Source organism: Halichoerus grypus, chromosome 3 (assembly GCF_964656455.1).
Source record: "Halichoerus grypus chromosome 3, mHalGry1.hap1.1, whole genome shotgun sequence".
Classification (NCBI taxonomy): domain Eukaryota; kingdom Metazoa; phylum Chordata; class Mammalia; order Carnivora; family Phocidae; genus Halichoerus; species Halichoerus grypus.
Window position 1 is genome coordinate 9743505 of NC_135714.1, and position 71844 is coordinate 9815348.

General features: G+C 43.0%; 1 protein-coding gene and 1 pseudogene across 4 annotated transcripts; one reads left to right on the forward strand and one right to left on the reverse strand.

Annotated features, from left to right (window-relative positions):
- Nucleotides 1-4526: 4526 nt before the first annotated feature.
- BOD1L1 (biorientation of chromosomes in cell division 1 like 1) lies at nt 4527-58134 on the reverse strand. Of its 4 annotated transcripts, XR_013446279.1 has the most exons (28): nt 57768-58134; nt 51673-51797; nt 47902-48092; nt 46570-47184; nt 45800-45949; nt 43336-43502; nt 41940-42051; nt 41147-41285; nt 40064-40136; nt 31572-37695; nt 29447-29511; nt 28464-28548; nt 24152-24198; nt 22680-22740; nt 21102-21172; nt 20427-20499; nt 18905-18984; nt 17155-17239; nt 16741-16814; nt 15356-15431; nt 15128-15162; nt 14038-14083; nt 11898-11947; nt 11716-11800; nt 11149-11302; nt 8615-8755; nt 6006-8512; nt 5808-5910 (listed from the first exon to the last, which is right to left on the reverse strand). XR_013446279.1 is itself a non-coding variant. In XM_078068392.1 (27 exons), exons 1-27 carry the CDS (start codon nt 57996-57998, stop codon nt 5793-5795), a joined length of 9273 nt encoding a protein of 3090 aa, XP_077924518.1. In that variant the 5' UTR covers nt 57999-58134; the 3' UTR covers nt 4527-5792. The 4 variants fall into 4 exon arrangements, 3 of the variants coding, with proteins under 3 accessions (XP_077924518.1, XP_077924520.1, XP_077924519.1); XM_078068392.1 differs by lacking the exon at nt 6006-8512 and having other exon boundaries at nt 4527-5910; XM_078068393.1 differs by having other exon boundaries at nt 5787-8512.
- Nucleotides 58135-62658: 4524 nt separating this feature from the next.
- LOC118539038 (large ribosomal subunit protein P1-like) lies at nt 62659-71404 on the forward strand (annotated as a pseudogene).
- The last annotated feature ends 440 nt before the right edge of the window (nt 71405-71844 follow it).

Consider the following 71844-nt stretch of genomic DNA (forward strand, 5'->3'; position numbering starts at 1 on the left):
TCTAGTCGTCAGAGTGGCTGGCTGACCTGGTCCTCTGGTTCACAGGCTGATGGTCTCCTCAGGCAGCAACCAGCCTGGTCCTTCTGCTTACTTCTGTGCGCCTACAAATATAATTTTCTGTATGTACAATGATATTAATAACTTTGGGAAGGTCTGCCTACAACATATTCATAGAATACTCATAGCACCATTGTTTAACCCTGGGAATAGCACAAAGACTAGGACCAGGCAATTAAATGGCTTTACTATATTGTGATACCGGCTTTCAGTGGAATACTACACAGCAATGAAAGTGAACTAACTACTCCATCACTGGAGATGAATTTCAAAACACAGTGTAAAAGAAAAAAGCATGTCTCAAATGATCCTTAAAATATGATTTATGTAAAGTGTAAAAACATTCACAACTTAAAATGTGTAGGGTTGTATACATATGTAGTAAAATGAAGTATTTAGAATGTTGGTAACCTTGGGGACGTGCGGAAGCATCCAAGGTATTGCTATTATTCTCTGTCTCGGGCTGAAGGGTGGGTAAATGGGATTTTTAAAAACCAGTTGTTTATATCATGTGTTGTACATATATAAGTACATTATATGTATGTACATATATACATTATATATAATCTTATATCACGTGCATATACACATGATATATCCATACTTACATGTCATATATATTAGACATATAATATTCTTATTACCTACTTGCATATATATCATATGTATGTACATATATTTTATATATATATGTAAAAGCTCTCTATCCTTTTGATTATAAGAAATATTCCATAAAGTTGTATAATATTTTTAAAAGGGCATAAAAAAGTAGATACATAAAATCTCATTTTTGTAAAAAATGTATCTACGTATTTCATTGATTTGAAGGCACACTTTTTCCTCCCACAGTTTAACACCTGTGAAATTAGAAAGTATCTTAAAATTGCTACTGAACAAGCAGCACTTAGGCTATAGTTGTTGTTGTCACGTGTGTTCTTGTTTCTAACTATTGATATTGCTGTCACTTAATTATGTGCATCATTGATTCTATGAGCTTTGATTTTAAACACCACTTAAAATGTCTTTAAAAAGATTTCATTATGATTTGACATCAAACCAGAAGTACTGTGGACTCAGAAAGTCACAGGAACCTGGTGGCTAAGAAATACATTTTATGTCAGGGAGGTAAATAGTGTTGGAGAAATACCTGGGATCTCACCTTTTCTTGCAAAGGAACAACCTAGTGTCTTCTGAGACCTAAGAAAGGAAGACATTCCAGGGTAGGTGAGGCTGTTGCATTTGTGCAAAGGAATTACCCAGGTGCATTCCCAGGCACACAGCTAACGGCGAGAGGAATCATCAAATCCCCTGGAGAAGAGGAAAGACATTTCAAAGCAACACAAGTGGCCATGAGGGATTCACATATCTGGTGAGACTGTGATTAATTTTTTTTTTTTTTTTTAAGATTTTATTTACTTATTTGACAGAGTGAGAGATAGCGAGAGCAGGAACACAAGCAGGGGGAGAGGGAGAGGGAGAAGCAGGCTTCCCGCCGAGCAGGGAGCCCGATGTGGGGCTCGATCCCAGGACGCTGGGATCATGACCTGAGCCGAAGGCAGACGCTTAACGACTGAGCCACCCAGGCGATTAATTTTTGTGTCATACTTTTAGGTTTTTTTTTTTTCTTAGCAGTATATAAAGTAATGATACATTTTATAGTCAACAGCATCTTAGATGAGATGAAATATAGTATATGAGTTTTGCACATATATAAATAGAAAAGTCTGGAGGAATTGGGTATCAAAGAAATAGTATATCTGACTTGTGGGTTTATAAGTGATTTTTTGTCATCTTTGCCTACTGTTTTTTTTTTAAATTTTTCTACAACAAAGACATTACTTTGAGAGCAAAAATACTATTATTTAGCAACATTCAGATTTTATATCATTTGTTAAAAAAAAAGTCAAGCATACAACTAAGAGAATGTGACGAAACTAGCCGACGTGCGCCCACAGGTCACCCGGGTCCTGCCGCGGCAGGCACTGGGGGGGCCGCTCCGTGGACAAAGCTCTGACGAGACTCACAGCATCCCGGTTCCAGTCCTAGCAACGTGTCATGCGTGTGTTCTTAAAAGTGAGTTCTGTAACCTCTGAGCTTCACCTCTCCCAACTGTAAAGTAGGGGGTCTGATGCTCCTTCACAGCCTTCACAGGGCTGTTCACAACTGAGTGAATAGTTTTCAAAGTTTTGTGTATCATCAATGTCCATGGATGTTGAATTAAGTTTGCGTGTGCACGAATGTGTGTTGGGGTGAGGAAACAGGGGTTTTAGGTTTCATAACAATGGAAAAAGTTAACCCGATTTCTTGGAAATTTGTGTGTACTAGTAATGTGCCCCATGAATTTCTCAGAAGGGCTGCAGTGTGAGGAGTAGCTCTTGGGACTAGCGTTCTGTGTGATGTAGAGCTATATTGTGATTATCTGTATGGATCTTCTCCAGGAAGTTTCTGGAAGGTTGACTTGGTAGTAGAAATGGCACCTGTCATCACCTCCAGTTCTCCCCGATGCTCAGCTTTCAAAATGTTCTCTTCTCTAGGTTCTAACTTTTCTTAAAGCTCTATTTTAGGGGCGCCTGGGTGGCTCAGTCGTTAAGCGTCTGCCTTTGGCTCAGGTCATGGTCCCAGGGTCCCATGGTCCCAGGGTCCTCCCTGCTCGGCGGGAAGCCTGCTTCTCCCTCTCCCACTCCCCCTGCTTGTGTTCCCTCTCTCACCATGTCTCTCTCTGTCAAATAAATAAATAAAATCTTAAAAAACAAAAAACAAAACAAAAAACCCCCTCTATTTTATACTTTAAAACCAAACCAAACCGAACCAAAAACCCCACTCTTCCTCTTGTCTGTCAGGAGTTAGTCCTTCATCTGGCTTCCCTTAGGAAGGACATTTTCTTCCCCTGCCGCGTCCCGTGACTGGACACAAACCCCAGTGCAGCAGAGCTGTCTGCTCCGTGGGGTCGTCACCCCGCGAGCCTTGCATCCCTGGTGTTGGGCATGGCGCAGGAGCTCGCCGGCGGGGAGATGCGGCTCTAAAACCATTTCCTTCCCCGGAGAGAAGCGTCTGTCCGCGGATAATGAAAACCACCTTGTTCTTGATTTAATCATACGATGATAGCTAAGCAGTCATTCGGGAAAATGTAAAGTGCTCTTGCACGTAGGATCAATAAGAGACATGAAAATAAAATACAGAAAGCAATCCTTTTCAGCATTTCTGAATTCGAATCAACCCCCCAATCTCAAATCGGTTAGGTTTATGTTGCAAGGCTGTTTCGGGTAAACCTCCACTAGAGGACGGTCCTCAGGTTGGTGGGCCTGCTGCCGAGGTGCGTCAGCGCCCCTCCCACGGGGCCTCGCACAAAGAACCCTGACCCGGGGGTTAGAAGCCTTCAGTCCCGACTTTGCCACCGACCACTCTGAGTGTGAGATCCTGTCAGGAAGAGGAACGCCACGGGATGGCCGTTTCTAATTGGGGTGCTTAGGACAAGCCATCGTTAGCAGGTGCTAGCCTTTGAACAGTCTAGGTGGTGGTGGTGGCCGAGGGTTGTAATGCCGAGAGGCCTTTAGGAGGGAGGGGACCGTGGCTGTGGGCTACCGCTCCCGCTGAAGAGGACTTAGCCCCATCACTTTCCATCAGGGGCCCTCTTGCTGGCTTGTCCCAGCCCCGTCTCAGGTCCGAGAGGGGAGAGCAGACGTGCTGCTGTCCGGGTTGTTCGTGGAGCAGCAGTGAGCCGAGAGCAGGCAGCGGCGAGGATGGCGATGGCCTGGTGTTCCTGGGCGTCTGCAGGGGAGGCTGCGGGCACCTGGCACACACGTTTGTGGGGAGGCCAGGGCCGTTCTGTGCACTGCACAAGGTGCAGCACTGCCAACCCTCCTACTGCATACCACAGGACCACGTTATCAGGACGCCCGAGGACGGCAGCAGTGCCCGGGCCCCTAGGACGGCATCTCCTTCCTACCTGGGTTTCAGAACAACTGGAAGCCAAATGGTCTAGTTAACGCCAGGAAGTTCCGTATGCCAGGGCCAAAATATTTAGTTCCGACCTTATTAGGAGGCAGCATGTCCTCCCAACCCAGCTGCTTAGTCCCTGTGAGGTCAGGCCCAGAGCAGGCGTGGCTAAACTGAACACGCTGCTCTCACGCTGGGAATGCATCTTCGGGTGTGCACTTCTGGTGAACCAACCTCAAACTCACAGGGCAGATTGTTGGTCAAGGACTTTGGAGCCTGGGAAACTACCCTGGCTTCTCTTGACTAACTAAGAAAAATCACTTTAGCTTTTTGGGCTTTGGTTAAATTCATCTTGTTCCTTGTCTCCAAGGTCCCTTCCAGATCCAACATTCAATTCTACCAAGAGGCCATCACGGACTCGTATTTGAACGTGAAAATGGAACAACATACCTAAGACCAAGTATCTGGAGAGAAGAAATGGTCTCCACAGGGAGAAAATTTAAAATACAGAAAAAAAATTCTTACCACTCAAGTTTTGGAAACATTTTATAATTTATATATAAAATCTTGTAAGAAACCATGTAAAATGACAGAAATATCCACCTTACATTAAGAGTCAAAAAAAATACACACACACTGGATGTAAATTTTAATTATAAAACAATATGAACAAAACATTTTAAAATAATCTCAATTATTTGGCAACTCATCACATCATTGCTAGAGACAAATTTGATCTTAAGAAAAATTTAATTTTATGAAAAACTTAAGTTGGACAGTTTGTTCATATGGAAGTTAAAACATGTTTAAAAAAGAATCTGGCAATAAAGCCAGTTTCTGTCCGAAAATAACTGCGTATAAAACAACATAAAATCCTGAAGCTTGATAAGACAGGAGTGACCTAATCTCGATGCGCTTCCCTTCACTGAAAAGGACAGTATGGAAGGAGAACAGGCAGAAGCCTCGGAAGAGCAGAGGGAGGAACGAACAGTGACAGAGGCATGTTTACTGCAGGTGACAGCATGTAACTTTACCTGAACCAGAACCTCTCACGCCAGTGGGGCTGGAAGTAAAGTCACAGATGCGAGCATATCTAAAAACAAGTTACATTCTTAAAAACAGTCACAAATGTGAACAGAGAAGCAATGCAGACCCTTTCTTGAGCTAAACTACTTCACTTGGATACATGCGAGAAGATTCTGTATTTCCTGCCAGATCATATTCAGAGAGTTACAAGGCAGGCAGCAGCCTAAAACATTTCTACTAATGACTGCATAGCATTTAAAACCCCTTTTTTATAAAAAAAAAATAATAAAATAAAATAAACAGATATATAGTAAAGTTCACAGATAAGTTTTCTCTGTAAAATAAATAAAGTGTTCATTGATTAGCATCATACATAGAGTAAAATACAACCTATTTTTACATGTTTATATACTGTACACAGATTACCAGTAGGCAGCCTGGTGTCTGATGGGCTGGAAGGGTTTGCATTAGTGATGTGTCACATCGGGAAATCCCAATTTCAAATGTTAAAATATACAACTACTTTGTTTTGAGTTCAGATACAAAGTAAACTTATTTTCCTTTATCTGAAATAAATGTACATAATATCTTCTATGAACAATAGTTTATAAAGCTGTTTAAAACAGAACAAGAAAAAGCTTGCACCTAGGAACTTAAGAGCACATGCATGTCCTTTCCCTGGTTAAAAAAAAAAAAAAAAGCTTATGGCCCCGAGGCTTGATTCTCTTCTCTCGGCTGTGTCCCCGACAAGCCAGGGGCAGTGGAGGCCAGGATTACCGCTTGGCCTTCTTCGAAGGGGCTTCTTCCACCCTCTGCTGGCCTCTGGTTCGGGCTCCGGGGGGGCTGGCTTCCCTCTTGCGCTTGCTAGAAGGGGACAGCTGGGCCTTCGATCTGCAGTGAACAAAAGTCAAGGCAGTGGTGAGAGCTGAAAGGAGCAGCTTCGGTAATTGGGGAGTTTTTTAAAACAGGGAAGGTTTTTGCAGCACCTGAGAGCCAGGAGGAGAAAACCCGGGTCACGTTTATATGGGAAGAGGAGACTCTAGAAGAACAGTGCTAACTGGTCATCTGCTGACCGGCTCACACCCAAACGGCAGAGAGGAGGAGCTCAGAGGCCTGTGCTCCGGTTCCAGCTCGGTCACACTCCCGGTGCGGACCTGGGTCAATCTACCTTCTTCTCTGGGTCCTGGTTCTTTCATTTACAAAACAATCAGCAGCCAGTCCTCCCCGCGCTGTCCCAAGCTGAGGCGAACAGCAGGAGCACAGGACCGTGGACCACGGCTGGCCGGTGCCCGATCATGTCTTACGGGACAATGTCACGGAGAAGAGCCAGCAGTGTTAGAAAAGGTATGGCAATTCCAGAGCAGCCTTCTGGCCAATCTCCCTGCCACCAGCCTATCCCCGCTCTCCCATCTGCCAGAATTATCTGGAAATCCCAATGAATCAAGTTACTGTCCTGTTTGTCTATCACATGTATATTCCTCTTGACTACCTGATGCTCTCAGGATAAAGTCATCCTGAGGATTCACAAAGTCCTTTATAATTTGCCCTGACCTCTGCAGCACCCTGGGCTATAAGTCCTGCCAAAGTACGGCCATTCCCAAGCACAGGACATTCTGTCACATTTTCATGCTTTGGCATGTGAGTTTTTAGAGAATCACCCCACACCTCCCACCTAGCAAACGTCCTTGTCTTTAAGCCCCAGTTCAAAAGCAAGTCCTTCGGGAAAGCCTTCCTCATCACAGAGCAAGCTGCGGCACTGTGTGTCACCAGAGCGCTTACCACTGTGATGTACCTGCTGGTTTTTTCCAACTGTAGGCTACAGTCATTATTTTAAAACAACATGCAAATAGACCACAGTAGAAAATACCACTGGTGTGACGTCTATCAAATCTGGTTCGTGAGCACCTTGTTGCAGGGACAGGGGCAGAACGTGAGCGCTCTGCAAGTACACTGCAACAGTCTCAGTGTGGCCGGTGCCAAAAAATCTTGCAAGTCACGGACACATGTCTCCCTGGCTAGGATGCTTCTCCACGGCAGCTGCTGGGTCTTACTCCTTTTCCTCTCCCCAGCACCTCGCACAAAGGCACATGTCAGCAAGCGGCCATGGTTCTATCCATGAAGGAAAAGGCCTGGAAAATCAAATTGCAGGAGATGGACCAATGGGGCTGCACGGACAGAAAGGCAGGTCTTGCTTATGGTTCTTTTGACGGCACAAGTAAATACACTCAAACCGAGTCACGTACTGCCGTACGGGACGCAGAGTCCGCAGATACGCACGCGTGGGGCAGGGCTGACGAGCAGGGTTTGCTGCTCTCCTGTCCGGGCCGTGGCAGGGAGAGCCGCCGGCCGCCCACTCGGCACCTACCCGGCGAGCGGCTGGCGCGCCAGCGCTGTGCTGGACGCCACGTGGCAGGGACAACAGCGGGGAGTCGGGGTGCCTCTCCCGGGCCGTGCGAGCTCGGGGGGTCAGCCAGGCCCCTGCCCGCACCCGACGTGGCGTGGTCTGTGACCAGCAGCACCAGCACCACCTGGGCGCTGTTAGAAGTGCAGACTCTCAGGCCCAACCCAGACCTACAGAACCAGAACCTTAGCACTGAGTCTCCCCAACTGGTCTGCAAGTCCATTTTGAGAAATACGGACCAGACCTTCCTGAGATTCCTTCCCTCACTTATAAAATAAGGATAAATACAACATTTCACTTAATGAGGATAAAATGGAAGAATCCATATGAAAGATGCCTGGCACTTTCGTGCGCTTCCCTTTCTAGAACACGGGGCTGAGAACACGTGCCTACATTACCGTACGCTAGGAAGATCAGCGGTTGTAAGAGACGTCACAACAGTTTTTGTACACTGTGAAGAGTCTTTTTATCTGTTGCTGCTATAATGTACAGAAAGTAAGACACGACCCGCATCTCAGGGAAGAAGCTTGGAGTTCAGAGAGGGCATACACCACCATCCTGGGCACAGCAGGCCGGAAGCGCCGTGGGAAGGACAGAGGGACGGAAGCAGCGGGGGCCTCCTGAGGAGGGAGCGCGAAGCTTGGCAGTGCCCGGCTTGCCGGCGGCCGACGGCAAGGGCACTCAAGGACCAGCACAAGCCAAAAGGAGGGCTGGCGCAGCCTGTGGGAAGCTCGTAAGGTGAATGAGGCTGCGGACCGTGGGAGCCGGCCAGGGGCTGAGCCCAAGGGGCTGTTTTACTGTTACCCCGTCGCCTCTCCAACACTCTGGCTAAAGCAGAAACATTCTGGGCTGTGATGCGACTGGCCACGCGGTGCCGGTTTAGCCCAGTCCTCGGACCTGCACCCACTCGGGAGGAAACACGCCTTGCCTTTGGTCTCGGTGGACGGGAGTCAGTGCATAAGGCTCACAAGGCTCAAAGGCAAGTCTGGAGGAGGCCGTGAAGCGAGGCCCGAGGTTCCTTCTGCAGCCCCTGCAATACCTGCTGGAGTAGGTTTCCATTTGGAAAACCAATGATGCCCAAAAGACAGTTACCTGGCAAGAGAAAAGTCTTAAAGGAACTTGGGAAGAAAACATTACCATACAAAAACAGTCTCTGGGGATTAAAAATGACTTCAAGTGTAAGCAGGGACTTACCTTCCTAATAGGGGAGATTTACTAACTTTTTCGCAGGTAGGTAACTTCTCTTTTGCTAACATTTGGCGATTTCTAGCAGAAATGGTTTCTGGGCTGCCAAGCGTGGATGCTGCACATGCTGATGGCCTGCTATGATGCTTTCTGAAACAGATGACAGAAACACCGGGCAGCGGTACCCTGAACACGCCGGGCCCGGGGCCTCTGCAGGAAGGACGACGCTCCTCGAGGGTGAGTCAGAGAATGGGGACGAAAAGCAAAAAATGGTTGGTTTTCTGGACTGTTGGTAAAAAGTGGGTCTGATGTCACCCACAACTAATTGCCTACATGATGGTGTCTTTGCTTTTACTCTGCGGGGTATTTTGTCATGATTTAGAGGAAGATGACTCTGTGATAATAAACAATACCCTGGCCAACAAGGTAACAATCCCTCAAGTGCTCATCAGAGTAGAACAAGGGGCCAGGACAGTACAAGGCCAGCTGGTCAGGCCCTGCGACTGGGCCAAGCAGACAACTGCACAAGGACCAGGGGACGGAAGAGCAGGCTTGCCAGCGAAACTGCAAGAGAAGGGACTTGCTGAGCTGGTGTGTGGGTCCAGCTGAGGGAACGGAGACTGGGCGCCCACAGAAGCACGTCCCCCCAGGATAAGGTGGGGCAACCCTCTTATGAGTTCATCAGCCCACGCTCTGCAGAACCTGTGCTTCCATAGGAGAGCAGATAAATTCCAGTACAAACGGGTGAGGAGGGGGATCAAAATAAGAGAAGACCTGGAAGTTGCCCTCCAATGTTTTGGGAAAAGCTGCACAGAAGCCCCAAGAGAAGAACTAGAACATGAGCAGACACCTCAGGGAGGCCAGCTTCTACCGGACACGAGGAAGAGAACGCCGAGGAGGCAGCTTCCCGGCCCGTGGAGCCTGCAAGCAGAAAGACCTGTGCAGAGGAGATGCTGGTGTAGACAGTGAGGCACGGATCGGTCAGCAGGACTAACCCACGAAGACCCCAGCCAACCTCAAGAATCTGCAATTAGGAAGATGCCAGAGCCCAGGAACCAATCGACTGATGCCAAGGAATCTAAACTAAGAGAAAAGGATCCATTTGTAAATCAAAAGTTCTTAAGGCACATTAAGGAAGAGCACTGACAGTCTAAGTGATTACAGAATCATAAGTCAAGTAAGACTTGTTTTCAAAGAATGAATTTTAAAAGGCAAAGCTGACCGCTACTTTTAGACACTCCAAGAGAGCAAGAAGGCCTACAGAACTGTCCTGGATGATCTCTGCTGAGTGTTTAAGGAGGCGGTGCTGCTGGGGTGGAGTGCTCCAGCGCGCCCACCCTCTCCCATCAGCAGGAAACTTGATTCTGCCTCTTCTATTTATTTGAGTTGTTCCATCTAAAAAACAAATATGAGACCCCCACCTTACCTTCAGCCATGGGAGCTCTTAAAGTCTTGTGGCTCTAAAATCTGATTCTTTTGAGAAATCAAACCGTGGCATGAGTGGTTAATAATGTACAAGTATGAAGTGAATAGAAATCGGCTGAATAGAAGCCTTCATATAAACACAAGACATTATTACTGTAACACTATGGTGACAGGTCTAGTAAGTGATACTCTTGAAGTAAATGTCCCTGAACTTTTTGATTAATGTTGGCTAATGAAATGATAGAAGATGATACCAAATTAACAGCCTGTGAATCACCCTGAAAGTGGAAAATATTCTTGCTTTAGTAAAGTTAAACTGTACACGGATGCAACTCGTCTCAAAATGTGCAGTGGGGAAAAAACACTGATTGATATTAATGGGTGTGGGTGGGGGAATAATTGGCAAATAATGTTTGTTCGGACAAAGTTAAATAGGTTTTTTTCCTTTAGGACTATGCCGAGCCCCTAATATTTTAATTTGTGCTGTGACTTACGAAGGAGGAGGAACTGACCGGCATTTCCACAACTCATCTGACCATGGCACGCTTTTCTCCAGGGGCTTCTGGCTCTACTGGGGTTTGGGAGAATAAACTTTGGGAAACATGAAATTAAGTTATGTTAATAAAAAATGGTCGCATATGGGCAATCTTACATGGTCAACCTATTCCACAGCACGTGGAATTACACGAGCCCTACGACGGTGATGGGTACGCCTGCCTTCCCTCTCGCACTGGGCTGAGCGAGCTACACGTTGGGACTGTGCTGGACACAGGCTCTGCTTTCCCCCATGGGCCCAGCACAGCATCTGAGACACCTACTGAGGCTTAATAAATATCTGCACAGGAACTGAATGGGTTCCACCAAACAGGCATTTAGAACCTGGCAGACTTTGCTGGGATCCTCAACAGTGGTTTAAGATGGAAGGCGGGTTTCTCCAAGAAGAACTGCAGTGTCCGAGGGCTAAGAGCATGTGCTCTCTCTGAAGATACAAATGAAAGGAAACGGCTTACACCGTGGCTTGAGTGAGTCAAGGAAAAGAGAATCCCCTGAATGCCAAAGCTGCTGTCTGACGGAGAAGCTGGTGAAGGCCTTTGGAAGCTCTCTGTTGTCCCCGTTACCTCTGAGCCTCTGATCTGGTGGTGGACCTTGTAGTGGCTCCCGACGGCTCCTCCTCTTCCTCCTCTTCCTCTTCCTCCTCAGACTCCTGGTCTTTCTTGTCCTCAGTGGCTTCAGAAACTGATTTCTGGCGTTTTCTTTCTGGCTCTGAAGATTCTGTTCAAATAGAAGAGTAACACCTGGATTGTACAATTCCCCAAGACACTTCCAGAGGAGAGTCATGGAGTTCAGAATGTAGGATATTAGGAACTTGGAGGCAGAAGAAGTGGTTTTCCATTTCCTTTTGTTTCAGCACTTGCAATTCACAACTGTTTAACTTAATCTCAAACACATTTGGGATAGTTTACTTAGGCAGTTCACAGCCAGCATTCATGAAAAATTCACATGTACTCAGAAAAGCATCTGGGATGTACCATTTCTGACATGGGATTAGAGCCATTTCACACATATTTATGTAATATTCATACTGGCTGTGCCCCACTGGATTTTTCCTCATCCAGAGAAAAACCCTTAAAAAGGTGATTTTAAAATGGTAAGACCCCACAATTAAGAATGTGTCAGAAACATACCAGCATCATCTGACAGAGTGAGTGAACGCTTCGGCTTTCTTCCTCTCCGCCGCACACTTGCTACTGTTTTTTCTTCACCATCATCCTAGAAGCAATAAAATTAAAGTTGAAAGGATGGTTAACTGAACATATACTAAGTTGATTCCTAAAGGACATACCTTGATAAGAAAATGGACACTTACGTTGCTTATACTTCTTTCTTGTAGGGTAGTGGTTTCTTTATTGGACTCATCTTTAAGAAAAGGAAAATGTCTGCATTAACACTAGCTTAGTGTAAAATTAACTTTCAACAGCCTGGCTTGTCGTCTCTGAATGTACCAGTGCTGACTAATGCACTGTTTTACAATTTATCATTATTTTGTATCAGGAAAGCAAAGTTTGTGTCAAAATACCTAGCAGAAAGTACATTTGAATGCAAGTCAGGACCTCCAACTTTGCACTTCAGACTTGTCACAAATAACCTACGCAATCTGGGAAAATTACTTAAATTCCTCAAGCCTCAGTTTTTCATCTGTAAGATAAAGACCTGGGTTTGACCACCTGTATGGTCCCTTTCAGATCAAATGCTCTGCACCCAGAAAGGGAGGAGGAAAGGGACATCTGGGGAGCCCTCAAAACACACCAGGACCCGCAGGTCAAAATTATAGATCTCACTGAGATCTCAACGTGGCTCCCGTTCTGTCATGACCCCACTTTGGTAGTTAGGAAAAACGAGACTTAAGTAACTTGATTTAAGCAATTTGTTCAGTCACAGAACTAATAAGCAGTGCGAAAGCTAGTTCTCTTGACTACAAACAGTTACATCAGAGCAATTAGAAAAGTACACATTTAAGCCTATTTTAGGTGGTGTATGCCTATTCTTTATATATTTGCTTTCTGTAGATGTTACAGTTTCCTGACAACATATCTTGGGAAAAAAATGAAGTTTACTTTAATGCACTGTTTGAAGTTAAAGTTATGAGGATGTTCCCTAGACACTCGACAACCCAAAGGTACTTCTCACTGGTGGTGAGGTCCATGTATTACCCTTTTTGCAAGTTCAGTACACTGATGTAGACAGAAGAATTACACCAAGAAGGCTGACAGCGAAGAAGCCTGTCTTAATGGGTCATCATTACCCAGACTCGGAAAATCACTGCCAAACCCCAAAACATTAATCACACAGCTCAAATTAGAGTCCTTACAGGGCATTCAAATTATAAAGGTTTCTTGTTGTATGGATTAAAAATATTATAAAATTATGAATAAAAACTGGTTAAAAACCAAACAGAAGCAGAATCTCCCCTTGCAAAAAAAATAATAAATCAACCTTAATTTTCGAAGAGACAAGAAAAACTGAAATACGATCACAAGATCACACACAGTTAACTATGTGGAAAGGTTTCTAAATTACATTATTTGTTTACCTTGATGAGAATATGCACTTTCCTGATCTAACCAGCTATTTATTTTATCCAAAACAGTTGTCACATTCATCTTTTTTGCCTATGCCAACCCTTTAAAACCCACCAAAAGGCCTTGCTGCCTTTTTTAAAAAAAAAGATTTTGAGAGAGAGCGAGAGAAAGAGCAGGTGTGCAGAGGGTAGCGGCAGAGGGAGAGGGAGAAAGAGTCTCAAGCAGATTTCCTGATGAGCCTGGAGCCTGACATGGGGCTTGATCTCATGAGCCTGGGATCGTGACCTGAGCCAAAATCAAGAGTTGGATGCTTAACCAACTGAACTACAGGCGCCCTGGTCTTCTTGTTTTTATGTAAAAAAATTTTAACGATGAAATTAATATATACACATTGTAAAAATTCTGGAAAATTCAGGGAATGGTAACAACATGGAATGTTCCTATTATCCCACCACCCAGAGCCAATCATTGTCAACATTTTGGATTATTTTTCTCCTTGGAATGAGGACAAAAATAACTGAAACAGTTTTATCTCTTGCACTCTGGCTTTAGAAGCTACACAGGCTGCTTTCAAAATTCTTCTCCTGAGAATAGGCTCTTGAGTAAACTCCCGTCTTCCTGGTAAGAGTGCCTAGTTCCAGGCTGATCTACTTCTCCCTTAAACATATCCAGTAAATTATGATTTGGACACAGCAGCGTCATCCCTATTTTACTCTTTGTTGCCTTCACCCTCCTCTCTGGAGGCTTCCAAAACCAAGAAGGGCTCAGATCACAAGAAAAGCCAACAGTTGTAGTCTCCCATGGCTACAAGGACAACCGTTTTAACCAACTTCATTGAGAAACAATGAAACTCTAAAACCGTCCCCACAGCCAGCTGCCCTTGCCCCTTCCTTAGATCCCACGCAGAGCAATGCTCTAGGTACACACCTGTCTGTGTTAATTTTGGTTTGCCGCCAGGTGGAGACTGTTCTACCTAAATTTAAACCAACAAAAAACTGAAGTCAGCAGTTAGTCATCATCACAAAGAAAGTCATTCGTTCTGCAAGGCAGGTTTAGAACCTCTATTACGTAGGCAGAGTATTTGGAACCTACCTTTTGCCACTGATTAAGAATACCATGTGAATACGGATGCCATGCTTCTGAACACATGGTCTCTCGACAAGAGAATTGGGGCTGCCACGAGCCCCGTCCCAAGCCACCCTGCCGTGACGCTGGGAGAGGACCACGGGAGGTGACGTGGTCCAGCCACTGTGCATATCCCCCACGCTGTCTTACGTTCTGGCAAACGCGTTTGCCCGTGGCGCTATGGTTTTGCTGTCTTGTAATAATTCTATTGAGATGAGTACTGTAGGTACTGCTGTGCTACTTCACGTTCAAGGAAATCGGAGTCTCAAGAGGGTTACATGATCAGCCCAGTGTCACAATTCTGGGAGTGAGGGGCAGAGCTGAGGCTGGAACCTCATTTGCTTTTGGTAGGACACTGGACACAAATTTGTCCTTCTAATAATGCTGTCATGCAATGAAGTCTTGATACAATGATTTTGTTGACTACACACTTCAGGGTCAAAGATAAAGAAAGCTTAAAAAGATAAAGTGTCCCTGAGGATTTTCCTGCCTTGAAATGAGTGTGCATTTTGTTATGAAAGGAACTCCACAGACAGTAGTAAGAGGTGAGACACACTGGAGGTTTCCATAAAGAAGCCATTATCTAAAAACCGTATAAAACAATTATTTTCTCTATTTTAATCAAAGATGACCACAAGAAGGTAAGTCCCTAATTTTTATATAAGAAAACTCACATGTGAGGATGGGATCAGACTGAAGAACAATATGTTTATGTAAAGACATTAATTGAAATATTATTTAAATGGTTATTCAGTGTTTTATTTAAGGGATTATTTTAATGCTTTTCAAATATTTAAAAAAACAAAGTAGTGGGAAATACGAATACTGCAGTATACACTATCCAGGTCAAGGGCCAATACCCCCAGAGTCCTCATCTGTCACAATTACTTACAGTGACGATGCTAGTATCCGTTTTGCAGTCTTCTTCTAAAAAATAAGAAATAAAATCTCACTTAGAAAGTCAGTTTGAAAATGTCTTTTTTTAAAAGCAGGCCCCATACCCACCATGGAGCTTGAACTCACGACTCTGAGACCAAGAGCGCCACGCTCTACCGACTGAGCCAGCCAGGCGCCCCTGAAAATGTCCTGCATGTGAACCGAAAACACAACAAATACCTACTTGTTTTTAACGTTGTTTCTAAGGGGTGTTTACGAGGTCTTCCTCTTTTCCTTTTAATAATTACTGGCTGATCTTCCTAAGGGGGAAAGGAAAAAAAAGAGCAATAAAAGTTTTCAATATGAGATTTAGAGTTCCCTCCTCAGAGCTCTCCGATCCCAACTCTGTCACTTAAAAAAATACATGACCCTGGGCTTCATTTCTCTCTGTGCTTCATATTCCATCACCTGACAAACACTGAGAACTGTACTATGAATCCACGCAGTCGTGAGGAATGAGAGACGATGAGGTAACGGAAGTGAGCGCTTCGTGTCCACTTTGACTTCTGCAATCGGTATGCATGTACATTTAAATTTGGATTTAGTCCTAGTCACTTGTGACCAAATGTTACCCTTTATGAAAAATAAAGGAGGCTACTGAACTTCTCACACATAAGTGTGAGAAAACAAAAAGAACTATTAAGAAGTTGTATCGGGTGGAATTTAAGAAACAAAACTGATGGACATAGGGGAAGGGAAGGAAAAATAAGATAAAAACAGAGAAGGAGGCAAACCAGAAGAGATGCTTAGCTTAACTCTAGGGAACAAACTGAGGGTTGCTGGAGGGGAGTTGGGGGAGGATGGGGTAACTGGGGCGTGGGCACTAAGGAGCGCACTTGATGTAGTGAGTGCTGGGTGTTGTATGCAACTGATGAATCACTAAATTCTACCTCTGAAACTAATAATACACTAAATGTTAACTAACTTGAATTTAAATAAAATCTAAAAAAAAGGTATCAGACAGGCAAACTTGGTAATGGTTATCTAGATGTGGCCGGTGTATAGGTTGTTTCCCTTGATTTATGGGCCTCTCTCAGGCTGGTGGATTCTGCCCCCCACTGGGCTCCCTGCAAATCCCAAGGCAGGGAGGGGGCAAGGCTGGGGCTGGCCTGCTCCTGCAGCCTCCCAGGAATCCCCCACCTGGCCTCACCACACTGGGTCCCATGGGCACCAGCTACAGGCCTTCCGCATACCCCCCGCTGTACTGCTCCCGTTTCATCCTGTGGAGACTCCAGGGCTCAGCAGCCCCGGTTCTCTGACCTAAACACTTGCCTGGCTTGGCCGTGCCCCGCTGCCAGGACAGGACGTGACTTAAACACTGAGGTAAAGCTCTGGGCTGATCCTACGCAGTCTTGACAGAACTAGGTCTCATACAAATGTTTGGATGAAATGAAAATTAATCAAACTGACACTGATGAAATGCACAGTATGAAAGGGTGTCCCACCGCACTAAAAAAATGAACTCCTTTAAAGCATTTGACAAAAACTTTAGGGAACAGCATTTAATGCAGTTTATTTGTCGTCAGTACTTAGATATCTGAACAGGAAGATATGAAAGACATCCCCTACCTCCTGAGATTTCATGTTATCATCGTCATTCTGCTCGGTCTTTTCGCCGGCAGCTTCAGCACTGCTGTATTCGTCTGCAGAGACAGCAGAGCGCGGTTCAGGACCGGGACCACAGTCAGCCGCGTGGCCAGCAGCCCTGCCCGGGTGGCCTGCACAGCCCCAGTCACACACGCACACACACACACACTATCGCAGGCCCACACCACCCAAGGTAACAAGCAGGAGTCGGCTAACTGGTAAGAAGCACACTCTGGGTTGAGTTAGGATCCAAATTCAAAATGATTCCCAAGCCCCGTGAGTATGAAGTGTATTCCCGAGGGAGTGCAAACGAGTCAACCACGGTTGAGGCCGTGAAGCCTGGTGAGAGATGAGTCTCGTCTCAAAACAATTCATCTAAGTCTGTATATTACTCACCCTTTTCGTCCATGGCCCTTGAAGCAGTGCTGTTTGTCTTAGAACTTGTTTTAGAGAATTCTTCCAAATCTCCAGTGTTCTCCTCCTGTGGAGAAGTGGAACAATAGAAGAAGCTTCTAAACCCTGCCTCCACTTGTCCTCCCCCAAGTTTTCCTTTCTATTTCAAAAACAAATTTCTAGCAGTTTTTTATAAGTTTGTTGCAGAATTTTTAAAAAGTAACTCTTTTTTCCAGCTAGTGAGGCCATACAAAGAGATACCAATTCTGAAGGCAGAACAGCATGAGATAAAGCTCAACCATAAAGCAACAAGGGCATTCTTTTTTTCCCTGCAAAATAGAATCAGTCTTTTCCTCCCTCATCCTGGATTTTATCTTTTTGAGAGAAACTCCAAAGAAGGAACTGATAGGAATTCACAACAGATTTCTTTTCTTTATTGGGTGGTGGAGGAGGGGACTAGGGGGAAGGGATAAAGGGGGAAAGTACCTAAGAGAATTTCAGGGTATCCGGCTGGGCTGATTTAGAGCAATGATCTCTCAACAGTTGAGTCATTCAGCCTTAGTTGCAAAACAGTTTTCAGCATGAAATACCAAAATGTTGTACTGTAATACTAATATAGTATGTAAAAAAACAAAAACAAAAACAAACCCACACACAAATTAAAATATAAAATTAGAATTCTATCTTATAAACATTGAAAACATTATCTAGATGTGATTTTTTAGTGAAAATGGTTGGTATATTTTACTTAAATTCAGCATTAAAAAACTTACATGAAACTGAAGGGAAAATAAAAAGAGAACCCTTCAATATTGCTGCCTCTCTCCAAATTTAGGAGTACTGTCTCAGGATTCTTGTTCTAGATAGGGCAGGGGGAAGGATCGGGTTAAAATCCTGTTTCCTTCCTTCACCACGACCAATTGAAATTCATGACGATACACGACTCTCTCCTTGGTTGTTAAAATTCTTTTACTACTTTTTATTTAGTTCATCAGTCACTGGTGGAAAACAGAGACTTTGAACTGGTTTTAGTAAGCTAGAGTTCAACTGCATATATTTTTATAAGCTGACTTAAATACTTCTGGAACATGGTGGAAAAAATTAAATTAGGGAAAGAGAGAAAAAGGAGATGGAACTAATTCGGAATAGACAATGAGCAGCACTGAGTCTCAGAAATGGAAGCATGTCTAAGAAGAGGTATCTACCAGGAAATGGAGAAATCTGGGCCTAGAGAGCAGGAGCAGAAATAAAAATTTATGAGCCACCTCCCTGAGTCATCAGATGAAAATAAGACCATATGAAAAAAAGGCAGTGAGTGAGGCCAATCCTTGGACTACTTATCTTTTAGGGGCAGAAAGCAAAGTAGAGAGAAGGCAGGGTATTAAAACTTTAACATAATATGTATCACTGTATTTCAATGTTTTGGTGCAAGCACATCTGTGGTAAAGCATGTGACACTTTGGAAAGAAGCACCTAGAAGCCTGAAGTCAATGACATCACTGAACAGAAACCTGAGCAATGGTTATATATAAACTGTGACATTAATACACTCTTATAGTTTAAAACTATAAAGTGCAGTATTTTTTTTTTTTTTTGCAGGACCGTGAAAAAGATACCTTTTATAATAAAGTAAATATTAGAGATACATAAAGTAAAAAGAATACTAGAAGGGAAAAAGAATATTATAGTAAGTGTTCACAGTGATGCAATTAGGTTACCCCCCAAACTTAAAATTAATACAGGGAAAGAATACCTTTGTATCTTGTGGTTCAGTTTCAGAACACTGCCTCTGTGCTGTTTCTATTTTGGAATCTAGGACATCTGGATTATCATCTGTAAATCAGTTTGGACAGAATCACAAAGGAATAAAAGCTAAATGAAAAATGAAATGCATGGTTCTATTTTAAGACAGTTTAAGACTTCTTTTTTATAGTCTTGTGATACAGTGAAGCCAAAAGTTATTCTAAATGTATTTACGTCATGTGATTTAAGCACTGAACACTGACTGTGGCCCTGGCAAAACCAAAAAAGTAAAAATATAAAAAATAAAATAAAAAATCCACAAATGCTTAGCTGACACCAATAAACCAGCAGGTTCTATGGAAAAGGCTTAGGGCATACAGAATTCCTAGAGATACTTTTAACTTCCTAAATAATTTACCACCTAGGAGATATAGCTTAGTGATTGAGACCATGGGCTTAGGAATCGGATTTACTTGGTGGGAGTAAAGTCACATCTCACCAAATCTTAATTTCTTTATAAAATGGTGATAATGGGGCGCCTGGGTGGCTCAGTTGGTTAAGCAACTGCCTTCGGCTCAGGTCATGATCCTGGAGTCCCGGGATCGAGTCCCGCATCGGGCTCCCTGCTCAGCAGGGAGTCTGCTTCTCCCTCTCCCGCTCCCCACTCTTGTGCTCTCTCTCGCTCTCAAATAAATAAATAAAATCTTTAAAAAAAAAAAAAAATAAAATGGTGATAATGCCTTACTCACATAGTTATTATCAATGTGTATAAAATAACATGAATAGTACCTAAAATGTGAACTGAAGAATTAAAAAATAATTACATACTCCTAACCAAAAAAGTAAAGTATTTATCCATTCTTTCTCACATATTACTTAATATTCATTACATTTGTACTTCATGTAAGGTATCAAAGTATGAGTCTCTGTACCATCTGATATGGTAGCCACTAGCTACATGTGGCTGTTGAAATTTAAATTAAAACTGAATGCAATTATAAATCCAGTCTTTCATTCACACTGACCACATTTAATTGCTCAAGAATCACACATGGCTAGTGTCTACTGTACTAGACAAAACAAATACAGAACACTTCCATCATTGTGGCAAGTTCTATTGGATAGCACTGTTATAGACCATGGGAAAATCAATAGTATGAAGCACAGAAAGGCTATTACATGAACCTTTACTAAAGTGCTTCACTAGCTCTATGGGGCGTCTTGTTGATGATATAAAATAAGGAGCTCAGTGGCACCTGGCTGGGTCCCAGGCACAGGTTACAGAGGGAGCTTGGGTTTGTGTGAGTTCCAGGGGTTGGGTCATCTGCAGGTAACAATGTAGTTTCTAAATCAAGTTCAGAAAAAACCCTGGAGGTGCCAAGCCAGTCTGGATACAAACTGGACTCCAGAGTTGTAAAAGTAAGCAATTACCCCTCTCAAAAATTTTCTATGATATTGGCCCAGTATTTTGGATGTAAAAATAATATGATCTTCAAAGATGTCTGAAAAAGGAATATATATATTCTAAATACCCAGTTCATCATCTGAAGAGGGATAATGCTTCTTTCTTTTTCTTTTAGGCATCTGTCTTTCTTCCTCTTCAACCTGGAATCAAGAATGACTATATATTAAAGTCAATAGAATTTGGAACCAATCTACTGAAATGACAGCACATTTTATTAGCTTTAGTCTTTGAAATAAGTTTTTTAAAAATCTAGAATAACACTTTCGGCATCTAGATTTGGATGAGACTTATTTTGTTAAGGTTGAGTCTTTTTTTTTGATTTGAATGTAAATCCATACAAAACATTTAAATCTGTTTCTGGTTAGTCACTGTATTCCAAACATTCCAAAATATGTTTAAAAAAAAAAATTTCTCCTTTTCCCATCTCTGAAGTCAAGCTATGTCTTACAATCAGTCCTAAATTTAGGACAGCATGTCCTAAATTAATTGGCACTGTTCGTCTCCTCTTTCAGTGGCCCAGCAAAGAGCTGAGCAAAGGCAGTAAGAAATAACATTTACCCGTTCTGACAGTACAACGTGGACACATCCCAATAATTACCTACACAAGAGCATAAACAGATAAAAGTGATACGGAGATCCGTTTAATTTTTAACACATACAAAGAAGTAAAGCCTTTCTTTGTGCACCACCGAAAGCACTATGTACAGAACATGAAATACTTGAGTTTCTTATGAAAACCCACCTGTTTAGGATTTGCTTCAACGCTGTGATCTCTTAAGGCTTCTGTGTTGTCTTTTCTGCTCCTGAATATTTCTGATTAATAAATACAAAAAAGAAAAAAAAATGTTAAGTATTTATTCATTCCAATACTTATTTTAGGGGTCTGCATGGCAGCGGGAAGGACACTCTATGAATCACTGTGATGGGGTCCTTGGAGCAATCAGGCAAGCTCCGTGATGCCCACTTGTAGAATATAAGTAAACGGGTTCATGGAGGGATGAAGTCACTGGACTCTGCATAGAGACTTCAGGGCCATTTCCTTCCAGCTCATGTAGCAACACAGTGTGAAGACGTATCCAAGGAAAACAAGTAGGTATTATTTCATAGCTGTCAGATTAGCAAACGTTCACCAGGCTGGTAATACCAAACACAGGACACGGTGTGAAGTTACAATTGGTACACCACCTGGGGACAATTTGGCACATTCGGTAAAGCTGAAGAGGTGCCCACCAACTCAGCAAGCCCACACCTAAGTTCCAGGTACACGACATATGCACTGGGAGACAGGTACAAGATCATGCACAGCAGCACTCTGCAACTGGGAAAAGTTGCAAAAAACCCAAATGTCCACCAACAAAAGCAAAAAGAGTAACAGTGGTATATTCACACAATGTAATACTAAACAGCAATTGAAATAAAGTAACTAGAGTTATACATACCACCATCACAAAATTTCAGAGCATAAGGCCAAAGGAAAAAATAAGGTGGAGACAGTTTCTCTAATGTGATACCTTTTCCTAAAGCATGCAACATTGGGCTACATATTTTTTATGGAGATATATACAGCAATTACAGAATAGTGGTTCCCTTTTGAGCAGGATAAGAGATTGGGATCAGCGAGGCATATGTGATTTCAACTGTATCTGTAACATTTAAAAAAAAAAATTTGAAGCAAATACACTAAATTTTTAAAGATATGACAAAAGTAGGTGATGAGTACATGAGTGTTTATAATTATTGCTGCTTTACTTTGATTTGAAATATGGCATAATATATTATTGTAAAAAGACTCTTTCCCCACTCTTGGAATAAGGTATCAACAACATTCTGTGTTCTGTTTGAGAGGAGAATTATCCCTCTGGAGTTGGCAGCCTCCACAGGTTTCATGGAATGAGGCCTGACTCCTAGGAGAAGACCCACATAAATGTGACACAGCTAATCTACCGACTTGAGATGGCCCATCAGAAGTAAACACGAAGTGCTCAGCACGGACCTTCTCCTACAGCACAAACCTCAGGCAGCTCTACATTCTGTATTCACAATGGGTTAAGTCCAGTGTGAAGTTACTGGCAAAGTTCTAGTAGCTATTTATGGCAAGACACCACTTATAAGCTCAGGGCCTTGAACAAGGCACTGGACCTCTTCCAGCCTTGATTTCCCCAGCTAGAGAAGTAATGCTGTTAATACCTACCAAATGATATGAATTAAGTAAGAGAAAATTTGTGAAGTAATTAGCACAGGGCCTGGTGTATAGGAGGCACTCAACCAATGGGAACTACAATTAATGCCAACATTAATACTAGGAAATTCATTAACTTACCTTCCTTGTTAGGAGATCTGCTACGAATTTCTTCATTTGCTCTTGAGCCCAAATTTTTGACCTAAACATATCATAGAAAAGGTTATTTACGGATAATATCACCAAAGTCTTAAAGGCAGAAAAAATAAGAGAACTGACATAACCTGGTTGTCTGTTGGAAATGTGGAAATGGGCTGGAATACGTGCTCTTTTAAATTTCACCCAGAAGCTGAAGAGCACAGAGCATCTTCGTTTTGAGGAAGTTTCGGTTTAACAAATTATCATCCTACTATGTTTTATTCACCTTGTCTTTAAAATGGTTATGGCAAAAGTGTAAGAAGTAAAAAAAAAAAAAAAATTCTGAATTCTATGAATTCTCTTCCCATCCAATGATGCCTTGTGATTTTTTTTCTTTACTTAAAAATGCTAAAGGATTCTATCATTCTGTCATCATCTCTCTTTGGCAAATCTCGTCAACTATACTTTTATTTTTTTAACTGAGGGGAAGTCTTAGACTATCCTACAACATTCTCAATCCTAGCTACAGAATTTCATGCACACTTGGAGAGGCAGTGATACTCTTAGACTGGGGAAAGGCAGCTGCCAGGGGCCTCAGGGAAGTGAGGTGAGGAGCAGCACTAGCTCTACATATGGAATCCTTTTGGAGAGTAAATCTAAACCAAACCAAGTGGGCTTTTCTTTTTCCTCTTACTCGGCTGACTGTGTATGAGTTTCTAACTATAAAACAGGATGTTTCAAAGGGGTGAGGATAGCCCTCTGATGTCTGGCAGCGCGCAGAGCTCCCCCGAGTTCTCTAGAGACACTGGAAATAATGTGTCTCTTCGCAATTTGCAGCCGTTTTACAAAATGTTCTCTCCTGGTAAGGTATCAGGTCCCCTGTGCATTAAGAAAGACATACAATTTCTTTCAAGCACAAAAGAGATTATGACAGCCACAGCTGGGAAAGAATATGTATACGTGGCAATTACAATTTAGTATCTTCAGAAAAGCTTTCTAGAAACACAAAATGAACTTTAGTTCTTAAAATAAAATGTTTTGTCTATAGCACCAGGATAATTTCAGATTTTGTAATCCAATTATCAAACTTGTTACAATAATAAAAAATAGAAAGTTCACAGTTCTTTGAAGGATTTCATTAGTAATTCCCAGGTGAGTTTCCTAGTCTGAGGTATCTGGGCTTTCTGTTTCCTTAAGTGTTTCAAGACACTGGCCTAAGGAGCCACTAGAATGCAGTGCTGCTGAATTCAGAGTGACCCCCCCCTTTTTTTTTTCTGGGGAAATCAACTAAATTTCAGTTGAATGTTGGCCTGAATATCTCAGCTGGTATGTTGCAGTCGAGTGGAGAGCACACCACAAATATCCTCCTGTCTCCTAAAGAATGCACAGACAATCCCTTTGCTAGATGCCCCCTTCCCATTCGCTCTCAAAACACCAAGCCCCACAACTAAACCCAAACCATTATGGTGACTTACATTATTAAATGATTCATTCACCAAGAAAGGGTCCCTCTGTAGTTCGGCTGTTCAAAAACAAAAATGAGAAATAAGGAAACTGAATATTGTTTCTGAACCACAGAGAAACAAATTTAGAATTTTTAAAGGTAAAGTAGGACTATGTCGCTAACTGGCCTAGCTGCCTTGTGAACTCAAATTCTGACCAATTATTGTCTACAATCTGTGCCTGCCATTATGCCAGAAAAACAACAGAAATTAATGCTGCCTGCATTTTTATAATAATGGCAGTGGTCCATTAAATCCCTGCACCTATTTAACTATGTTGGTGATCTGAGGCTTAGGAGAAAGGTAGACCTTTGCTGTAACTGTTCAGCTACAAAGTGACACTGGTTCATTTAAAAATAATGCCATCAAGTGAAAAGTTAGATTCTATTCCTTCAAACAGCAATGGTCTATTTATATTCTCTGGAAACCTGAAGTACAAGGTCTACTGTTTCCACTCAACAATGACAGAACACACATTTTTCTTTTAAACAACTTCCTTTTACGTAAGTAGATCTCTTACTGAATCATACCTAAACACAGTGAAGTCATCTGGAATATACTGTGGGAACAAAGGACTTCAGGATCCAAAAATGTTACCTTCTTGACAATAACAAATGGGATGTTAATTATTTGTACCTTTTTTAAAAAAGGATTTTATTTATTTGAGAGAGAGAAGAGCAAGAGCGAGAACATGAGCAGGGGGAGGGGCAGAGGGAGAGGCAGACTCCCCACTGAGCAAGGGCTCGATCCCAGGACCCCGGGGTCATGACCTGAGCTGAAGGCACATGCTTAACCAACTGAGCCACCCGGGCACCCAATTATTTGTACTTTAACACAGATATACAGGTTTTAACTGATACATTTAGGTTTTGGACAAATTAGTCATTGTTAAGGTTTTAACACGTCAGCATGAATGGCTTCTCAGGCCTTGGGGTGATCTTGCAAGGACTGCTTGATACTTCTGTTTATAAGGCTCTTGAGATCACATACTTTGAAGGTAACCACCCCTTCAGATGGTTTTGCCTTGGAAGGTCCCTGCCCTGACCACCCCAGATAGTCCTGGGTGAGGATTTACACACATTACTCCTTACACACTGCCCTTCATTTTTCCTTGTCCACATAATGCACACCTACTCATCCTTCGATATTTGGCTCCAACCTAGGGGGAGTGACAAGTGTTATGAAAATTCAAAACTTACATATTCTCTGACCCTTCAATTCTCTTTTATGGAAATACTTGGGGAAACACATAACTACACACATATGAAAGTTCATTGCAGCTTTATTTATAATAGCAAATACTATAAAAACTGGAGACCACTAAAGATCTAACAAATGGGAAAATGCGTTACAGACTACTTTCAGCTGTTAAAACAAATGAAGTCAATCTGTATACACTAACACCGAGTAAAACAAAGAAATTAAAAAACACTATAGATACTATGGTTTCATTTTTGTTTAAATATAGAATTGTACTTAAGGTGGGTATCATGAGAAGTGGGAAAACGATTATGCACTTCTTTGTGTCTTACTTTCTATAATTAAAGGGGACAGAGAGATTGGTTCAGCTTAAACCCAGGCCCTCCCCCAAAGCCCTCCCCAGCAAAGCTGACCCCACCAGACATGAATGTATCTTTATTACAGAGAGCACCTTCCTCACTGGCATGTACTTCTGCAAACTGCATGAGTGCAGATAAGGACTGCATTCTCTACCTCGATTTCCCTAGTACTCACAAGTACCTCGCTTACCAATGTTTGTCAGGGGAATAATTTAAAGAGCCAAGGCCATCACATAGTAAACATATAGTTGCTCTCCTAGCACCTTCCCCAAGAGCTTAGTTGTGGTCTGGGGCACAATGTGCTTCCAGGGACACCAACTCTACTCTCAGCCCAGGAACAGAGCTCCTGATTTACTTTAAATCAACAAGCAAGTACATTCATCTGGCCACGGTAATTAGTTTAGGGTGGACAAAGGTACCTAAGTTGAATCAGAGTAAATCTTGGGATTTTGGCCAGGAATGAGAGGACAAAGATATTTCTCTAGAGGTTTACAAATGAGAAAGCAATTACCTCTGTTGGGGGCTGAGGGAAAGGGAAGAAATTGGGTCTTTGCAAGATGGGTCTTTGGGGACATCACCATGCTCTTGGATCATGCTCTGCCTGAACTCTGCAGTCTTGTGAATACTACTATGGACTGGATGTTTGAGTCCCCCCAAAATTCATATATCAAAACCCTAAGTCCCCAATGTGATAGTATTTGGAGGTGGGGCCTTTGGGACGTTTAAATATCATGAGGGTGGAACACTGCTGGGATGTGTCCTTACGGAAATAAGAAGAGAGAGATCTCTTTCTCTGCATGCATACATGCAAGAACATAACCAAAAAGAGAGCCCTTACCAAGAACTGGACCATGCTGGCGCCCTGAACTTGGACCTCCAGCCTCCAGAACCAAGGGAAATAAATATTTGGTGCTTAAGCACTCGTTCTATGGAATTCTGTTCTAAACAGCCTAAACTGCCTAAGACAGTGAGCTAATACATTTCCTATAAACATCTGTAGGGTTTTTTTGACTTGCAACTAAAATCACCCTAACTGCTCTATGCGGCTTGCATGGACATTTCAACACTGAAAAAAAAAAAAGAAGAAAAAGAAATGGCATAAATTTGGTCATATGCTCTAGAGTTCCTATTACTTTTTCCCCTACTTAATGTGCAGATCAGAAGAGATGATACAATATTGACTAGAATATAAACCAGAAATAATTATCCATTGTCACAATTCTCATTTCTAGTTCCCTAACCCAGTGGTTCTCAAAGTGTGGTCCAAAGACCCCTGTGGCTCCTGAAATCTTCCATCAAGAGCTCCACAAGGTCCAAACTATTGTTAAAATACTAAGGTGTTATTCACCTTTTAAATTCATGAGTACACATGCTATTTTCCAGAGGCCATGTGAAGTTCCCAGAATTATCTGAAAAGGCTATTAAAATCCAACCATGTTACACTACATCAAAAACTAATGATGTAATGTATGGTGATTAACATAATAAAATAAAATTAAAAAAATCCAACCATGTTAAGTGTGATGCTTAATTTTCTTCATGTAGTTCAACCAAGATGACAACAGCAACATACTGAATACAGAAACAGCCACAAGTAACCAGCTGCTTTCTATTATGCTAGACTTAAAGAGATTTGCAAAAATGCAAAACCATGTCACTTTTCTTCCCACATTTTGTCATCTGGGAAAATTTGCTGTTTTTCATGAAAAAACTGTTATTTATGTTAACCTATAGTGAGTTAATTACATTGAATGAATACATATAACCTTCTCAGTTTTAGTTTCTTATTTGGTAAATGTCAACAGGTATAATCCACATAACAAAAGTTCTGTGAGATCCTCGATAATTTTTAAAAAGTGTAAAGTGGTCCTGAGTTTGGGAGCTGCGGCCTTAATCCTTCCTGACGCTGAGGCTCTCTCCTACAGAACATGAAGTATATCCCGAAGACAGCACACACAGACTGGGAAGAGCCTGTACGAGCCGGAAGCAGCGTCAGTACTCACCAGGGCCCAGTCAGAGCGCAAGGGCCAACAGGCAGAGGTTTGGGTGGGCGCATGAGCGTCAGTACGAGCCGGAAGCAGCGTCAGTACTCACCAGGGCCCCGTCAGAGCGCAAGGGCCAACAGGCAGAGGTTTGGGTGGGCGCATGGGCTGCAGGGTAGCTTTTGGAAAGGAGGTGCAACAGCACCTGGAGGGCAGGAAGGCGCATGGAGACACGTTTTGGGGGAAGAGCAAGAGTCTGCTCCAAAGCAACTTGCTTTCTGCCATATTTATTTGGAGATAAGAGATTTAAACAATTGCCTTACATAAAACTGACAACTGATGAGAAAAAGTATATGCTAAAAATGAAATAGTAAAGAATCCTCTCCAACCTATTTTAAAAGGTGAGATGCAAATTCACATAGCCTGTCAGCTATTATATTAATTTTATTTTTTTTAAGATTTATTTATTTATTTGAGAGAGAGAGAGAGAGAGCAGAGCAAGTGAGAGAGAACATGAGTCAGGGAGAGGGGCAGAGGGAGAAGGAAAAGCAGACTCCCCGCTGAGTAGGGAGCCCGATGCGGGACTCGATCCCAGGACCCTGGGATCACGACTTGAGCTGAAGGCAGACGCTTAACAGACTGCGCCATCCAGGCGCCCCTCAGCTATTGATTTTAAGCTGTAACAAAAGGTAAAACCACAGGCCAGGAAAACAATAATGTGAACCACTGCTGAAAGGAGCTTACCTACTCCACTTGGCTTTCTCCCACATGGACTTGCTGATGCTGCTAGAATTTCACGGTTTTTCTCTTCCTCTGATGGTACGAATATCTAAAAAGTCCGAAGCACCATAAAAAACTAAGTTAACTGAGGTTTTTACAAGACACGACTAACCTCAACTTAATTAAAACATCTAGCACCTTGTAACAACATAAAATACTTTCAAGTCTGTGTAAAATTGAAATGAATACATGCCCACTTTTAAAAACAACAAACGAACAAAATCAATCTCATATTTCATCCATCAATGTTTCTCCCGTTGCTTTAAAAGTAAAACTGCAAATCAGTGTGACACACATGGCCCTCGCTGATCATGCCCCTCCCTTGCCAGGTCTGCATTTGTGCACAGCACCCTGCATCACTGCAGTGCCCATGGTCACAACTGACCCTCCCGCTCCGTGTCCAGAACGTGCGTCTTTGCCTGCAAGACTCTTTTGTTTCTTTTTCCTCTGGTAAGCTTCTACGCTACTTGTAAAACCCCACTCCAATAGCTTCCTTGCAAGCCCTCCCGTCTGTGTACCCATTGCTCCTGCTGGTAAGTTGAGTCTCCTCTGTACTGTACATAGTCCCCATGTTTACTGCTACCTTGTCTCTCTTATACTCAGAGGGTGCCACGAGAGCAGGCTGCAAAGGGGGCGTGGAGATTCAAGTTATACTTTGGAAATGGATCATATAAGAACGGACAATGGATTAAATGTGGGGTGACAGCAAGAGACTGAGGGTGACTCCTGGTGTCTGGTTTGAGTAAACGGAACTATGATGGCACTATTTACTGAGATTATTGAGGTTCTTAGCTTTCCTGCCTCGGGGTATGACAATAACAATGTCTAAGTGTCTCAAGTACACTGGGAACAGAAGCCACGTGATGCTGAAGGACACATACACCTGCATGTGGTGAAATGGTACTCACACCATCTACAGCTCAGCGTAACTGAACTATCAGCCATACCTCAGTTTTCAAGGTGCCTTTCAGTGCCCGTCCTCCCAGAACATTTGACGGAGACTCTTCATTGCCTAATGAAATTCAGACCATTAAACCAATTCAAGAATTTGCTTACAAAACACATGCCAAATCAAAAGGTAACAGAATGTTATTATCTAGCATGCCATGACCCCTTCCTCTGATGTTTTATTTTGCTGTCAGTAGAAAACAATAAAAGGAATATGGATGAAAAATCTTGGATGAAAGGCAGGGGTCATTTACTCATTTTTGGGGAGTGAAATTGTTCCTTGCTGTTAAGACGGCTGCCCAGAAAGAATAACAAAAGATTATTTCTGGAGACATCACATTTCCAAATATTTTTCTACAGTGTTCTGTATCAAGTCTGGCCCTAAAAGAAAATGTTCTGGGGGCGCCTGGGTGGCTCAGTCGATAAGCGTCTGCCTTCGGCTCAGGTCATGATCTCAGGGTCCTGGGATCAAGCCCCGCATCGGGCTCCCTGCTCGGCGGGAAGCCTGCTTCTTCCTCTCCCACTCCCCCTGCTTGTGTTCCCTCTCTTGCGTTCTCTCTTTCTGTCAAATAAATAAATAAAATATTATAAAAAAGAAAAGAAAAGAAAATATTCTGGGCCACTGAGATATATTCCCAACAAAGAAAATGTTTATGAACAGACTCACTTTGCTTGCTTCACCCTGACACAGCAAAGTCTACAATCATGTTAGGAAGCTGTGAGGCAGACAAAGGAAAATGGCATTTTCTCTGGTGGAGACTCAGTCCCATCCCTGCTGCAGTCCTTTCTTTCTCTCTTCCTTGTCCCTCTGTGACTGTGGCTTCTAGTTCTTTTACCCGCCCACACAGAAGCCTCCAGAGAAAATCCTTCCTTCCTCTAAGAGGCTGCAGGCTTTTCCTTGCTAAAACCTCTTCTGTTTCTGCTCCTTCAGGGAAACAAAGGTGGGGAGGAAGGAGTAACAGACTGTAGCAATGGTTAAGTCATAAAAACCCACAGAGCATGCAATTTACCCAGGCTAAATTCAATGGAAAATTGTCAAGTTCCTTATTTCAACCCTTGGAACACTTCCTAACGACCCCTTTCTTAAGTCCCTTTAGTGAACAGGACTCAATCTACTGGCCTCAGCTTCCTGAGGCTGTATTTGATGACATCCAAGGTCTGTTCCAGTTTAAAAGTCCAGGACACTAGAATTTATAGCCAGAGTAGAAAAGTCAACGTCCCTGACCCCTTCAAGTCTAGCCCATGACGTCCCTCTGAGTTCTCACAGCATCTAAGCACCTGCCACCAGAGTGTCACTGCCTACTTAAAACACAAGGCTGGATTCACAGCTGCTCCCCATTTTGAAGAGTTATCTTTGCATTCCCAGGGCCTAGCACAGTAGAAGCTGACACAGAGTGTCTCAGGTTGGATGGCATAGTGAATGACTGAGTCCAAAGCTTACCCCTTTGAAAGTTATCAAGTATTTCTAGCAAGATCAACACTCTGAAATCTGTCAGGAGGGAACATGTTTCTTTTCTCTTTCAAACAAATGCCAAACCAGAAACTCATTTTACCTGAACAAAAAACTCAGTTAAAAAAAAAAAAGTGCTCCCCTGATGATAAGTAGCTAGCCAGACTGAACTGACACATATCACAAGTCCATAGCACATCAGATGAGGCCGTGTTTGTTGTTGCATGATTATCCCCATTTTATACAACAGAAAACAAAAGCTCAAAGGTAATTTTTTTCTAACGGGCCCCAAGTACTATCCAAGTTACTTAAACATTCAGAACCCATTTCCTCATTTGTAAAATGAGGGTGATAAAAAAACACTCCTTTCACAGGTCTGTTGTAAGGCAGTGTTCATTTCTACTAACAAGAAACCCGAGGGTCAAAGGTCTAGCAACTTGCACATGGCTGGCTGACTTCCTGTCTGCCAGCCTCCTGCCTCTGCTCTCCTAGCATACGAGAAATGGGTCTAAGGTTTTCAGTTTTTAAACCCAAGCTTCTAAGTTCAACCTTCCCATTTGAGAAGTTATTTTATGACATTCTGGAACCAAAATCCTCTCTTGGAAGACTGTCTTAAATGTACTCTACATGCAATCATCTTTGTAAAATGCTACAATGTGCAATTAGATTCTCACCTATGTCATGCAAATTTTCTTCAGGAGGAACAGTGACCTTGAGGTCCCCTTCCTCCTGGGATGACTTCCTCATGCCATTACCATCTCCTGCTTTCTCACTGGACCCTTGAGCCAGCCGTCTGCCATCGTGATCACTCTTTAGAGTCAAGTCCTGCTCACAGTTGGGAGCAGACAGGGCTACACCGTGGGCAGCTGGAAGGACTGGCACGTGGGAAGGGCCAATTTCTGATTCCTGGCCATTAGTACATTCAGTGGTGGTGGCGTTCACGGGGCCCGCGGGCCAGGACTGCTCAGGGTAGGACGGCTCTGCTGCAGCGTCTCTGGCAGGTGGCGCGTCATCGGCTTTCTCAGCACCGGGACTTACTGCTGGCAAGCAGTGGATCCCGGGGGAGGAGTCCTCAGCCGTCGGGCCCGCTGTTTGCTCTGGTCCCGTCAGATCCTCAGGTGAGTCCGCTCCCCTCCGCACACCCCTCCCCGCCCGACAGGTGCTGTGCCCTGCGGTAGCTGCCTCCCGACTCCCCTGTCCAATCTGAACAGAGCTCAGCCACGCACTCCTCTCTGAGGCATTTACGAGGCGCAAACTGCTCTCCCTCGGTCCCTTCCCCGCCGGCGGCACCTCGCGGGGGCCGTCCTGGCCGCGCCCCTCCTCCGGAGCTCGCGCAGCACGTGGCCGGCCGCCCGCCGCAGAGGGCGCACTGACTGCCGCCCTGTGGCGCCCCTCCTCGGCGCCCGCCGCTCTGCCCCCTGCCGGCGGCCCAGGGCGCGGACAGCTGTTGGCGGCCAACAGGCTGGGCCTCGGGGCCTCGCCCTTGCTCATCCTGGCGGCCGACGGGGGCTCTTTGCCGTCCGTGTTGCTTGCAGTCTGCGGGTTCTCCTCCCGCTTGCTGAGGCCGGCGGGCGCCGGCACGCACTCGGCCGTGCTGGTGGAAATGATGGCTGCGTCGCCCAAGTCCTCCATCCTTTCCGTGCCAGGCGGCTCGTCGTCCTGTGGGACTGCACCCATCATGACTGCCTCGCGGCCTTCGGAGGTGCTGGTGGAAATCATGGCGGTGTCGCTGATCTCCTCCACTCGTGTGACCGAGGGCTGGCCGTCCTCCCGAGGGGCGGCGCTGGACACGGGGCCCTCGCAGTCTTCTCCCGAGCTGGTGGAGATGATGGCGCTCCCGTCTTTTTCTTCCAGGACAGTGGCGGGTCGCGCCTTCTCACTTCCGGCATGGGCGCCGCACACAGAAGCCTCGCACTCCTCTGCAATGCTGGTGGAGATGAGCGCGCACTCGTCTTTGTCCTCCTTGCTGGTTGAGGCGAGCGGGCTCTCCGGTGCTGTGGGTGCGCTGGGCGTGGGGCCCTCGAAGTCGTCGCTGCCCAGCAAGCCTGGGCCCTGAGCGCGGTCTTCCACGGTGGCCACTGGCTGCTGACTCTCCGCACACGTGGCGGTCGTGGCGCTGGAAATGGGCACTTCGAACTCTTCCCCTAGGCTTGTGGAAATCATGGCACACTCGTCTTTCTCTTCACTTCTCACAGCAGGGCCTGGGCTCTCACCTCCTGACACTGCACTGGGCATGGGGGCCTCAAACTCCTCCATGTTTATTCTGGTGCCTTCCATATTTTCTCCGGTTCTCAGCACGCTGGAACGACCTTCGGCCACATCTGCAACTGTGCTTAACTGAGCGGTGTAGTCATGCGTGGTACTGGTGGAAATCATCAAGCCCTTGCCTGGACTCTGAACCCCAGCTAAACAAGCGTGGTTGGTAACCCTGTCACTGGCTGTCCTGGCCATAAGGCCGTCGCATTCTTCATTGTCCACTGAGGTGATGACACCTTCATCTTCTTTTCCACCGGGCGACGTGTGACCAGCTTCACATTCTGGGACTGCCCTGGACGCAAGTACCTCGTAACTGCCCCCCACCAAGCCAGTGGAAATTGTGGTATCATCAACTTTTTCTTTTCTGGTTAGCAAACTGTCACTCTGACCTGAAGCTGCACTAGTCATGGGACCCTCGCAACCTTCGGGAACTGGTACCACTTCACCCTTCCCTGAAGCCGCACTGGTCACACTGCTTTCTACAATCCCTTTTGCACTGGAGCAGATCTCCGTATGTTTCATGCCCTTCTCTGCACCACTCATGCTGTCAACATTGCTCTCGTTGGCATTGGTGATGGTGGCTCCGGCCTCAGCTCCCACGTGCCCTGCCACAGTACCAATCTGACTGTCGCCTTCTTCGGCACTTCCACAAATCGATACCCCTTCATTCTCCTCCTCTGTCCCAGTGCAAGTGGATGCGTGCCCGATTTCATTTCCCCTTCCAGTACTGGTCACCACCCCTTCACCTTCCTCATCCTCCTCTTTTGCACCGGTGCTGGTTACAATTCCTTCATCATCACATGGCCCAGCAGCGACTGATGGCACGTTAGTGGCTTCTTTGGCTACCGTGCTATCCATTGCACTCTCTCCATTGTCTTCTGATTCAGAACTTAGAGCAAAGCCCTCGCTGCCCTCTTCTGAACCTGTGCAGCTCGCCGGCCCCTCTCCATCTTCTTCTGTTATCCCTGTGCTGGTGACGGCACTTTCGCCTTCTGCCCCGTCATTCACAGAAGCGTCTCCTTCCTGGGGGGCACTGGTTCCAGGTGGCGTGTCATTACCGACAAGGGCCACGGCTGCACCTGTAACCACGCGCTCCTCCTGTCGCTCGGCACCTGTTACTGAGCACATAACAGAGGTAGCGCTTCTCCTTTCTGCTCCGGTGCATGTCACAGTCCCCTCAGTTTCTTTTTTGGGGCCCATTCTCGTCGTATTTCTCTGGAATCCATCCACCTCTTCACTGCTTATGGAACCCTCCCTTATTTCTGTCCCAGCACTTGTCACCGCGCCATCGCTTTCAACCTCACTAATAAAGGTAACAGTTCCTTCAGCCATTTCTGAGCCTCGACGTGAAGAACCGTCACATTTTTCTTCAGAGCCGGCACTGGTGACAGCATCATCTTTCTCTTCTGTCACACCACTGTTGACATTGTCTTCAACTGTAACTTCGTGAGCAGTCACAGGGTCCACTGCCCTTTCTTCAGATTCAGCCATAGCACACTCTCCACTCTCCCCCTCCTTGGTGCTTGTGAGGAAGGGTTCACTTTCGGCAAATCCTTCTGTGACAACACCTCCACCTTCTTCAGCTGCAGCAAAAACAGTGCATTCGCTGGCTTCTGCCCCAGTGTGAAGAGGATTGTTTCTAGAGCATGCACCTGTTATGAGGCCTTCATCGGCCTCAATGCTTGTGCAGGGCACAGCCACCTCACCCTCTCCTGTTTCTGAGGAAGTGGTCGTGGCATGCCCCGCCTTTACTGTGTTTAGGGGAACACCTTCATCCTTCCCTGCAGTGCTAGTGGCAAAAGAAGTCTTTTCGGCTCTGCCAGACCCCGCTGTCCCATTGGCAGTTTTTCTGTTCCTTTGCTGTAAAACTGAAGAAGCAGCGTTACTTCCAGCGCTGGTGTCTACCTCACTACTTTCAGTCCTTCCTTCAACCACAATTGATGTGTTTTCCATTTCACCTGGGCCACTACTACATTTAAGTTCAACAGTCTCAGCACCTTTTTCTGTACTCATGCCTACCACAGGGTCAACAGTGATGCCATGCTTTTTGCCATTTTCTAGGACACCTCTCGTTGTCTGCTTTGAACTGGGCTCTGTGTTGAAGTCACTTTCTTTCCTGGCCATGTCCATCAAGCCGCCTTCTTTGTGAGCATTCCCATTTTCCGTATTCACGTCTATTAACTTGCTACCAACAGGCACATTTACTTTTCCTTGTTTAGTGTGCAGCACAGCAGGCTGGAAACCTTCTGGAATGTGTCTTCTGCCATCCATGCTTGCTTTTGCCAGTGTATCTCCTGTGGAAACTGCCCCACTCTCTTTGCTGTCTCTTGTCCTAGGGACTTCTGATTCCCTAACAGTCCAACTTTGGTTAGGAACATCAGAGTGCTCCACAGGGGAGGCGCTGGCTGTGCCACCTTCTAAAACAGTCCTTTTGTCAATCAAAGGACTTACATCTGTATCACGAGATTGTTTCTGAGGCATCACAGTTACTGAACTTAAGGACGGTGAAAGATCTGAATTTAGGGAATGTTCATGACCAGCATCTCCTTGAGCAACATGTTCTTCAGTGGGTCGGGTTGTGTTTTTCAAATTCTTTTGTGCCCTATCATTTTCTGATGGGGCTCGAGACAATAGTCTAGGACTAGTTTCAGAGTCTGTGTTGGTTTCATGAGTTCCCTGTTGAATGGGTTCTTTCTCCCCAGGGTTCAGTTTGGACACAGCACTTTGGATATGCACTTTCCTGGTCAGGGTGCCTTTATGGTTAGCGTGCTTTTCAGAATTACTAACAACTCCTGTTCCACGTCCTGATTTACAGGCTGGAGCTGCTGTTTTTGAATCTACTGTGGAAGTTCTTAATTCATCCTTTAGAACCATGATAGTGGTTTTTTGTTTCATAACATTTTCAGAGTCAATGTCTTGCTGAGAACTACTATTGCTGCTGTCTTGGGTTTTAGATACTTCAAATGCATTTTCAACAGCTGGCTCAGAATCAATTTCCATTGGCTCTTGTTCAGGCATTAATGTGGTATCACTGCCCCTTTTTGGTTTCTGAACAGAGGAACTATTGGGAGTACTCAAGGAGTTTGCTGCTGATTTTTCTTCTCCTTTGGTCATTTCTTGGGATAAGCTTCCTCTTCGGTTTTCACACAACCTTCTACTTAATTTCTTTTCCATAACCGAACTACTCCCTCTGGTCTTTTCATGATTACCGTCAACTTCTTTACCATCCTTGTCATCTGATTTGTTTTCTTCCTTCTTTTTCACTTCCTTACTACCGTGCTTTAAGCTTCTGCTTTTGTGCCCATCTGATAACTTCCTCTCAGGTCTGGAGGAGCCTGACTCCTTATCAGCCTTATATTTCTCCTTTGCTAACGGTAACTTGGCTCTGTGACTAGAATCCTTCTGTGTACCATGTGCTGAGGAAGCGGCACTGTCCAGTACAGCTTCAACCCCAGTGTCCTCAAAAGGTTTGTCTTCAGCTTTAGACTTTCGCTGTCTATCTGGGTCGATCTCTTCTGTGTTCTTCTCCTTATCTGATTTTGGAGTGGCTGCCTGTTTTGTGACACTTTCTTGTAATTCCATTTCAACTACTTTTAACTGTTTGCCTTGACTTTTTGGTTTAGACTTTAACATAAGTTTCTCTTCTAGTAGGCTCTTTGTTCTTCGCTTCTCCTTGTGAACCACCTCTTCTGGTTTTGAATTACTATCTAAATTAGTTGAGTCTGTATCACACTTATCCTCTGAATAACTTTCACTTCTTCTCTGTAATGTGATTCCATGTTGCCTGGAACTCAGAGAATCTTTCTGAATTTTAGAATCACTTGATCTTCTTGATTTGTGCTCTGCCTTAGTCTTTTCGGCTGGTATGTGCCTCTCTTTTTTATTGTTTTCTTTACGAACATTCTCATCTGTTTTTATAATATATTCAGAAACTGGCTTTCCATCTTTGCCTAAAATTGATAATTTCCTTTCATTCTTATGTTTACTTTTTCGTTCAGTTTTATCATCTGAAGAAAGTTTTGTTTGCTGACTTTGCTTTTGAATATTTTCATCCACTTTTAAACCTTTCTCCGAAGAGTGAAGCTCAGTCTCATCACCTGTTTTATGCAGACAGTCACCTTTATATTTATGTTTTGTAGACAATTTGTCTTCTGACAGAGTCTTCTCTTTTTCAGGCTTCTCCTTGGAGGATTTTGCCTCTTTCTTAGGTAGGCTTTTCACATGTGGTATTTCAGAATCATCTTTTTTTAGATGCTTTTCATTTTTAAGTGTGCTTTTCTGTTTCTGGGGCTCTTCTGTGCCAATTTCTGACCGTTCCGCTTGCCTTTTCCCATCTCTTGTATCAGGCTCTTCCTGTGCCCCTTCCACCACAACAGGGGTAGATGTGCGTCTTTTATGTTCTCTTTCTATTTTGGGTTCATTTTTGTTTTCGTCAGCTGAATGCAAAGATTCTGAAAGTCTCCGGGCAGGTTTACTTAGTTCACTTTTTACATGAACATGCTTCAGATCCTTTGAAGAAGACACCTTTTCCTTTTCACAATGCTGTAAGAAAATAAAAGTTAAAATATGAGCAATACTAAAATCGATTTTTATATTCAAACTTAACATTTGGGAACATTGGATATGCTGAATGCTGTCATGTGTCACATGTTACTTAATCTCAGCCAGCAGCCTGTGGTAGGTACTGGTGACCTCATTTTATGCACCAGGAAACGGAAGCTCAGAGTGGCTTCATAACCTGATACCCACGCAACAAACTGAGGCGATTTCATTCTCAATTGTGTACTCTTCCCACTACATCACAGACATCTGTGCACAGACTAGTTATTATTCCTGAGACTTGTCCATGCATTTGGGAGGCCTTTAACTCCAAATTGTTAAAGCTCACTAATACCCAATAGCCATTAATGCCATTAATAAATATAAGCTGCATGAAATGACAGTCTGATGTTCTTTTTAGTCCCAAAGCATAGTCTCTGATGATGAAGACAATTTAAATATTTTATACTGAAATAAAGGTTTCCTAACATTTTAATTTGGGAGCCTGAATTATTTATGGAAACCTCATGAATCCAGGCTACTTGTAGGACATTCTACTTAGGAAGTTTCAAATGCACACAATAACTCACTCTAACAGTAACCATATCACATATAAAGCATGCGTATGTTTATGTAACCAAAGGAAGACAGTGATGGACCAGTGCATCTGGCCCTTCCTCCCTGTCCCACGGTATGGCACTGAGGAGATTATTAATATTAATGAATGAATGCTGATCAAACACACTTTAGTACAGTCTCACTGACTACTACCAGTAATTACTCTTATTCAAATAATGGAATGAAGTTCTCAGAAGATCTGTGTCTCTGGGTCAGTTTATCACTGTACCTTCTTACCATTTAACATAAAGATTAATGCAATTCTACTAACTCAGGGAGTAGGGCGCAGTGAAATCTTAAAAAATACTTTAAAATTCATCAAAGAAAGAACAAGTATTTTATCAACCTAATTTTACAGTAAGTTTCAACCAATTAACGTGAATAAATATTTTAAAACATGCCATTAAAACATCAGGATCTACTCATAACTATTATCTGTAATTTGTGAATAAAGAAATCAAGATTACTTATTGGATACGAATAAATAATCTCTAAATTATTAGTTTTCCCTTGGAAATGCTAATATAGTTTGGGAAGAGGGGCGCCTGGCTGGCTCAGTTGGTAGAGCATATGACTCTTGATTTCAGGGTTGTGATTTTGAGCCCCAGGTTTGGCGTGGAAGCCCACTAAAAAAATAAAAAAGTTTGGCTTCAGAATTATAAACATGGCAGGGTAAATAAGGATTTAAACCCAGTGAAAGTAAAAGTTTATCCCAAGAAAATAATCCAAACATTCATTGAACATAATTTTTACTATCTAAATTGATCAGATCTTGGAAGTAATCTAAGTGCTCAACTCTAAGGAAATGCTTAAATGATGGTATGTCTGTTCAATGTAACACTACACAATCATTAAATATAATAATTACAAGCTTACAAGGTAACATGAGTAAGAGGGAATGTTAAAATCATTTTGCAAGATTACATCCACTCTACGAAATTATGTACATTTGTGGATGAGGAATGCAAGAGAATGAAATGGATGGTCTGCTATGGCAGAGGGATTTTAGCCCCCCTCCCCTTTTTTATTTATTTAAAAAAAATATTTTATTTATTTATTTGACAGAGAGACACTGAGAGAGGGAACACAAACAGGAGGAGTGGGAGAGGGAGAAGCAGGCTTCCTGCTGAGCAGGGAGCCCGACATGGGACTCGATCCCAGGACCCTGGGATCATGACCCGAGCCAAAGGCAGATGTTTAACAACTGAGCCACCCAGGTGCCCTCTATTTTTATTTTTTTAAAGATTTTATTTATTTATTTGAGAGAGAGAAAGAGAGAGCGTGAGAGAGAGGGAGCATGAGCAGGGGGAGGGGTAGAGGGAGAAGTAGACACCCCACTGAGCAGGAAGCCCAATGTGGGGCTTGATCCTGGGACTCTGGGATCATGACCTGAGCCAAAGGCAGACGTTTAACTCACTGAGCCACCCAGGCACCACCTCCCCTTTCTTTCTTATTATCATTACTAGCAATTTTGTTATTGCCAATATAAGAAACAGGGGTGAGGAGTTGGGGGGTGAGGGAAAGGAAAGTAGAAAAAAGTAGCTGTTACCTGGATAAAAGATTACATGAATCAACTGGTCAAAATGAGGAATTCGGGCCATAATAGGATGCGGGTTCAAGATGCTGAAGATGAGGGATTTTTAATTTAACTTGGAAAAGATAAAATTGAATTTCTAAGTTTTACTACAAAGGACTGAATGGCCTGTATCTAACAAAAGATCATTTAAAATGGGTTTTATTAATTAAGACATACCTCACTTGTCTTGAGAGTTTCTTTGGAATCTTCTTCAGATTGAGGTTTCTTTTTAGAATTCTCTTCAACATTCCTAAGTGGGAAGAAAGAGTCATACATGAACTTTATTTGAATCAAATGTTTCTCAGGAAGGTTAAAAAAAAAAAAAGCTTAGTTTTCCTTTATTATAAACACTTGATCCATAAATGGAAGTCCAATGCGCTATCCATTGCGCCACGGAGCCACCTCTTGATCCATAAATGAAGGCTCGTTACATTTCAATTTAACTCCTATCATAGTCAACAGAAGCAAACATAATCCCCAGTGTGACACAGATAACTTACTCTTGGCGCTAAAGGAAAGTATACTTGAAAAAAAATTCCTAATTTTTGCTTGAAGATGAGTATTTTATGGGTTATAATTAGATTTTGAAAGTCTTACCATCTTTTGAGTAAATAGGGTAGTAGCATTTATTCAGATCAATAGGAATGAGGTACAGTAAGAAAACTGAAAGCAGACTCCTCTCACTGAGTTCTGCAAATTATTGATTCTGCTACCTTGAAGTCTATGACAAATGTCCATAATTGCATCCTGATCGTAGCTTTTGGCTCCAAGGACTTCAGAGCCACTTCAGCTTTCTAATTCTATAGAATTAAATATAATGCAATGATAAGTAAGAATTTGGTTCAGCCCTCTGGTTTATGGGGAGATACATGAGATATTGTTGAAGAGAATGCCTAGCAAGCCTGGAAAATGGATGCAGTCACTGTAAATAAGACGTTATTGAATGTCCACAGTGGAGATACTTCCTGAGTATTCTAGAGGGTCCATGAACTCTGAAATTCTAGAAACAACTGTGGGTTTATGCATGTGCGTTTTTCTGGGGATCCACCCTCCAAAAATGATTACGATACACTACTTTGAAATATAGATATCAACACAATGAATTATGCTACGGGAAGTGAAATCCGACAGTTTTCATAAACATGCAATAATGACATAAACATTCAAAGTATGGCTCTTTACTGTCCCTGTCAATGCCTCTCTTCTGAAAGCATGCCAGGGGAATGTTACAATGGGAATGCTGCCAGATAAAATACATACCTTGAATCTTTCTTTCTTTTTTTGCTTAAGGCTACTTTTTTCTCTAAAACTTTCCGTTCTTTAAGGACTTCTTTAATTCTGGGGGTTTTAGGTTCCACACTCTTTGTTGATGATTCTTCTAAATCTACACTATTTTTGCCTAGGAAAGAAACAATCAATAAACTGTATTTCAGAACAGAGTTTATAAACAGTGTTAGTACTTCTTTTTCATTAAGATTTTCTAATCACTGTAAAAATGCTAGATGACTTTAACACCCTTAAGTTGTGCTGGAATAAAAATAATATTTTAGATGGAAGAGTCTTACCTTTTTTATTTCAAATGCACATATACATATGTATTTTTGTATATTACACAGGATCAGTGCCCAGACTAAGTTCAGTTTTGTTCAGTGAAATATTCCAGATAAATGTCTGACACTTTAGTTAACATAAAGCATTGATTAATTCTACTAATATCACCAGCAAGGCTTGATTACTCACGGGTTAACAATTCATTTTCCAGTGATAATTCATTCCACAACCACTGGAAAATAAATTGCTAAAATGTGACTTGTATAAGCTGGCACCTGACAGAATGTTTAGACACAGAAATATAATTAAAAAAGTGATTCAACACATCAGATTAAAAAGGAAATCTCCCATACTTGAAAATAGATTTTTTTAATACAGCAGTTTTTTGAGATGCAATTTAGATCATTATATTTTATAATCATCTCATAAGTAATATACAAATATCTAGAAAATAATGAAGTATATAAGATATTTAAAATATTAAAGTTAACACCTCCTATACCTTGAATCTTAGCTTTCGAAGACTTTGTCTTTTCAGCTTTCTGCTTTCGTTTTTCTTCAAGTTTCTCTCTATTAATTTGCCTTCTTAAAAGCCTCTCTTCTTTTTCTTTAGCCTAAAACCACAAAATATTCACAATTATCCTGACTGACTATCAGGAAAAAGCAAAAACACCGAAAAAAAAAGTCTGCCCTTCAAATGTTCTTACAAAATAATGGGCTTTGCAAAGGTGCATATTCATTACACAATTTGAAAGCTACCAGAAGAATAAGAGACAGATGTGAAAATTTTCTATTACTCTTTCAGATTGTCATTAGTTTAAAGAATGGGAAAGGTATCATTTTGAGAAATGGTGGTTTAATAAACCAGTTAGTTTAATTATAAGGAGAGCTGTGGGGGGCACCTGGGTGGCTCAGTCAGTTAAGCATCTGACTCCTGATTTTAGCTCAGGTCATGATCTCAGGGTTGTGAGACTGAGCCCCATGTGGGGCTCTGTGCTGGGCATGGAGCCTGCTTAAGATTCTCTCTCTCTGTCTCCCTCTGCCCCACTGCTCTCTTTCTCTCTCTCAAAAAACAAAGGCAGCTGTGAAAATACGTATGAACATCAAGTATACATAGGCAAATCTCCATAATTTTTAAATTATTCTTAAAGGAGAAAGTTGTGCAGATTTAAGAGACAGCTAGTCCTACAACAAATACAACTTGCTGGTTATGCTCTCAGGACCCAGGTTTTGAATGTGGGACTTTTGCTTTCCTATTTAAAAAAAAACAAGAATCCAGTCATTGTGGGTTACTCCCACCACCCCTTTCCCGCTCAGAACTCAGTCTCAAAGTGCCAAAAATCCTAAGTATAGGCATAACTCCTGATGAAGCAAGTTTCTCAAGAGATAAGCCACTATCTATCAGCATTTCTATTTCCTTCAAATAATTTTCTGTGCTATAATATTTCCTCATTCTAAAATGTGCAATTCCATATTTTAATGTTTCTAACACTGTTAAGTCATCTTAAAACATGTACACATATGAGGTGGCAATTTTTTTCTCTAAGAAGCTGTTAATAATCCAAGGACCCATTTTGTAACTAGAAAATATGTAGACTGCACCCCCCTCTTCATATTATGTTGATGGCTGCATATCGTCTTTGTATGACTCAATCCACACTGGATTGAAACATGTCCATACTGTGAAGCATTCGTTACCAAGTTCTCACTATTGATCATAATGACACGAACACCTATGTCCCATGTTTATGTCTGTTCTGCCTCATTAAATGACAGGTTCCTGAAGGCAATACCAACATGTCAGTTTAGTGTGCTTCCCAGCACCTTGCACACACACTAGCCAAGTTTGTCAACCCAGCTGAATAGGTTAAAAGAGCAACAGATCGAGTCTGACTTACAATTGACTGGCGCCGTTGTTCTACAGTAAGCTCATCGTCAGAATCACTGTAATACTTTGAGTAAAGATATGGTTTGTGAACATAAGCGTGCCGTACACTTTTTGCTTTTCCTTCACTGGGATCACTGGTTTGAGTTTTTGTTTTGTTCTGCTTGTTCTTCTCCTCATCTGGAAGAAAGCCAATAGAAAAAGGAGTGCTTCGGTAAATGACCGATAAAATCAACACTATGCTTTATCAACATCAAGTGGCAAAAACAGTACCCATGTAGTTCAAGTGTATTTGTAGGTCCAATGGGAAATATCAGTATGTAAAAAATCAGAAATAAACATTTTTAAAGGCTGTAATCCATATCTTAATTTATTTCTTACAATTAGCTCCTCACACACAAAGAAAGCGAAGAAAAATCAGATCTTATCGCCATTTACGATTCCTTGACAAATAGTTAATTCTCATTTGTATGTCAGTGGACTTGGTATGAATGTTCTACCACTGTTAAAACTGTAAAAGTGAATAAATTTACTTGAAGCCACACTTTAAAGTGGGCTTGAGATTTTTTTTTTTAATTTGAGATTTTAATGATAATAAGAGTCAAGAGTCGATAACTGGCCCTACACCAAGTATACACTAAAACCCCTCTACCTTGGGGCACCTGGGTGGCTCAGTCGGTTAAGCATCTGACTTCAGCTCAGGTCATGATCTCAGGGTCCTGGGATTAATTAAGCCTCCCAGTCAGGCTCCCTGCTCGGCGTGGAGTCTGCTTCTCCCTCTCCCTTTGCCCCTCCCCCTTCTCATGCTCTCTCTCTCAAATCAATAAATAAAATCTTAAAAAAAATTAACAAAACATCTCTATCCTAGGAAGGTGGGTATGTTGCCCCATGACACAGCTAAGTTGGAAACTTGTAAACAAGGTTTTCATTTCCTGCCACTTAGTACTCTCAAAATAATCACCTTATTACTTTTTGGATCGCATACATAGAAAACCCAGTCCTGTCCAGGAAAATACTTGAAAAGCCCCATAAAAGCACCTAGAATGAGAATTTTAGTCAGCTTCAGAAAGTGGGGTGCTCACAGGATGAGTGGCATTCATCATCCTACATAGAGCCTACAGAACTGACCTCATGAGGAGGTATGAAAAGCAGATGAGTACCTATGTTGCTTTTTGAAATGGTCATCCTGGGGCTACTAAGAATGCAAAATGGGAGACTGAAAAATATTTCCGTGGAATTAAAAGCATCTACTTATTCTCCTCTAGGTGTTCTATCCAAAAGCCAACAGCAAATTTACAAGATGCTACTTATAAGTAGTTGCAAATATTTGATTTTTAAAAAAAGGTCATAAGCAGAACTTAATCCTGTGATACAGAGCAGCACAAAATGTTGGTTAGAAGCCCAGACTCAGGTCTGAAACAGGCACTGGAGCTCCACAGCTGCGTGACCCTGGACAGGAGCCCTTCTCTTGGTGACTCTGTTTCCTCACTTGGACCTACTTCCCAGGACTGCTGTGAGGATTACAGTGGCTAGTACACAGAGCAGTGTGCTAACACAATGCCTGGAATACAGTACGCGTAAAGAGAAGTATGGTCTTGCCCTGGGACAAGGCGAGACTGTGGTCTAGCTCCTGGGAGGTAATCTCTAAGTCTCTGGGATGTCGCGTCTGACAGGTGTTTCTGTTTGCCTGGGGGTCTTGGGTCAAGCTAAATCATCTCACAGTATGATCTGGGTTGGAAGATCTGGGCCATGGGGTAGCCTGACCTTCGGAGGGGCTAGGGACTGAGATTAGACACTATGTGTCCATGATGGAGCCCCAACAAAAACTTTGGATATCAAGGCTTATGTGAGCTTCCCTGGTTGGCAATTAGCCATACGTATTGCCTGACATCAGTGGCAGGAAAATAATGCTCTCCATGACTCCACAGGAAAAGGCCAACTGGAAGCTCCATGTTTGGAACTTTCTTGGACTCTGGCCTATGTGCCTGTTCACTTGGCTGATTTTAATGTGTGTCCCTCAGCTGTAATAAACCATAACCACAAATTTTAAAGCTTTCAGTGAGTTCTGTGAGTCCTTCTAGAGAATTAGCAAAACTAAGGGTGGGCTTGGGGACCCCAAATTCGCAAATGGTATCAGAAGTAAGGGCAGTCTTGTGGACCGTCTCCCTCAACATCAGCCATAGAAACCCAGACACACACCCACACATATAGCACCTTCATATACACGGTCTCATCCGTATCTTGTAATAAGCCTGAAGAATGGAGTTAAAAGATGGAGAACCAAGGCTTGTTGAGTAACTTACCAAGCTTGCTCAGACAGACAACCTCGGAGCTAGGACCCAGAAACAAATCTTCCAACTACAAAGTCCCATGCTCTTGCCACTATACCAGACTGTCTTTCACGATATAGCCATCTGAATATACAAACAATGCTCGACAGAAGCTTCACAGAGGCATTATTAAGTAAAATGCTTTACCATCTGATGTAATCTCTCCTTCTTCCATGCTATCAGACATTACAACTTCCTCCTCGGTGTCTTCTTCAAAAGAGGAAAGGTCACTGGTATGGACAGAGCTAACTGTGATGTCTGTAAGCCCATCCACATCAGAATCTATCAAAGAGCAATCTTCAAGAAGGAAATAAAACACAAAGATCAATCATGTTGTTACAAGAACATATTCAGCACCCAATTCCTAAATTACATTTATAATTTTCTGCATTAAGTACATGTCAAAGATCTTCAACTGTAGAAATAAAAATCTCTCAAAAAAAAAGAAAAGAAAAAAAAGAAACAGAAATCTCTCATTTGTAACCAGCATCAAGGTAGAGCTGTTTCAAGCAAATACAAAGGCAAACTAGCATTCTGTAAAAATAACTACTAATATATGATGTAAATGACATACACAAAAGCAGATGTTAAGAAAATATAATATTTACGAATATTTTAAAGATTAGGATATACAACTATGAATTAAGTTGCTTGGAATAACGTATGTGCATAAATTACAAGTTAAATTATAAGGTTTAGAGCTTCTGTCTTCATTTACTTTGTGAGTTGGTACATCGGCATAGAAAATATACAAATGTTTATTCTTCATTTTTTAGCAAAGGGGATATGAGTTTTCAGGCTTTTGAAACACAAGTATCAAATAAAGCTATTAAAATTTGAAGGCAAATTTCACACCCACCCCTCCCCCGACACTTTAATGTGTAAACAGTTGAAGATTTTTGCGAGTTTTTATATACCTTCTTTTGACCCTTCAATGCTTTTAGCTTTATTACTGTTCTTTTCTGAAGGGAGTTTTGAACATTCTACTTCTTTTTCCTTTGCTTGCTTTTCCTCTTTCACTTTTTGTAGGTCCTCACTCCTTTTTGAGTGATCAAATTTCTTTTCGGTCTTTTCCTTCTTTTCTTTCTTCCTTTCTCCTTTGTCATTGCTCTCTGGCTTCTTTTCACCTTTGTCTGTTGATTTGTTTTTTTGGTCACTGCTTTCCTGTTGAACATCTTTATTTAGCAGAAGTGAACTATTGCTCTCTTTTGTGTGGTTTTTAATTTCTTCAACTGGACAAGGGAGATCAGTAAATTCTTCAGACTTAGGGGCTGTCTCCTGTCCTTCCCCTGCAGAGTCAGGTGTAGATTTTTCTTTATCGGCTATGTCCTCTGAAGTTCTCTCTTTTTCAGTACTAGTGTCAATGCTTGGCTGAGAAGGGAGTTTTTTGGACGCTCTCTCACTGGTCTTGGCATTTGACGTTTCTGTCGAAGCCCTGGCCGCACTGGCTTCTTGGTTAAGAGAACTTATGGTTTCCAAGATTGACATGGCATCATTGGCTACATTACCGCCGGGTCCAGGAGCTGGGACACCTTCGAGGGAAAGATTAAGTGTTAGAAAAAATTTATGCAGGGGCGCCTTGGTGGCTCAGTCGGTCGAGTGGCTGACTCTTGATTTTGGCTCAGGTCATGATCTCAGGGTCCTGGGATTGAGCCCCGTGTGGGGCTCTGCACTCGGCGGGAAGTCTGCTTAAGGATTCTCTCCCTCTCCCTCTGCCCCTCCCTGTGCTTGTGCATGTACATGCGCTCTCTCTCTAAAATAAATAAATCTTAAGGAAAAAAAAAGAAAAAGAAAGAAAAGATGTATGCAGAAGGTAAGCCCCTCTGCTGAATTAAGCCCCTGTCATCTTTACAAGACACATATGCTGTACAGACCATTCATATTCCTTTAGACTTCTGGATACCGTACTAATACCTAGCACATTCTAAATTCTCTACTGTTCTAATACTGAATCATAGGAAAGCCACCATGCAAATCTGAGAATAGTCTAATTCTCTTTAGTTATTTTAATTATTCTCTCTATTGAAACACACACACACGCTTAATACATTAGTAAAATGTCTATTACTTTGCATTAATCTAAAAAAGAAATGCTCTATCAGTTGAGAAAAATAGGTGATATTTAAAATAAATATAATTTCACTAGAGTAGCCATGGAGAGAGATGTTTTAAGGAACTACACATCCCTAACTTGATACTCGGTTCAAGAAGCAAAGCAATGGAACTGACCAAGAGGAAAAGCAAGGCACCTTGTGTAAGGAGGGAAGAGTCTGGTTTCTCGTCCTCGGGGGCTGTGCTGCTACTAGCTTCCTCTCTGTGATTTAGGGTGGCCAGAAACTCATGCACAGCTTTCTCCACTTGAGGTCTGAATGTGTGGTTGATCTTTGGATCCACAACCTGAGAAATAATTCGGTCAATACCAGACTCCAACATTCCTGATCTGAAACACAAGATAATTTTTACAGAAAGGTAAAAAACAATTTCATATGACTTGCATTAATTACTTTTAGGTAAAACTGTATCTACCATGTATATGTTCAACCTTAATTTGCTCCAATTCACATCTCAGTATATGGAAAGAACAGGCGGTGGGAAATACACTACCCTCCGACAAAGTGGGTACACTTTGTATCACCGGTATCACTAGTGGAAATACTAAAGCAGACAAAACAAAAACCAAAACACCCTTAAAACTGGACACAATACACTATCCAGAGCCCACACTTAGAGGTGACGCCTACCTTACTCCAACCCTGGCGGGGCATATGGGAAGAAATGTTCACTAAAGCTGAGTCCTGGGTATAAAATAAACCTATGGACTCTACAACTTTTTTTTTTTAAACAGAAAAATGTAAGCCTTTTATAAGTATTAGGATCTCCAGGAAAACTGAAGAACACATACAGAGTGTAATTTTATTAAACTTACAAAAAAAGAAGGAAAAAGAAAGAAAACTTTAGAAAAACAAAAACAAGTCTTCTGGCTTTCTATTATCTTCCTGCTATAAAAACTGGCGATTTATTTATTCAACAATTATGTTACTGAGTGTCTTCTCCATAACAGGCACCGTGCTGGTCACTGGTCCACTACAAATCCCACCTGGTCTGATTCTCCTGGTCAGCAGGAGAAACAGACACAGACAATTAAAATACCAGATGATAGGTACTACAACACACCACCTACTGTAGGGAAAGAGTGGAATGAAGAGTGATTAGATATGTTTAAGATAATTTGGGGATGCTTCACAAAGAGAAGACATTTGCACTGAGCCTTGATTTCCACAGAAGCAAAGAGGAAGAAAGAGCTTAGAGAAATATACACAAGAGACAGAGGAGCAAAGGGGGCAACAAAGTCTGAAATGTGCAGAAAATCACAAAACTGTGAGTAAAATAAGAGGACAAGGATTTATTTAAGAAATGTACCTAAAACTTGTTTCTTCCTAAAACAAAACAAAATAAACCACCTGAGGAGCCAAAGTTCCCTGGACAGTGCTGCAAGAGCAGGGTGCTGGTTCCTTCCAGCTTCTAGGCCTCCGGCTCTCTCTGCAGAATGGGGGAGGTGTTTCTCCTTTTACATTACAATGCTATTTTTGAATGCAGCTCAGTCTGGAGTAGAGGATAGATTTGATTTCCATTTCCTGAGGCACCTTGCAGCCTTGTGATACTATAATTCTTCTTATGTGGGCCATAGAGAAAAATGAGTCAACACCACACAAAGTAGGTAACCTGCTTTTTAAAGTTCTAAGTTAAAAAAAAAAAACAAAAACCCCGGCAAATCCTGCAAACATTGTTACATCTTAGAGGTGCCTTCAAAATGTAGCAGGTGGAAAAGAAAAGGACAAGCAATCTTAAAAATGTTTTAAGGCACAATGCAAAGGCATTAGATAAAAAATAAAACCCACCCACCCTAAAATTACTGCTGCAGCCTCTTTCTCTGCCTATATCCCGGGTCCTCATCTACTTCAGTCTAGTCTCCCACCGAGGTCAGCTCTGATCTGAAAGTGGAGGACGGTCCTATGACCACACTGATCCTTGTGGGCTTACTCGAGTGTGGTGTGGTCACAGCTGCCTCACCAGAGGGAGAAGCCACAGCCCTGTATCCATCCAAAGGCAAGGCCAAAATATCAGCAGGTGGTATTTTCCTGATTAAAGCTACTTCCTCATCTTCCTTTTAAATTGTTCAGTTAAGATCATTATTTAGAGCTATCTAGCATTTTAGATTCTGTTGTTCAAATGACTGCATAAAAAGAATACTACTGAGTCAGAATATCAATGATTAAGCTCAACAATTCGAAATTGCTGATATTAGACAGTTTTTGTTCTATAAAAATGGCAATTGTAGATGGTTCAAGCTAGTGGTCAAATGAATATTTCTCAATGTCTGTATGAAAAACTATTTGAAATTGTATTTATAGGGGCAAGTCCCTCCCTACAACAGTAGTCGGACACAACTCTTTCTTTAAGAAAGCCTGAAAACGTTATAATCAGTAACATATAACTTTACTAATGGAATTTAAATAAGAGAATATTTTATTTAAAAATAACATAGCTAGAAGAAAATTTACAAATGTCCCAAGAAGAGCAATGACTAAGTTATCCAACTTTAGAACAAGTTTCCCCTGTTCTAAAATGTCTCTAGAAGCCAGTCCCCATCCCCCATAACTGCTAGTAATCACGAGAACCCCTTACTGATGGGGTACAGCAACCCATCACCAAACAAGATTCTGTGAGAATGTCATATTGGTCCCTAAGAATTGGAAGTGCTTGATTTTACAGGGGCAAGAAAAGAATAACTGCCGACTGCTTCCATCTTTCTAGGTTGCTCGGTAATGAGGAGTACTCTGTAGAAGCAGAAGTAGGTGGTGTGCTCTTGACATTGTCAGTAGGCTTCCCCCACCCCCAATCCGCATCTTTTGATCTCTCCTGAGCTCTTTTACAGGTTCCTCAAATATCCTCTAAAATGTAGACAACAAAGCGATTGTTAAATTTCCTCCTCTATTCTGCGGTAAGAGAGTCTGAGCCCGCAGGCTCCTGGTTTCTAGTATTACCTGGGGCTAAATGTCTTTGAGTCAGAGTGGGAAGTTCTGTCTGTGGGGCTTCCCGCATGTAGAACTATCAATGGAGTATGCACACTATTAGGCTTGCGAGGTTCCTACAGGACAAGAGGGTATGAAAAGGTGGCATGTCGAAGATGGATTTGTTTAGTGGTTTAAAAGTCACATTTCATTCTAAAAGATGAGCTTGAACGTAAATATTTGTCAAGAGAGGAAGACTAGGCACTCTTTAAATAACTTAGTTGCCCCTTCAGTGGGAAGGGTGAAGCAGAGATATAGGGTCCAGGTCTTCTTGTCTTGGCAAATATTTATATTCAAGAACAAGATAGTATTGTAAATCTGCTTTTTTGGGAACACTTTTTTTTTTTTGGTCCCTCTAAACATTCCTGCTCTTCTCATTCTCTTTATCTTATGTTCACCCAAAAGTGGCTCTGACAGGTCCAAACACACTTTTTTTAGCCATATCATCACTAAAAAGCAGTTAAAAGTCACAGTAAAGTGCAAAAAAAAGGGGGGGGGGGAACTGCATTAGAAGATACAAGACACAGCCTCAAATCAGAGGCAATTATTTTAATTGCAATGATCTAGAATGTCTTTTTATTTGTCAAAGAGGAATAAAAAAGCCTGATTTTTAGGGTCAAGAAAATAGTTGTGAATGAACGGTATAGGATATTCTGGCACTTACCATCTATTAATATTCTACCCTAGGGTTTTTTTTTTTTTTTAAGTCACCTTGTCATTCTCTTCCTTCAGGTAGTTCCCCAGGTCTACAGGAGAAATCAGACTGCTAAAACTTATGGGGAAATGTGAAGTGATTAGAGCCCGCTCTAAAATTACACTGCATCACATATGAAGCGGCCAACCAAACTAGATAAAACAACATCAGACTTCCATGTAACGTCCCTGCCTATCACTGAGTAGACGGACATCGTCAAGTTGGCCTAGGGGCCCTGTGCTTCTGAGACTTACTTGAGCACTTGCTGCCTAATGTTGTTTCTTAGCTGGTTCTTATTGAGGTGGGGACTCCATGTATGAGTTGCCAAGTGGTTCGCAACAAAGTTGTCAACCCGTTGCCTCAGGTTCTGATAGGCAGGCTAGAGAGGAAAAAAAAACAACAAATGTTAAAAATCTTCTATGTTATACAATATCAATATTTATAGCCTCAGGAATTTGAGTATCTTTAACAGTATCAATGTGTTTTAGATTACAGTATCAATGTGGCAACTAAGTTTCTCAGCTTATGACCACGCTGCTTCAGGGAAAACAGGCATTCAAATACTGCTTATTTTGTCTAAGACAAGATGTTTGGAGATGGGAGAACACAAAGAAGAAAGACATACCTCTTATTTGTAGACAAGGGACTAGAAAGTAAGACACAAATAAATATCAGTGTAAGGTGATTTGGAGGAAAGAGGGAGAGGAGCAGAGGAAGAAGTCTTTGTTGATAACGTGGCATTTGAGTTGGAACTTCAAGGTTCCAACTCAATCGGAAACGTGGGCCTTGCACATACAGCCCACAACAGAAGCAAAGAGCAACTGGATGAGAAAATGTGGGGTCAGGAGCATTTGGGGGCATCCAATTTGTTTGGGTAAGAGAATATAAAAAAGCAGAGATATGAGGTCAGAGACAGCTTGGGGCTGGGGGTTGGAGGGCTCTGGGTACCCGTATAAGAAGTCTGGGATTATGGGGTTGAGAACAGGAACCCACTGCACATGAGCAGAGTGATATGTGATAGTTGAGTTTTCTGATGATTAATCTTCCGACAGTGAGACAGTAAAGAGACACAAAATATACTTAGGAAACGATGCAGTAACTCCAGTGATGAAGGTCTGTAGTGGGGTGGTAGAAATGGGCTGAAAGGCATGGAACCAAGAGAAGTCACAGAGGGGCAACACTAGACCTGGGCATTAAATTTGATGTAAGGTAGCGGTTCTCAAATGGGAGCGATTTTGCCCTCCACTCCCACCCCAGGGGACATTAGATGATGTCTGGAGTCGTAGTTGGTTGTCACGACTCAGGGAGCTGCTATTGGCATTTTGTGGGTAGAGGGTAGCGATGCTGCTGAATATCCTAGAGTGCAGGGGGGAACCCAGAACAACAAAGAACCACCCAGCCTAAAATGTCAACAGTGCTGAGGCTGAGAACCCCTAAGGTAAGGGAAGCAGGAGAGAGGACACAGATTACGCCACTTCTGAAAAGGACACTGCCTAGAAGGAATGTTGGACCACCCCAGGAGGACTGCACACTCCATTCCTAAAGGCTGCCCCCGCAACTCATGTTCTTTGTGTCTTTCATGTGGCTTTTAATGTAGAGGTGTTTGGCCATCCCTGAATGACTTTCAGCAACACTGTACAGCTTCATCTTCTGCCATTTGCTGCTGCTCTCTTTACCCTTCAGAGCTCATATTCCAGAGGAGATCAATTCTCCTGCCTTTCAATCTTCTGTCCTTACCATTCCCTCTGTTTTCCATTTGGCAAACTTCTCACCTTCGGAGCTCAAGGGTGAGCTCTGTGATGTTATCCCGACACCCACAGTAGGCTCCCCTGGCCTTCCCCCATGTTCCTTCTATATATACCACCTTTCCAACAATTCTTGCATACTGTATTTGGGGGGGGGGCATTTATCTCTCCATTGAGTGGGAAGCCTGCTTCTTCCACTCCCTTAATCTTACCTTTCACACAGCTTATCACACTGGTTGGCAGATACGCAATTAAAAAGCAGTTGTTATATGAGATGGCTAGATAACTATCTCCAGCACAGATGATAAGGTTTCATCCCTTTGTGATGTCTGCTCATCCCTCCCAATTTCCAGACTTTTGCCGATACCTGTTTTCTATCCTACAAGAGACACTCGAGATCATTTCTCACCCTGCCCCATTCATCCAAAATCAATGTGAACTAAAACTAATTCTTTCCCCGCAGTGACTCTAAAACATAATTCTTCTCTCCAGTATCCCCAAATCTTGGAACCACCGGGCTCAAACATCACAGTGTATTTAGCCCTCTAGTTGCTCCATAGCAAGCTCCAATTTGAACGACAACAGGTAAATTCTGTCACCACATTCTCCTTCCAGTGAAAAGCCTAGTGACTCCAGTAGTATTTTGGATTCCAATGTTCCTCTCAGAAGCTCTTTCTCTTTTCTTCTTTTGCAGTGCTCTGGTCAAAAGCCTTGGGAGTCATCCTTGACTCTTTGGTTTCTCTTCCACCCCAGCTTCACACCTCTGGCAAATTCTGTCAGCATTAGCATTAAAATATACTTGGAATCTGGCCAGTCCCACCCTCTTCACTGCTACCACTCTGGTCCAAGGCACTCCTCAATCTCTTGTCTACACGTTTGTCACTGATCTCCCTGCTTCTACTCCTGACCAACTAAAGTCTATTTTTCATAGAGCAGTTAGGGTAAATCTTCCAAAATTAGGGTGATCATATAATTTATTATCTAAACCACATCAGGACTGAAGAGGACACTACTAATAATTACCTAAAGCCAACCCATCTAACATGGAAGTTGGATCATGTCCTTAGGCTCAAAACCTGCCCGTGGCTTCTCCGCTCCAGTAAAACCCCAACTCTTACAATGGCTTCCAAGGCCTGTCAGATCTGTGAAGGGAGGGCAGGAGGGCCACTCCTATCTTACCTTCTATCACTTTCCCCCCTCACCAGGTTCTGCCTCAGGCCTTCCACACTGGCTGTGGTCTCTGCTAAGAACGGTCAGCCCCATATAAGCTAGACGGCTTCTTCAGTTCCTTCAGGGACGGCTCAAGTATCATCTTACTGAAATGTTTCCCGAACAACTTATTGAAAACAAATCAGCAACCCTTTCCATCCTCACCCTGCTTTATTTCTTCCATAGAACCTATTACACATTATTTCCTGTCTGTTTCTCTCTCCTGGGATGCAAGCTCCACAACAGCAAGGACGTTTCATTCACTGCTGTATCCTGGCACCTAACACAATGCCTGGTACATAATAAATATTTGTTGGGTGAATAAATTTATATGCTCTGTCTTTGATATTCCTTTCAAATCTAAAAAGAAAATGAAAGGCAATAATCACAGTGACCAGGAGCCATTTGTAACTGAGAAAGTATCCAAAAATTGGCCTTTATTACCTGGGGAGAAAGGTGTCACATTTATTTGGTTGGTGAGCGCCCTGCCTGGGACAGAATGATGGGCCTCTCTTGATCTTCCCTCTCATTACTCTCCAGTGTGACCTCAGAGCAAAAGAGTCAGAACAGCTTTGTAACATCTCGGCTTGCTCCAGGGATCTGGTAACTAGTAATCTAAGCAGAGGAGCCTCAGCATCAGTTAGGGATGTCCAAGGTTCCAGTTCTTTGGGTAGGAGGGCTGATTTGGTCTACTATGGTCAGATCCCTCTCTTGGTTGGTTAAGGACCATCAGTGATGCCAGGACAGTTCGGAGGGTTTTATGGTCTTTGGGAGTGGCGGCAGACTTTGGTACTTCTCATCTTGCTTTAAACACACTGGGCTGGATGACAGTTTTGCTCTTGGAAAGCACCTGATAGGTATCAAATGTCTTGACTCTTAAATATGCATGTGACTGACACTCCAGTTACTGCTAACCTTATATAGTATATACTGCAGATTAGAGTTGGACACAAAGCAGGTCAGTCTTCAGGGTTCAATGATCAAAAGCATCCTACCACAAGTGGTCTCAATTATAAGGTGTTCTTACAGCTGAGACTCAACAGTTCCATTAAAGTGATGCTCCTCTGCATTAGGGGATCTTATGTCTACTCTGGCCCACTCATCACATTGGGAGGATGTTAAGCTCATACCAAAGAAAACCTTGGCTTCTGTATTTTTTTTTGAGACTTTCAAACTTAAGTCTTTTTTTTTTTAATAAGAAAAGGGAGTATAAAATGCTATAAAATAAGAAAAAATATTTTAAATTAAATTAAAATCTACATAATTGTTTATAAAGCTAAGGAAGAGGAAGAGGGAGACAGTCATGGGGGAGAGAAGCAAGATAATCAGAAACAGTAGGCACAGAGGTAGAAAGACAAAGAGAAAAAGAGAGGGGGGCAGGCATCAGGAGTGAAGAGAGAGAGAAAGGACATGAGGGGTGAGGAAAGAATTTCCACCATACCCAGGCATCCTCTTCTGCCAGGGGAGGGGTATCATTTCAGTTCTACTCTTCTCTAGTTTCAAACATTAAAACAAGGGACTTTATTCTGTGGCCGCTGAACTCCTTGAAACTATGTATTAGGTTGAGCCACAAATTGCCTATAGTTGACCATTTCTGAATTACAAAACTGTATTTTAATATGTATATGTGCATTTTTCTTGGGAGAAGGTCCTAGCTTCATTAGATTGTCAAGGCAACTGTGCTTCCTTCCTTCCCCCCAGTAAAGGTTTTCAGACTCCACTTTGAGAGGATCTGGCAGGGACATGACCGACACACAACGATAACATTTAGTGGGGAAGAAAAAGTTGAGCCTTAGCTATTGTAGCGCCTCCATCAGCATATTTAATTTTCCAATGTGCGTACACAAGGATAACACAGATCTGTAAGTTTGTGAGAACAGCAAAGTGAGATCTCTACTTGCTGGATATAAATAACCAGCTTTATTTGGGTAACATCTACCTGGACTTGTCTAATCTCCCATTGAAAAAAAAAGGGGGAATTAGGGATTATTTTCAAAATGATGGCTGTGCATATTCCCTATAACAAAGTGAGAAAACTATACACTGCCTAGGTAGAAGAACATACCCAAGTATACTGAATTCTCTGTGGTGTAAAAACCCCAACACTGTGAACAGGTGCATTCTACTCCTGGCCTACAAGGTGGACCAGAGTCCTTATAAGAGAAGATGTCCCCAGATTGTCCAGAGGGTTTTCCCAGAGGAGACAGCAGAATTGTGTGCAGTTCTCATCAAATCCTGATGAACTTGAGTCATAAGGAAGAATCTGCGGAAGCTGCAAACACCCCTTTCTCAAAGAAATGAGGTTCCTCAAAAAAAGCTGAATGTGCTGAGAAAACCCTCACTCCATCAAAACTCCAATCTGATGGACCCAACCAGATATAAGCCCAAACCCCTAAATTTCTAATTGTTTCCTTCAAGAGTTTCCAGAATTTCAGACTGTTTTCCATCCGCCTCACTGATTGCTCTTTCCTGGTGTCCTCTGCTCATTCTTTGCAGAACCAGCTAAGCGTACCCCATCCTGCTACCAGCCCTTCCACTCTGACATTTGGTACAAAATCCTTCCCCTTCCAGCCCCGAACTCTTTCCATACAAGGAAGCACTTTGCTGACCTTTCCCCCCTTCCCATTATTCTCCAGAACTCACTCTTCTTTCCTGTCCTTTTTCCCCTTCAATACCCGCTGTCACCTCTCGTCCACCTTTCACCCTATCCCCAGCCCCTTGTCACTTCAGAGAAGTGACTTGACCTAACCTACCTTCATCAGGCAGTCATTGGTGGAAACAAGAGTCCCTATCTCCCTAAAGCACCTTTTCGCTGTCTAGGTCTGCCTCCTTACCTTTGCACCCCCCCCCCACACACCCAGTGCCCAGCAAGGCACAGCGCAAATAAGTTGATTCATTATCACTTAAATTTTTTTCCAAAAGACAAAAGACATGACTCTTACCGCCCAGAAACCTTCAAGAGAGGACGCAAAAATAACTTGGGATACAAAGTGAGCCGCGAAAAAAAAAAAAAATTATCCGAGATGAAAGCCCTGTTAGCGTTAGTGTTTCAAACGAGTCTCCCTGAGAACAATGACTTCATGTTGCTCACCACTATATTCCACGCGCATAAGCAGTGCCTGCACGTAGTAGGCGATTAACACTAGCCGGTTAAACGCACGAAAGGATCGGCGAATGAATGAAGGCGCCGAGCCTCGCACAGTGCCTGGTGCCTGGTGCCTGGCAGCCGCTCCAAGAGGAAGCGGCGGCACAGCGAGCCCGCAGAGAGGCGCGCTCAGGGGGACCCCAGCTGGGGAAGTCCACGCGCAGTCAGCCGACGGCCCAATGCGGGAGAGTGCCCGACAAGACGGCCCTCGGGGTCTTCCCCTTCCCCCGCAGCCCCCGCGGCCCCGAACCTTGGTGTCCACGTCGGCCAGGCAGTCCCTGCGGAACTGGTCGAAGAGCCCCTGGCTCTTGAGGTGGTTCACGATCATGGCCACGAGTTGCGGGTCTCCGGCGCCGGCCCCCGCGCCGCCCGCCGCACCCGCGCCAGCCCCGGGGCCCGGCGGCGGCGGCGGCGGCTGCGGCTGCGGCGGCGGAGGCGGCGGCGCCGGAGGAGGCGGCTGCGGCTGCGGGTTGGTGGCCATGGAGGCCTGGGCCAGGGAAGGCGCGGGCCCGGGCGGGCGGGCGCTCCTGGGAGGCGGCGGCTGCACCGGTCCCGCCGCCTGAGGGAAGCCAACGGGATGTTGTTACGGAACCAGCGGACCCAGAGCAACCCCGGAAGTGAAAGGGAACCAGGGGAAGAGAGGAAAAGGCGGTGACAATAGCAAGGGAGGTGCGGCGACGGGGGCCGCGAGGGGCCAGTTCCGGCCGCCCGCGGGCGCCCTCGCGAGGCCGGGCTGCGGCGGAAGCGGCGGCGACGAAGCCCAGCGAGCCGCGGGGTCTGGGCCAAAAGCCCGAGGCCGGAGTCCGGGGCGGTCGGGCGTGCGAGCCACGCGACTCCGCGAGCCGGGGGCAGACTGGGCGCCCGCGCGGAGCTGGCCGGCGGGCATCACGGTGGCGTTTAGGCTGACGCTCTTGCTTCTGTTTCACGGAGCGGCCGAGATCCATAGGGATCCGTAGACATTTACAATGCGAACCGTGGGTGGAACTGCTTATCTAAACGGTCCTGTGCGTCTTGGCGCTCAGCCTGTGGCCCGGCCCGGTTCTCTTCCAAGCAGGTAGCTCCAGGGGCCTCCTGTCTCTCCCCCTCTCCATCCTGTTTTTCCGTGGGCATCCCCCTCTCGCTCTGCGAGCGTCCTGTGGTCCATCCCTCCTGCACCTTCCTGCCCGTGCAGACAAACCCACAGGCGTTTAGTTTTGAGGGTCTGCTATCGATTACTTTGATAGTAACAGGGAACGTTTATAAAGCTCGCACCACGTGCCCGGCATGGCGCTAAGCGCTTCTTCCATTAATTCGTTCACTCATTCACTCTTGAGAACAACCCTGAGCTGCATCTTAGTACTGTCCTCAGTTTGCACATCAGGAAACCGCGACGTGAAGTAAAATGCCCAAGGTTACACAGACAGCAAGCAAATGGCCTGATTCTGGACTGAGTTATTTCTAAAATTACTGTTCGTACACGATCAAAGTAAAATAAGTGTTTTTCCTAATTACTTAGTAAAATGTAAAGTTCATTGGAAAGTGCATCTCTTGGTGAAGTGGATATTGTTGCTTTTACAAATTCGTATGTCTGTGGACGAATATGTCTTATTGCTGGAAGGCTGAGAATCGCTTCTATTTTTTTTTTTTTTACTTTTATTCTTATTTCTAGTTTTTACAGCTGTATGCCCTGAAAAACCGTGTTCATATAACTAAGTACTATACCTGGGAATGGAGTTTTATTTTAGCAACGTCACTCAATTCTTGATCTCAAAAAATTAGATTTGATGACTTACGAGTTCACTGTTCAATTCAGCCCTCCTTCAATTTTGTTGAAAGCAGAGAATTTGAAAACCAACTGACTTGCGGAAGGATTTGTTTATGTAGTCCTTATTGTTCCACTTTTTCAGTTACTGGTAAATATACCAAATAGACTTTATTAAAGTATCAAATGACTATAAATGAGACTTTTTTTTTTTTTTCAGTGAGATGTACCTTGTTTAACCTGATATATTCAAAAGTTTGGGGAAAATCTAGACATTGTTCATTTTCTTAAATGGTTTCAGATAAAATGCTTTTTTAAATTTTGTTTTGTTATCCCATAGTTCAGTTTTGTTTTTGTCAAAACTTTGCAGGTGATGATACAGCTCATTCAAGTTGAAACTTTGTCAAGCATGGAAAATGTTTGTCATATACCCAAGTAACAGAGCCTGTTTTCTTTTTTTTTTTTTTTTTAAGATTTTATTTATTTATTTGAGAGAGAGAATGAGATAGAGCATGAGAGGGGGGAGGGTCAGAGGGAGAAGCAGACTCCCTGCTGAGCAGGGAGCCCGATGCGGGACTCGATCCCGGGACTCCAGGATCATGACCTGAGCCGAAGGCAGTCGCTTAACCAACTGAGCCACCCAGGCGCCCCAGAGCCTGTTTTCATCATCAAACTAGCCAGATCCGATTTACTTTCTGTGAGAAACAGTTTGCCTCATTGTTTCAATTCAAATAAAGTGTCAAGCGTTTTGAGGATTATAATGAAGACTGCAGAGAGAAAAAGTCAGAGATTACTAGGAGCAATGAAGATTAAAATAGTGTAAGACATAATTGTTTTATCCATTTTCAAAATTAATAGTGAAAATAAGATGCGAATATGATGTTTCCCTTAATTATCAACAATGCAATACTTACTTACTTAGCAGTATGTAACTTAGCAGTAACAACATACTTAGCAGTAACAACATACTTAGCAGTATGTTGCTAAGTATATGTTATTTGCTACGCGTATAGTATGATAAAAGGCATGGCCTTTGTTTGGTATATATGGGTGCATGTATCAAATTTATTCAGCTTTTGGGGAATAACTAAGAATCATCCATAAAAATTCAGCCAAACTCCATAAATTTAGTTAGTCATAGTGATCTAACTTTTTAAAAATATAATGAAACAATAAGGCATTTGCTGCTAAAAATAAATTGGTTCAGTGGCTAGTGGCTTCTCCCTCGCCCTCTGCCCCTCCCCCCTACCTGAGCATGCTTGCTTGCTCTTTCTCTCAAATAAATAAATAAATCTTAAAAAAATAATTTTTTGTTTCGTGAATAACATTTAGAAAATCCTAAATATTCTCTAAAATGTAATAAGGTGAGAACTGATTATAATGTAAATAGATGATTCACAATTGATTTTATAAAATGTGTGTTAACTGTCTTACTCAGTAACACACACTGAATCTAAAAGAAATAGCTATTTGTATCCATGGGTTCAAGTTACACTGGGTAGGCACATACTAGATACAATATAACTTGAACAATTTTGCAGCCTTATAAGCTAGTTACATCGAAAAGAATGAGGTCGCTGATCTGTACTGCTTTGACTGCTCAAAGATACTTTTTACTCTTGAAGACAGATCTTAGAGATGAGTATTGTGAATACCTGGAGGGGAAATGGCATATATTTAAATCTTAAAAAAACAAAAAGGCTGTTTTAGGCAGTCATCATTTCTTAACAATGACCTCTTTGCTTTGATCTCTCCTGTGACTGTTTAGAAACAGTAATGTAATTTTTGCCAATAGTGAGGGTGTGAGGTCTTTAAAAAAAAAAAAATTGCCATTGTTCCCCTACCCCACTGTGTCTGATTTCAGAACATTCCAACAAGGATCAAATGATTTTCTCAGTGAACGTGATTGAGCTCTCCTGTTGTTTCCTAAGTCTGATGCTAAGGTGACAGTTAACAAATTTTATGAATACTTTGGAAATGAGGGGAATGATACAGTATGTTGCTAAATACAGGAGTTATTTATTATGATAGCAACTTACTGGGACCCATTTGTATCCTTGGACACCACACTCCCGCCAAGTGTCTGGGCCCTGTGATTTCCCCTCTTCTACAGACCAGCCTGCCTAAACCCCTCACCCCTACCCCATCCTCTAAACCCTGTCTCTGAGGGCTAATGCAGTGAAGGCCAGCCATCGGTTTATGACTATCTCCTAACCCCCAAGGAAGCCCATTGGCTTACTGGGCAGGTTCCTCCCCTCACCTCCCCAGGGCTTCCCCACTCCAAATCAGGCCCTCGGCCTTGCCTTTCATAATCAAAAAATTGACCAATATCATTTCCTAAATGACCCTCTGTCAACACAAAGCCCAGTTGAAACCTTGAAAGTTTCCATTTCCAATGACAGTAGAACACGTTTTTAGGTGGGGTTCAAGCACCCATTAAGTTCTTGTAACAGTTTTTGTAAGGTTGTGTGGGAGAGGACAAGTATTATTTGCCTTTTCACAGCAAACTCCAAGCTCACAGCTATCCCTCTATTTCTGCTGCAGTATAAAAGGAGATAGTAGTTGGGCAGAGTGTTATCAAATGTGAATGTGAGAAGGGGGATTGCTTTTTCTCTTGAAGGAACTTGAAAGAATTGTCACTTGCTCTGGGGTCAGGACATGGAGGTGGGTGGCACAGGGGGATGGTAAGGTAGAGAAGGGAGGGGTCTTCCAGGGCAACATTTGGCACACTGGGAACCTCCTCATTCCTTGCCAGTCTGGGAGTGCTCAAGAGTGAGGGTGCTTTGGAAATGGGGGCTGTGTGAGCATCTTATCTGAAAGAGCTGCAGAGTTCAGGAAGGCAGCTGAGACCTAGCTGGTAGGAAAATGGATGATGGGACTGGGACAGCAAGATAGTAGGAATGGCAGCAGAGAACCGGGTTGGGCTACATAAGCCCCTGGGATTATTGGGGCAGGAATTCCAGAGAAGGAGAGAAATCAGGAGGGGTGGGAGAGGGGTGGGAGACAGGTAAGGGACACTCTCTGGTGAAGTGGGACGTATCAGTCACCTTAGTTATTCATGCTTTATTTGATAGGAGAGTCCTGTGTGGGTAATCAGGTAGATTAGCAGTGGTTCTCAAACTTTAGCATGAGTCAGAAATCTCCTGGAGGGCTGGTTAACACACAGTGCCGGCCCCATGCCCAGAGTCCAATTCGGTAGGTCTGGGACAGGGCCTGAGACTCTGTTTTCAACAAATGCTGATGGATCACCATCTGAGAAACATCAGACTAGACAAAACACACCCCACAGGCCTAATCCGGTTTACCTGTCTTTATAAGTATTCACTGGAATGTAGGCACGCCCACTGGGTTTGCTTTGTTTCCATTGTCTGGCTGCTTTGGCAGCAAGGCTAGAGTTGAGATGGCAAAGGTGAGAGGAGTTAGCGTATGGCCATTTATAGAAAAAGTTTGTCAACCCCTAGGCTGGAAGGAGGCAGGCAGCAAAGGTGTGGTTGTGAGACTTTCCAGCTGGGAAGGCTGTACTCGAGAACTGCCATTCCCTAGATAACAAATTACTACTTCTCTGAAGAGGAGATAATGCCTAATTCACAGGGTAGCCAAGTCATATAAATGACAGTGGTTTGTAGTATGCAGCCCAGATGAAGTGAATCATTAAGAATGGGTGGAGTTTGTGGGGTGCCTCTGTGGCTCAGTTGGTCAAGTGTCTGATTTTTTTTTTTTAAGATTGTATTTATTCATTAGAGAGAGAGAGAGAGAGAGAGAGCGCACAAGCAGGGGGAGAAGCAGGCTCCCCGCTGAGCAGGGAACCTGACTCGGGCCTCAGTCCCAGGACTCTGGGATCATGACCTGAGCCAAAGGCAGATGCTTAACCGACTGAGCCACCTAGGCGCCCCTAAGCATCTGACTCTTGATTTCAGCTCAGGTCATGATCTCAGGGTCTTGAGATCAAGCCCAGCATCTGAGATTCTCTCCTCTCTCTGCTCCTCCCCACTAAGATAAATAAATAAATAAAGTCTTAAAAAAAAAAAAGAATGGGTGGAGTTCAGACAGAGAGAGAAAGGGAAAGCTCTGCACGTTGAGGAAAGATCAGGCTATAAAGGAAAAGGGTCAGACTGTGCCATAAATGAGAATATAATCAAGGTAAAAAACCAGGTCTTTAGTATGGTACTGGGTACACACTCTGAGTATAATAGATGTTCATTTATTATGGGATATTTATTTCATCTCTGTTAGAAATATTCTGTGATATAGTCCATCAGTTAACATTAAACTGTCCATTAAGGGGCACCTGGGTGGCTCAGTCGTTAAGCGTGTGCCTTTGGCTCAGGTCATGATCCCGGGGTCCTGGGATCGAGCCCCACATCGAGCCCCACATCGGGCTCCCTGTTAGCGGGAGGCCTGCTTCTCCCTCTCCCACTCCCCCTGCTTGTGTGCCCTCTCTTGCTATGTCTCTCTCTGTCAAATAAATAAATAAAATCTTAAAAAAAAACCAACAAAAAACTGTCCATTAAGATACATGCAGATTTGCTGCTACTTTGTGAAGAAATTGCTCTTGGCCTTGGGGGAGGGAGGTGGTGGGTATACCAAGATAGAATTCTAAAATATGAATTTTCTCATCTATGTTTGGGGAACCCTGATGGCCATTTATCTTTCTCTTATATGATTGCCTTTTTGCCATATTTTTGTTCCATGTTTCCTAGTGTGAACACTTTTTTTTCTTCATAAGAAGATACTCTTTTAATGCAGGTAACATCGCTTTTTTCATATTTCTCTGCTCTTAAGATTTAAACTGGTAATGATAGCAATCAGATTAGCAAAAGTAAGATTTATTATAAAGTTAAGGAGCGAGTGTCTATAAATGTTACTGAGTTGCTGGCTATTTTGACAATTGTGGTGACATTATAGCAGATGGCTTGAAATAAAAGATATTCTTTATGTGCTTATAAAGATGGAAAGGAGCTTTGCATTTATAGTTTTCATGACGATTGTCTTTATTTTATTTATTTATTTTTAAAAGATTTTATTTATTTTTGAAAGAAAGAGAGAGACAGAGACAGAGCACAAGCAGGGGGGAGGGGCAGAGGGAGAAGCAGACTCCCTGCTGAGCAGGGAGCCCCATGCAATGCGGGACTCTGATGCTCCCGGGACTCTGATGCTCCCGGGACTCCATCCTAGGACCCTGGGATCATTTCTGGGATCATGACCTGAGCCAAAGGCAGATGCTTAACCAACTGAGCCACCCAGGTGCTGGATTGTCTTTATTTTAAAAATAGCTTTAGTGTGTGTATATGTTTCTTGAATATTCTAGATGGTAGATGGTGCCCTGAAAACTAAAAGTCACACCTCCAGGAAGGAAATTATGAAAAGGAGAAATGAAAGGAAGAGCCGTAGAAATTATGTGAAATTATCTGAATACCTTAAATCCAGTGCAGGTCTAGGTGGAATCTAGGCAGAAATTCTGAGGAGGAGAAAATAGTGATTATAAGCAAGAAATTGCATACTTAAGTAAGAATATTTGACCTCGGAGTAAGGAATATTTTCAGAGGGGAGATGGCTGACAGGCATCTATGAAAGGGAGGGATCCAGAGTGTCTAGAATTGGCACTGTCTCTGGAGAGGATGTATTTGCTATGTAGGGCCAGAAGAATTTTCCCTTCTTCTCTGTTAGGTTATTTGGCTGGTCAAACAACTAAATGGACATGAGACAGACTTAAAGGAGAAAAACAAATGTAATTCCATGCATACAGGAGCTCCATGAACATGAGACCTGAAGGGCAGCCAGGTAACAGAAGCTTATATAACATCCTAGCTAAGAAAAGGGGTAGGGGTCAAGGGATAGGAAGGGAAGGAAGGCGAGACAGGTTTGGAGAACAAATCTTGCCCCATTCGGCAGGTAAATTTCTTCGGGAAGAAGGGATCTTCTAGCCCCTTTCTTCAGTTGCCACTAAGGTGCTCAGTCCTTCAGAGAAAGGTGAGGCCACTTTGGGGTGAGGCCCTCCTTCATCAGCGACTAGCATGGTGCCTGGCAGCACCCACCCAGCAGTTGCCTGCAGTCTGGCCTCCCCCTGGAGCTCACCTGCATCCTCTGAGCCCTTAATCTGCCAGACAATGAGGTGACAGTCATGGAGGGTAAGATCAATGCCCTCAGTAAAGCAGCCCGTGTAAACAGTGAAGCTTTCTGGCCAGGCTTGTTTGCAATGACCTCGGCCAATGTCAACATCGGGAGCTTCTGCTGCAGCATAGGGGCCGGTGGACCTGCCCCAGCAGGAGCTCCTGCCCCCTCCACCACTGCTGTCCCAGCTGAGGAGAAGAAAGTGGAAGTAAGGAAAGAAAAATCTGAGGAGTCTGATGATGACATGGGCTTTGGTCTTTTGGTAACATGTCCAATAAAAAGCTGAACTCTTTTAAAAAGTGTCTTCTGGTAATAGTTCTCTTCCTGTTATAGGCTTCTTTTCCCATGTAAACTTAGGCAGCTGAGGTGGAGGTAAAGAGCTTTTCCTGAATCTGCTGGGTTTTGATTACCTTTGGTTCAAAATAATCCTCATGCTAAAGGAGCATATTTGGGAGACACTTGTTCTGAACCCCCTCAGCTATTAGGTGCCAGCCATTAAGTTCAATTAGATGATCTTAGTTCCTCTTATGACTCTGTGATCATTAGGTAACATTTGGGGCATATTTGGCTTCACATTTGGATTTTACTATGGAGGAGCACCTGGGTGGCTCAGTCTGTTCAAGTCTGTTGAAGTCATGATTCCAGAGTCCTGGGATCGAGCCCCACATTGGGCTCCCTGCTCAGTGGGGACCCTGCTTCTCCCTTTCCCTCTGCCTGCTCCCCCTGCTTGTGCTCTCTCTCTCTCTCTCTGTAAAATAAATAAAATCTTAAAAAAAAAAAGTTTACTATAGGAAGAAAAGGTACTGTTCAACACATATAGGAATCTCTCCACTGGGTGGAAATACCTCTTCCCATGAATGATTTTAAGTTTTTATTTTAATTCCAGCTGCCGGAATGATTTTTATGCACAAAGCTCTAAGAGCTTGGTTAATTGTGAAACTACCTGGATTCAGATCCATTCTTTGTGTCCTGATACTCACCTTCTGGCCTTGCAAAACTGAAGGCTGGGCCCACACTGTGGTGACCCAGTTGAGCCATTGCCATGGGGAGCAGTCTGGGTGGCCAGCTGCCTGTCTCAGGTTGCATCCAATTTTGTTGGCTTTAAATTCAAATGGCACTGATTACATTGGTGACTCATGTTCTTTGTAGACAATGAGGACAATATAGAGGTTTATTGACAACAGCTAACAATCCAGGGTTAAGCCCTTGATCCGAGCTGCACCAATTAGAACTGTCCTTGGGACGTTTGGAGGTAATTGGTGTCCCTCTCTGGTGGCCACGCTGTAAACACATATCTGGAGTAGTCAACCACCAGATCCTGTTCCACATGGACAGAGCCAGTCTGTGGGAGGGAAAAAAAAAAATCTACCACCCACAGAGTGAAGCGCAGATGAGAGATGGACAGCGAAGGTTCTACCTGCTTTCCACATATTCCTGCAGCCTGGTTACTTGTCCTAGTCATCATTGGGTTATGTGAAACAAATTGCAAAAGACATCCTAACTGATGAAAGTCCTGTTATTTAATATGGAATGTGCCTTGCTATGCTTATGGGAGGGAATTAAAATGGGAAGGGATGGTGGAAAGTGGTGGCAGGTGCACAGGAGCCTAATGAACACCGACGTTCGTCAGTGTTCACCCCTTTGTAAAACCACCTTGGCCTCACACTTCCTGCTAACTGATGCCGGCGTGCATCACAGCATCGATACAAATGTGATATTCTTCAAGCCAGATGCACTGTTCTTTTCATATTAGTGCCTCAGTTACTCAGGGAGGCCATGGGTTGAGTGGGGACAACTCTTAAAATGCAGGAACTTTCTTGCGACAAAGATGTGACTCAAGAATGATTTCCATGGAGTTGAACCATATGCCTCAAGAGATATCAAAGTTAGTTGGAAAAAGATGAGACAAATGCTCACTTCTTGAAAGAAAACTGAATAAAATATTCATCAGTAATTATTTTTGGCAATGAATACTAAACCAACAATTGTGCTTCTCTGGATTTAAGTCAGGAGCTTGTTCAAATGTTTTGCACACTCTTTCTGTGACAAAGAGTGAGATCATAATTAACAGGTGAGATTCAGGTAACCATTTAAAAAAAAAATGATAATAAAACCCCGAGTGGCTGGGGTACCTTGGTGGCTCAGTAGGTTGAGTGTCGCCGACTCTTGATTGCAGCTCAGGTCTTGATCTCAGGGTCGTGAGATCAAGCCCTTTATCGGGCTCTGTGCTGGGCGTGCAGTCTGCTTAAGATTCTCTCTCTCCCTCTCCCTCTGTGCCTCCCTGACCACATTTCTAAAAAAAAAAAAAAAATCCTGAATAGCTGTCAGAATTCTTTTTGATTAAACGTAAACTTGAATTTCTACTATTTTAGGTTATCAGAAATATACACTTTGATGTGGTAAATATGTTGAACAAGTTACAGTGGTGGTTAAACAGTGAGTTTTGCAATAAAGAAAGTATCTGTGTTCCCCAAATCTAGACATTTCAACAAGGAAGGAAGAGAGAAGAAAGTGAATTTTTATTTATATATTCACATTTTCTGTTAATAGGCAACTGAACAGATGTTCTCTACTATCTTGTTGGTCCCATAGCAGAGATTTGCCTAATACAGGAAGCCCAGTGGGCATGGGCCCCATTCTCAAGGAGCCAAAGTGCTCATTGTAAAGACAAAACATGCTTGGCAGGTTCAAACCTGTTTGTACAAATACCTATTTTTTAAGCTGCAATTTAAATTATAATATATATTTGAAGTAAAATAAGTGCAGTCGGATCATGTAATAAATGAGGGAAAAATGGAAAAAAAAATAAATGTGTACATATATGGAAGGTGCTGGGGTGGGCTGAGTTCAGAGGTGAAGCAAGCACTCTGTAGGAAGGCAGCCTTGAACCTGGTTTTAAAAGAGATGACGGACACTGGATGGGCAGGGGGTGTGGAAGGCATGGGTAAGTAAGTAAGCAAGCTTAATTTTCAAGATCAGACATAGGAAAAATATAGTCATACAAATATAGGCATATTCACTCCTGAAGTGAGCATATTTCTTAATTTTGATTTACATAAAATAGTACATAGCCCTTTGACTAATGAATGCAGAAGAACAAATTTAAGTCTAAAGCAAAGGCAGATTTATTCCAATTTCCTAGACTAAATGTGTAATATATGAAATAGATTATATGAGTGAAGAAATTTATTTTTACAGGCATGACTATGAAGGGGTAGAGCCTGGGGGCTTTGAAGCGACAACTGGGTTTGCATTTCAGCTTTGCTGTTTTCTAGCAGTATGACCATGGGCAAATTGTTCCATGTCTCTCTGTGCTGTTTTCTTATTAGTTAAATACAAAGAATAATATAGCAACCATAGGGTTTGGGAGAAGATATGATTGAGAGATTCATTCATTCCACGGGTATGTTTTGGGCTCCTACTACATGTCAGGAAATGTTCTTTTTTTTTTATTTTAAGATTTTATTTATTTATTTGAGAGAGAGAGAAAGAGGAAGCACAAAGGGAGAGGAAAGAGGGAGAAGCAGACTCTCCGCAGAGCAGGGAGCCCAATGTGGGACTCGATCCCAGGACACTGAGATCATGACCTGAGCCAAAGGCAGAAGCTTAACCGACTGAGCCACCCAGGGGCCTGTCAGGAAATGTTCTAGATGTCAGAGAGAAAGGAGGTAAGCCAGACAGACAGACCCTTGTCATAACAGTGTTTCCATTCCAATGGAATTAGCTGGTCAACAACTAAATGCATGAATAACATATCAGACAGAGATAAGGGCCCTGCAGAAGATTAAATAGAGTCATATGATCGAGGTGAGGGGATAGCAGCTTGTAGGTTAGGGATGGTCTTTCTGGGACCTGAATGTTCTAGGGAAGCCAGCCATGAGAAAATGAAGAGAAGCAGCCCTGGCAGGGAGAACAGCTAGTGTGAAGGTCCTGGGGCAGGAATCAGCTTTATTGTGTTTGAGGAGCAGAAATAAAGTCATTGCAGCTGGAGGATATTGGGCAAGGGGTAAAGGGGTAGCAGATGGAATCAGATCATATAGGGCTTTGACATCAAGGATAGGAAATGTGTTTTGTCTTTTAAATGCAGGGAAAAGCCCCTGGAGAATTTTAATCTGGTGAATGACATGATTTCATAATGGATGTCAAGTGCTCACCACTGGTCCTGGTGCAGGATACACATTCAGTAGATGTTAACTGCTGTTAGCACTTCATTTAATCCTCACACCAGCCCAATGTGATGGTTACCATGAAAGGAAATCACTCCAAATCTGATCCGGGGCAGAGATTTGTGGGCTGATGTGATTTTTAGCCCCCTTGGGAAGGATCTAGCCTTCCTGATAAAGCACTGGTGTTTTTTTTCTGATGGAGTTTAATGGGATTTAGAGTCCTTCTGGGAAGTTAGATTGACTCTATTCTGCTAACTCTTGTTCTTTAGATGCACCCAATAACTTTTAACCAGATATTCAAAGGTACAATGCTCTTTTAAGCCTGATGCTATCCTAATAATCTGCAAACCACACATTCATCTTTTAAACCTCCAGTCAAGTAGGGTTCGTTAAATCACGTTTGTTTTCCTCCCCAAAGAAAACCTTTGCACTAGTGTTCTTGAAGTCTTTTCCCTTGCCAACAACTTGAAATAAAATGTGGATAAATATTCACACTCAATTTACCTGAAAAGCTGGTTTGAAGGTATCATCAATACCACCATTCTACAGATGAGGAAACTGAGGCTTACAAATGTCACGTGACTTGATCAATGCCACAGATCACCACCCAAAAGCCTGTGCAGGTAGGCACGCCACTGTACTTCCTCCCAGGAAGACCAAACTTAACCTAGTGTTCTAAGAAGCAACAGAGCGAATCTGAACCCAAGGGAAAGCATCATCCCTGGCTACCATACTCCTCTTTCTTTTCTTTCTTTCTTTCTTTCTTTCTTTCTTTCTTTCTTTCTTTCTTTCTTTCTTTCTTTCTTTCTTTCTTTCTTTCTTTCTTCCTTCCTTCCTTTCTTTCTTTTCTTTCTTTCTTTCTTTCTTTCTTTCTTTCTTTCTTTCTTTCTTCTTTCTTTCTTTCTCTTTCTTTTTCTTTCTTTCTTTCTTTCTTTCTTTCTTTCTTTCTTTCTTTCTTTCCTTTCTTTTCTCCTTTCTTTCTGATTTTATTTATTTTAGAGAGAGAGAGAGAGTGTGTCAGCATGAGCAGGGATGGGAGAGGGAGAGGGACAGAGGGAGAGGGAGAGAGAATCTCAAGCAGACTCCACACAGTGTGGAGCCCCATGTGGGGCTCAGTCTCATGACTCCAGGATCATGACCTGAGCCGAAACCAAGAGCTGGCTGCTCAACTGACTTAAGTGACCCAGGCGCCCCCTACCATACTCCTTTTTCTTTTATAGAAATCCCATTATTATCTGTTTAAGTTCATATTGATTTTCAAAGACTAATATGCTGTGATTCATTGTGACCTCCTCTCCTCCACCAAGAGAGAGTGCATATATATAGGATATTTTATATATATATATATATATATATATATATATATATATATATATATATATATAATATGTAGTTCATCTCCACTCTCACTCTGCTTTTTCATTATTAAGAGTTGTAATTTGTTCCTTCATTAATTGAACCCAGTCTTGACTTGGATGGACCTTTTCTCCAGTTGGATTCATGAAACCTATTCTTTTGGTCTAGGATGTCACTCACTTGAATTTTCAGCCCACGGAACCCAGATCTTTCATTCATTAGCATTCTGCGTGCAATGCCCATCTCACAACCAGGTTGTGTGGTCTGCCAAAATGAAGTAAATTACGCCTTAGCCCTTGTGAGAAGAAACCTAAATGAGATCACCGAGGGATGCTAAAACACTCTGGGTTATTTTGGACCGGGGATAGGGGAGGTCCCCACTTCTGACTACCCAGTATTATTTTCTTAGGCTGGAATCGATTCCATAGGTGTATTGGAGACAGTTCAAACAACAAGCTTATGTTAAATTTTCAGGAAATTTGTGAAGTAGTTGATGCCAACTTGGTAGCTTGAAATTGGCCACAGTGGGAATATTTATACCACAGAAATTGGAAAATGCCACAAATGAGGGTTTTCCCCTCCCCAACAGAGTCAGTTTTTATTTTTTATTTTTATTTATTTATTTATTTTTTTAAAGACTTTATTTATTTATTTGACAGAGAGAGACACAGCGAGAGAGGGAACACAAGCAGGGGGAGTGGGAGAGGGAGAAGCAGGCTTCCCGCGGAGCAGGGAGCCCGATGCAGGGCTCGATCCCAGGACCCTGGGATCATGACCTGGGCCGAAGGCAGACGCTTAAAGCAGAGTCAGTTTTTAAATACTTACCAGCACATCACTCAAGTGCCCCTCAGGTTCACCCTTTTTTTCTGCCCAGTTACAGACCAAGGAGAGGATATAGAAAGACAGTGAGACAGTTGTTAGGATAGGTTTTTGGCTGGCATTAATTTTCCCGC

Coding starts and splice junctions, on each gene's coding strand:
- BOD1L1 (XM_078068392.1), bottom strand. CDS start 57,998: ATGGCCACCAACCCGCAGCCGCAGCCGCCTCCTCCGGCGCCGCCGCCT. Junction 17,240..18,904: donor CTGAACCACAAGATACAAAG/GTATTCTTTCCC, acceptor ACTTCTCCACAG/GAGGAGAACACTGGAGATTT. Junction 11,801..11,897: donor AAGAAAGAAGTATAAGCAAC/GTAAGTGTCCAT, acceptor TATTGCTTCTAG/GATGATGGTGAAGAAAAAAC.